Source organism: Equus asinus, chromosome 3 (genome assembly GCF_041296235.1).
Source record: "Equus asinus isolate D_3611 breed Donkey chromosome 3, EquAss-T2T_v2, whole genome shotgun sequence".
Classification (NCBI taxonomy): Eukaryota; Metazoa; Chordata; class Mammalia; order Perissodactyla; family Equidae; genus Equus; species Equus asinus.
The window spans coordinates 14,489,207-14,553,064 of NC_091792.1; the positions used below are offsets into that span (position 1 = coordinate 14,489,207).

The 63,858-nt window shown below is 41.4% G+C and overlaps 1 protein-coding gene across 2 annotated transcripts; it reads right to left on the reverse strand.

Moving 5' to 3' along the window:
- Positions 1–28,809: 28,809 nt before the first annotated feature.
- Positions 28,810–57,897, reverse strand: ANXA5 (annexin A5). Of its 2 annotated transcripts, XM_070504699.1 has the most exons (14): positions 57,528–57,702; positions 57,335–57,378; positions 51,056–51,149; positions 46,398–46,482; positions 45,009–45,103; positions 43,504–43,617; positions 41,588–41,678; positions 38,948–39,027; positions 38,460–38,516; positions 33,565–33,658; positions 32,581–32,676; positions 30,884–30,942; positions 30,529–30,651; positions 28,810–29,330 (listed from the first exon to the last, which is right to left on the reverse strand). In XM_070504699.1, exons 4-14 carry the CDS (start codon positions 46,408–46,410, stop codon positions 29,268–29,270), a joined length of 885 nt encoding a protein of 294 aa, XP_070360800.1. In that variant the 5' UTR covers positions 46,411–46,482; positions 51,056–51,149; positions 57,335–57,378; positions 57,528–57,702; the 3' UTR covers positions 28,810–29,267. The 2 variants fall into 2 exon arrangements, with proteins under 2 accessions (XP_070360800.1, XP_044623226.1); XM_044767291.2 differs by lacking the exon at positions 51,056–51,149 and having other exon boundaries at positions 57,528–57,897.
- Positions 57,898–63,858: the final 5,961 nt, after the last annotated feature.

Below are 63,858 nucleotides of genomic sequence, written 5' to 3' on the forward strand. Positions count from 1 at the left end.
AGTGCAATCTACCCCTTTGGCTACTCAGTCTTCATTCACACTCTCTCTACGTAGATTTGAACTTTCATACAGCAACAGAAAGAACTCCACATTTGCACCTAAATGATGGAACCATCCTTTAGACAAATGAAGGCATTCTCATCCTCTCCCCAAGATATGGAGATGCAAAGCCCCAACTGTCACAATATCCCTCTCTGAGCTATGTTAATTATATCTCAAATTCAGTCACAGACACATGTAAATGTTCAGTTACCCAAAGACTACGTTGTCAAGTTTATCTCCAACAAAACTTGCAAAAGATTCTAAAGAAAAAGAAAATAAGGAAAGTGCGTATGTATATGTATACACACACAGAAGAAAGAAGACATATATAGCTGCTGCAGTCCTCATTTCTGTGATGGCCACATGACCATAGTTGATATTTATAACCCCCATTCTTTTACGTCTCATTCATGTTTCCTTTGTCCTCAGTAAGGGCCTGAGCTAGTCAGGATTCTCTACCTTACAAGGTGAACCGAAGCTTCATTTCTGAAGATTCTATATCTCTCATTGTCCTAGCTTTTTTCAGTTTCTGTAGTTTTCCATTAACTTTTATTCTTGGACAGCAAGTACTAAGAAAACCCCAAAGAATTTCCTGGGTTCCAAATATATTTCTCTACTATAGTACGAATGTTTGTGTGCCCCCAAAATCCATATGTTGAAAACTTAATTCCCAAGGTGATGGTATTAGGATGTGAGGTCTTTGGGAGGTGATAGGTTGTGAAGGCAAAGGACTCTCAAATGGAATTAGTGCCTTTATAGGACAACCTAGAGAGATCTCTTGCCCTTCTAGCATGTGAGAATACAAGAAGTCTGCAACCCTAAAGAGGGATCTCACCCAACCATGCTGGCACCCTGATCTCAAACTTCCAGCCTCAGAACTGTGAGAAATAAATTTGCACTGTTACAAGCTAGCCAGTATACAGTATTTTGTTATAGCAGCCCAAACAGGCTAAGACATCCTCATTGCCCCTACTGTGTAGCAGGAACCCAATTTCCCATTGGAAATCAGGATCAATGTTCCCGAGCAATAGAATAAACTCCTTCTTGACTTGTCAGTTCAATGATATGAGGACCCAAGTGGCCAAGTGGCAGTCTCAACTTTTAGTTCAATAGAACCACTATTTTATCCCCCTTGGGAACCAAGACCACGAAACCATCTATAAACCAGGCCTGAGGCTTGTTCCTTCTCAGCCATGAGTTCATAAGGAAATCTCCACGAAGGCAGAGGTACAGAAGAAAGAAAACAATAATACAGCAGCAGTTATGTTGAAGGAGTCTGAGGTATCTGCTCATGCAACTTCCTCAGACATTTTGGACCAGCTCAAGCTCAATTCCTTATTTACCACGTCCCTTTGATAATTGGTGGTTGTTGCTCATGCCTAAATTTATGGCTTGGCGGCTCAGAGAACGCCTAGTTTATAATGGGAATCTTAGGTCTCCTAGTCACATGACATCCATTGACTAGAGATTCAGTCTCTACTGAGGCCTGGTTGCAAACCTGAAGCTATCTCTCAAAAGAATAGTTGTTTGTAAAAGAAAGAATGGATTTTCTCAAAAACACTAGAGATTTGCACTAATAGTGACAGATTTTCTCAAAAACTCTAGAGACTTGCCCTAATACCTCTCCTAGTAGCGCTTGCCAAAGACTCCATAGTGCATCCCTATATTCCACAGCCTTTTCAAGCATCATGGGATCCGCTACTTCACACAGCAGAAGCGGAAAAGAAGCTTTCATTGCAGCTTGGACTTGCTGTGGGGCCTTCTCTTGCTGTTCCCATTCAAAACTAGCAACCTACAGGTTACTCAGTAGGAGGTATCATAAACACTCAAATGTGATATATGTTCCCTCCAAAATCCAAAATGTCTACCTAGCATTGGGCCTCTTTTTGTTGGCTGGTGGTGCAAGGTGCAGCAATTCATCTTTCACCCTTGAGGTGGTATCTCAGAAATTTCATGGAGTTGGTGGATCTCTGAATTGTCAAGGGGTTTATAACCCATTATTTGTTTCTCATATGTCTTACTAAGGCATCTAAAGAACTTGCTATTTCCTGCTCAACAGAAACAATGAGAATAATATCACCAATATAGTGGAGAAATACGATGTTTAAAATGTCAAGATGATTTCTGTGCAAGATATTATGACAGAAAGCAAGAAAATTAACATAACCCTGAGGTAGGACTGTGAAAGTATACCATACAAAAGCAAACTACTTTTGTGGTTCTTGTAAATTAATATGGAGGGAAAAAAAGCATTTTTTAGGTCAATAGCTGCATACCAGGCACCAGGGTCAATACTGATTTGGTTCAGTAAAGGCGCCACATCTCAAGCAGCAACTGCAATTGAAGTCAACACCTGATTAAGTGAATGATATCCCACCTTCTCCAAGATGCATCCCACTGCTACAGAGTCCAGACAAGCAAATTAAATAGAGATGTGATTCATTTCCTTATACCTGCATCATCCAAGTTGTTGATAGTGGTAACAATCCTCGAAATTTCTCCAGAGATGGGGCATTGCTTTTGTTTACCTGGCAGGAAGGGGAAGTTCTAGGGGCATCCACTTGGCCCTTCCTACCTGACATCTTCATCAGTCCAAGAATCTATGTGATGGTTCTTCCAGTTGACAAGTATGTCTACTCAAATTATACATTCAATAACTTAGAAAATAATCGCAGGAGTCTGCAGATCTATTGAGCCAACAGTGATTCAAATTTAGGACAAAATCCTATATATCACTTGACCACCATAAGCCCTACTTTGACTAGTGGACCACAGTAGCATTTGTTTCCCCTCGATTTAACATCAATTCAGAGCCAGTGTGTAGCAATCCTTCAAAAGTCTGAGGATTTCCTTTCTCCCAGAGTTCGTTTGCTCTAGTAAAATACTACAGTTCCCTTTGGAGAAAGCTTGAAGGAAGATTTATAGTAGGTGTCTGAAAATTTTTCTGACATGATTTTTATAGCTCAAAAATATGTGGGTTTTTTGTAAAAGCATTTATGATAGAGCAAAAAGATGGTGAGTGTTCATTTCCTTCCATTCATTCAAAAAATATTAATGAGTGCCCACTGTGGGCCAGGCCTTGTTAAAATTGATGGACATAAAGAAGTGTTCTTAAGGATATTTACGTTTTAGTAAACAGAAGAAGAAAATAATCAGATATTTCAGATAATTTCAGATTGTTATAAGTTCAAGAAAAAGAACACACAAGGTGATATGACAGAGATAGCAGAAGGAGATTTTAGGGGTGGCATGTCAGATAAAGTGGTTGGCAAAGGCTAATCTAAAAATGCGGGATTGAGGTTACATCCTGCAGAGAGCAATGGAACCAGCCATGACAAGAACTGGAGGAATAAGTTCCCAGGCAGAAAGAACAAGTCTGGAAGAGACTCTGAGGCGGGATGTGGCTGCAGGGCTGAAGAACTGTGAGCCAACGGAAGAGTGGAGTGAGACAGGGCTGGAGGGACGAGCTGAGGCCAACATGTGAGTCCTTGTAAGTAAGGAATTTCTGCTGTACCACAGCACATGCATTCCTAAAAAACACAGCGCCGGGCAAAATCATACAAGAAAAACCTCAGGGCTTATGGGAACACACAGGGCTAAAGGTAAAATACTCAAAAATTTTGTGAGCGACACTTTAAAAAATGATAGAAGCCTAATAAAAACAGCCCATCTTTGCACTTTTAATGATTAAGTACATAAATACTACAATAACTTGGCGCTTTACCTTAAAAAAGCCCAGAAGTTGGCTCGTGGTAGCGGGTGTCGGAAGGGTTGCCTCTCTGAGTCCCCTGGAGTGGCGGGAAGACAGTGTCAGAATCCAATGGAAAGCTGTAACACTGATGTGGACAGGCGCGGCTCATCACATGGTGACGGAGGTAGCCGCCGGGTGTGTGAGGTACGCGCACATGTGCCCCATTCCTCGGGCGCAGGTTCCGCATTCACTCGGTGTTTTCACACATAAGCACATGCGAAACTCACATTACGCTCAAATTGCTCCTTAACATATCAATCACTTTTTCAAAAGAAGCCTTACAGCAGAACTGACTATTCTATTCTAATTGCAGGGGAAGCCATGGAAGGTTTCTCAACAGCAAAGGGGCATGATGCAATTGTGTTTAAAAAGATCTCTCGGCTGGTCTGTGGAAAATGATTACAGATGGCTATGAATGCAATTTATTGTGTTGGAAAAGACTGAGAGAGGAGCAGGTTTGGAGCGAAGTGGTCCACTGGAAATGACAAGTAGGCAGATGGGTCCATGCTTTTGACCTCAGTAGAAAGGCCAGAGCTAGAGATATAAGCAGCATCTGGAGAATATTTAATGCAATTGGACCGCATGAGGTTAAGCTAGGAGGGTCGAAGGCCAAGGGCCTTTCCCATCACCACAATGAATTTGAGATCCTATGCAGATCTACTTTTCTTGTTCTGATAGGGTGCCTGAGGTTCCCACATACGGTCACACTACCATGACCAAAACTAAGAAAGAAAGAGAGAGGGAGAGACGGAGAAGGAAGTAGAGGGATGAGGAGAGAGAGAAGGAGAGAGAGAGAGAGAGAGAGAATACTTTAAGATCCAGGTCTCTCATCTACAACAGTTTTATGAAACCAAGCTGCCAGCAAAGGCATAACTGCATTATTTGGCAGGGTCAATGCATCTACTATACCTCTTTTCTATCTACAGTTCTTTAGCCCATTATCAATCTGGGGTATCTTGTGGGATTTTTGGTAGAAATAGAAGTAAATACTGTTGTAGACTAAATAGATAGATATATATATTTTTAGTGAACACAGGTGAATTTTTTGAGTCTTGAAACCTTTCTCAGACATTTATCTACTCCTAAAGTAATAACTTTAAGTATTAAAAGTTTCCAAAAGAATAAAGAACCAGTCACCTCAAGAAGTTGGTAAAATGAACCACTCTCTCCCAAAGATGAGCTTAATAAAATATAAGTACACCAATTTCATAAATGGTTTCAAAAAATGTACTTTTTCACTGATGCAGTTGCATTCAAACAGCCATCGTTTTTGACAACTATTACAGCCACCAGCCAGATAACCCTCTGAACCGGTTCACACATTTGTACATCTGCTCTAGCTCCAGTCCTCTCTTACTGGTTCCATTTCATCCCAACTTGCTCTTCTTCCTTTCCTGACTACAGTACTTTCTAAATTGTTTTAATCCGTTTATTTGTTTTTAACAACTTTTTATCTTAGAATAGTTCTAGAATTATAGAAAATTGATAAGACAGTATAGACAGTTCCCATGTATTCTGCACCCAGTTTTCTCTTTTATTAATACCTTGTATTGGTTTGGTACATATGACACAATTAATGAACCAATATTGATACATAGTTATTAACCAGTGTCAATTCTTTATTCATATTTCCTTAGTATTTACCTATTAACCTTTTTCTCTTCAAGGATTCCACCCAGGATGCCTCATTACATTTAGTTGTCTTGTCTCCCTAGGTTCCTCTTGACTGTGACAGTTTCCTCAGACTTTCCGTGTTTTCAATGACTTTGACAAATTTGAGGACTACTGATCAGGTAATTTATAGGCTTCCCCTCCATTGGAATCTGCCTGATGTTTTTCTCACGACTGGAGTTATAGGTTTTGAAGAGAAAGCCCACGGAAGTAAAATGCCATTTTCATCACATCATATCAAGAGTACACACTATCAACATGACTTAGTACTGTTGATGTTGACCTTGATCACCTGGCTGAGGCAGTGTTTGTCACATTTCTCCACTGTAAAATTACTTTTTTTCCTCCTCTCCATATTGTACTCTTTGGAAGGAAGTCATTCTGTGCAGCTCACAATTAAAGAATGTGGAGTTAGTCTCCACGTCCATGAAGAGAGCACAAAGTGTACTTTTTGGGCAAGCCCATCACTCTCTTCTAATAGTCTTCCCCTGCTATGCCTAGAAAAGGGTAAAATCATGTCTTTCTCTGAGAGTCAGTCAGTTGAGAACAGCATTGGGTGGAAAAGGCAGCCACATGTCGTGTCTAAGAAGGTACATCTGGCATGCAATGCCAGGTGACAAGATGAGAGCCCTTATGCTGTTACTCAGCATCACTAATGGCAAGTGCCTCACATATTCAGACTGAGTCCCCTGCATCTAATCTGTGACTTCATTTCTCCACAGCCAGAACCATTTGACTTCTACCTACTGGCTCAGCCCTTGCCATTTTCAGATACAGTCTAGACCTTGGCATTCTGGGGCAAGCTGGACTCATGCGTTCAATATCAAGCCAGTCCCTTCCAGGCCTGATTCTAATCACTGGTCACTCTCCTTGTTTGCCTACTTTAGAAACCTCACTAATGACCTACTCTCTCTAAAACACATGATCCTCCTTGCTACCACAAGTAGGGTCTCCTTTCCAGGTACTGGGGTCCTCTCCTCAATTCAAGATTGTTAACACAAGTCTCTGTTTTCTACTACTCATCTTACTTGACTTTTGATAACCACCTGTTTCTAGATTTCTTATCTGTGGCTTGCACACATCTGCTGAGGTACACTGCCTTCCCTTAACATGATACAGTCTCCCTATCTTACACCAGTCACAAAGATTAACTCGAAATAGATTAAAGACTTAAATGTTAGACTTGAAACCATAAAACTCCTAGAGGAAAACATAGGAAAAAAGCTCCTTGACATGGGTCTTGGCAATAATTTTTTGGATATGACACCTAAAGCACAAGCGACAAAATGAAAAATAAACAAGTGGGGCTATATCAAACTAAAAGACTTCTGCACAGCAAAAGAAACAATCACCAAAATGAAAAGACAACTTATGGAATGGGAAAAAATATTTGCAAACCATATAGCGAATAAGATGTTAACATCCAACATATATAAAGAACTCATACAATTCAATATCAAAAAAAGGCAAAAATTTAGTTTTAAAAACAGGCAAAGGATCTGAATAGACATTTTTCCAAAGAAGATATAGCCAAAAGGTACATGAAAAGGTGTTCAACATTATTAGTCATTAGGGAAATGCAAATCAAAACCACAATGAGATATTAGCTCATGCTTGTTAGAATGATCAACATCAAAAAGACAAGAGATAAATGCTGGTGAGGATGTGGAGAAAAGGGAACCCTTGTGCACTGTTGGTGGGAATGTAGACTGGTGCAGCCACTGTGGAAAACAGTACAGAGGTTCCTCAAAAATTAAAAATAGAACTATAATACAATCCAGTAATTCCACTTCTGAGTAAATATCCAGAGAAAATGAAAACAAGATATTGAGGAGGTATCTGCACCTTCATGTTCACAGCAGCATTATTTACAATAGCCAAGACATGGAACAACCTGAAAAAGCTTAAGTGTTCATCAATGCATGAATGGATAAGGAAGATATATACAACAGAATATTATTCGGCCATAAAAAAGGAAATCCTGCCATTTGCAACAACATGAATGGACCTTGAGGGCATTATGCTAATTGAAATAAGTCAGAAAGAGAAAGACAAATACTGTATGATCTCACTTATATGTGGAATCTAAAAAAAACCAATCTCATAGGAAAAAAGATCCAATTTGTGGTTACTAGAGGTTGGGGGTAGGGGGGAGGCAGAGGGAATCAGATGATGGTGTCCAAAATGTGCAAACTTCTAGTTAGAAGATAAATAACTACTAGGGATGTAATGTATAACATGAAGCTATAGCTAACACCACTGAATGGTATATTTGAAAGTCGTTAAGAGAGTAAATCCTAAGAGTTTTCAAAACATCAGAAATGTTTTTTTCTTTTTCTCTTTTTTGTATCTATACGAGATGATGGATGTTAACTAAACTTGTTGTGGTAGTCATTTCACAATATATGTAAGTCAAATCATTCTGTACACCTTAAACTTATAAAGTGCTGTATGTCAATCATATCTCAATAAAACTTGGGGGAAAAATGAAACAGTCTCTTTACTGTACTACCTCCTTGTGTCTTACCAAACCCTTTGTAGACACGCTTATCTTCCTGGGGTGAACTCAGACCCAGCTCCTGTGTTAGGCTCCATGTGCTGCACAGCTGCACACTGCAGCCCAGCCCTGGAGGTCTGGATCCAGGTTCTGGTTCCTCAAGTTTGCTCATTTCTGCATGATTTACTGGATCTTCTCTGGTAAAATGCTAAGACCTGACACAGTTCACTGGTGCTTCTATATGTTTAACTTACTGCCTCAACCTTACAGGTTCATCAGATATCTATCCCCAAATCTGGCTGTTTCTTCCCACCTTGAATAAGACATGTATCATATACTTAGTTCAGTCATACTTCCCTCATTCAAATTCTCTGCTTCCTTTTCTTTCCTTCTTATATGAACCATATGCTGAAATCTGGTAGCTGGTCAAAACATCGTGAGCCCTAAATAAACTTTGACCAAACTGATAACTAAAGAGTCATCAGGTTCAAACTCAAGGTCAGAGATTCAGTTGACTGATCTTGTGCAGAGACTGATTAAATAGCTGTCTGGGAAAAGTCCTCCCCCATTGCCTCACATCCCAAGTTATGTACCTTGGCCTTGGGCTTAGATGATTATTCTGTCACTTTTCCTACACAGCTTGATAAATGACTTTTGATCTTGAATACATAGCAAGTGACATAAAAACCATCAGAGAAACATTCTTTCTGTATTCCAGCAGGTGTATGCCGTCACTTTAAAAGACTATTGTATTATCAAAGGAATAAACATACGAGGCAAATGTATGTAGAGAATATCTTCAGCATTCTTAACTGAATATTGGAAACAATTTAAACATCCTATATAGTTAAATTACGATATAGCCCTATGACGGAATACTAGGCAGTTGTTGAAACAGATATAATCAAAGTATATGCAGTGACATGGAAGGAAGTGGAAAAGTGAAAAAAAATAGTAATGAAACATTTTGTAAACTATGAGTCTAATTTTGGTGAAAAACATATGAGCATTCATATAAAAAAATTAAGAAGGACATGCCCTTTGGACATAACACAAAAATATTAATTGCCGTTATCACTGGGATTACTAATGACTTTTATCTCTTCTGTCACATCCATATTTTCTAGTTTTTCTGCTATGAACATGTATTAATTATGTAACAATATTTTTACCTCTTCCTTGAGTTTGTGAACCATCAAAGGATAGTGTTTTCATGCCATCTGTGAACAGTGATAGTTTGTATTTTTAATTCTAGTCTCATCTTAGTTAGAATTTAGTTGCATTGACTTCAAAATTAAGGGCTCACATATTTAGGAAAACAGAGATAGGTTAAATATATAACATTTTGTAAAACTATTCACATTGGAAAATATGGTAAATGGTTAATTCAAAAGGAGAGTGTTTGCCCACAAATATCAGGGAATCATATAAAAAAGAGTGAGGAGTCCTTGCTGGAATTAAATTGCAAATTCAGGAATTTAGTTGGATTTTCTGTGCTCAAGGGGATTGTGCCCTCTGGGGGTAAAGCTTGGTGCTTCTCTCTCTGAGTCCCTCTTCCTTCATTTATGAAACAAATACTTTGTAAGCACCTCCTTTGTGCCAGGCTCTGTGTCGGGCCCTAGGGATAGAGCAGTAAGTTCAGATAGTTGTAATCACTCCCCTAAAAAATCCTGCAGTCTAATTTTTCACTCTTCTCCTTTCTCCACACGAAAGACAATTCTTGTGTCATATTCTTCACTCCACATTCAGCAAGAATCTCTTCTCACATATGCTCTCCACTTAAAATAATAACAGGTGTTATTATGTTCCAGCAATTTTAGAATAATTAAGTTAATTTATAGGCGGAACACTGTGCCAGAAGAATTATTCTACAAAAGATCTTTTGTTTTTCCCCCACAAAAGCAGAATTGCACAGAACAAAATAATAGCTGTTTCATTGCTAAGAAACTCAAATAATGACTTTTCTCCCTCTTTAAAGATCATATTTAATGAATAATCATCTGGACTTTTTAATTGGAAGAAATGCAGATATTGTTTGCCACTGAGTGTGTTTTCATGTTGCTTTACATCCAAGACTTGGGGCTGTTTCTGTGTTGACTATACCTTAAAATTAACTTAATTTTTTAATTAATTAATTAATTATGGCAAGTCAATACATGAAAACATTCATGGAGTTGATAGAGGGCCTCAACTGAACTTGGCTTCATTGTCCTCTCTTTTCAGTCTTTCCCCTATCAACCAGAACTTGGTCCCAAGGCCTGGAAGATTTTAACTCAATTTTTTCTCTCTCTCTCAAGCTCGCATTGCAGGTAGTCTAGATCTAAGCAAATGAAACAGAAATACCAGAATAGTACACAACAGAGTGTTCCAATACTTATGTAAATTTAATACACAGAAAGATAAGTGTCATTTTCAAAGTTCAACGCAACTTCATAAATCCCTTTTATTTTTAGAATAATTAGATTAACTGCCCAAATAGTTTTTGTGCCAAAAATTCAGGTCTATAAATTATGTCTAATATATCCGATGCAAAGTATTCTGCTGCCGTTAAAGATGATATTTGTACAGAACTTGCAAGAATATGGAAACTTCAGGAGACTGCTTAACCTGGTTGTGAGGGGAACGGTAATAATCAGGGTTTGATCAGAGAAGCAGATCCACTAGGAAATATATGTAAAAGGCATTTATTTGGGGGATTTATCCCTACACAATTGCGGGGTCTGGCTAAACAATCTATGTGAGTTTGTTATTTCTGTGTCTGGTGCCTGAAGTTCACAAGACAGACAGTCAGGAAGGGAAGATGGACACAAAGTGGAGGAAGTAAGGACAAACTAGAATCTGCTGTCAGAGCCTAGGATTTTAGCCTACTTACAAATTAAGAAGTTAGCCTTCTACTGTTCCGTGGATTCTGGCAGAAGACGCACGTCTCCTGGGTCAGAGATAAAGAACTGTGTTACTCGCAATACAGCAAGCAGCATGAACATCACGTTTGTCTTGGCTCCCCTCGCCTCCCATGGGGCAATGCCGAGGGACCCAGCTAGATACTGCATATACGGTGAATTTGCATCACAGCTAAGAAACACTGAGTTTGGAGAATTCACCAAAGTAAGTAAGCATAGTAAACATTAAGCAAGTCCATTCTTTGTCCCAGAAGGAGACATTGTCTCATCCTCAGAGGTGCCTGCTGTAAACACAATCCTGAGAAATGCCCAAGTAAGTGGAGACGTATATTCTCGGCATACCCAGCAAGAACAGGGACATGGAGAGTCCATGATGGATTGCCTCTCCCAAAACCAGCAACACTGATATGGAACCCACAGAGATGGACTGGAACCTGCTTTGGTTTTCACCACCTCCAAGTCTCCAATTTTGATGATGGGTGTGCCCTGCAGGAGACACTGGTGCCCTCCATCATAAAGCCAAACACACATCTGGCCCAGGAGGTGGAGAGGCTAAAGGAGGATGAGGCAGGAGTTGCAGTTGATGCAAGCCCAGCTGCTGTCCTATGCCAACCAGAAAAGCCAGTGGATAAGTGACAACATACATGATTACAACAGAGCTTCACTAAACTTCAGAGCATAAAAAGCCAGATAACTGCTATTCCACTTCTGCCTTCCAAACCTTGTGCAAAATATCTCTCATGACCAGTGCTAACTCAGAACAATGCAGGAAATTAAATTCAAGAAAACACAATTTCAGCTTAGCTAAATTAACCTAATACAATCCACCGTAGACCATGGACATATAGCCTCCATGTTATCTTCCTTCCAAGTCTGTTAAGCCTCACTGTCCTTCTTCAGACAATCACTCTTGTTTCAAGAAATGGCTGAGAACCAAAGGGACAATAGAAACCACTTGCCACATTATATCAGTGGTCCCCCAGACCACCCTCAGTTTTGATGATTCTCTAATAGGACTCATAGGTCTCAGCATATAGTCATACTCACAGCTTAGATTTATTACGGTGAAAGACTACAAAGCAAAATCAGCAGAGGAAAAGTCATATGGAGAAAAGTCTAGAAGAAACCAGGCACAAACTTCCAAGAGTCCTCTTCTAGATGAGTCCCAGAGGATGCACTTAATTATCCCAGCAACAAGTTGTAACAACACACGTGAAGTGTTGTGTATGATGGTCGCTCGTTAGAGACTCATTGCCTATTCTTGTTGGGGGCCGGTCATGCAGGCACCCTCTGCCTAGCACATACCAAAATTCCAGACGCCCAGAAGGAAGACAGGTGTTCAGCACAAACCACATTGTTTGTACCATTCAGGCACAGTGACTACTCCACCAGTTGCAGCCATGATGGGAACCTTTTCAAAACCCAAGTTCCCAGACACCAGTCAAAGGCCAATCTCGCAAGCCGGCCTCTCTACAGAGAACGGTCTCAGCGCTGCTATGTGAACTCTCTTCTGCATACGTCTGGATATGACAACAAAGTTGCGTTGTACAACTCTTGCATTGTTCTCTTTTTCTGAGTTTTGAAATTTTATACTCCTATTTTTTTTAAAAACTTGAAAAAAGAAAATACCTTTTCTCATTCCCATTTTCCATAAAAAGGATTTTTCTCTGAGCTCCTGTCTTAACCTCCTCTTTTCCCTTTACTCTCACTGATCCTGAAGAGGTAGAGAGAGTGAACTGACTGCTAAGTTTGGGAAGAAGAACTGGGTGTGCTTGGCTCAGACCACCCCTGGGACTGTCCTGGCTTCAGGGCACGAATGCTCCTCTCACGGCCTCCTCCGTGCGTTGCTGCTGATTTACCTGCCTAATTCTAATTCAGTATTAGCAGACCCACGTGGCAGACCTAGAGGCCCTATCCCAGCAATACAGGTAATTTTGGACCTCTTCTGCCTCGTTTTTTGTTGTAGCTTATTAACTTGATCAGAACCAAGGGGGAAGGAGGGTTTCCGTACATTGGAGTCCCCCCAGAGACCCCAACAAAGAGAAGGAAGGCCTATTTCAAAAATGGTACACATTAGTTGTTAGAGTGGTATTTTTTTTCCTTTCTTTATATCCTCAATCTTCTAAAATATGATCCTATTATTTTTATAATAATTAAAATATTATTTTTATAATAGCTAAATGAAAATGTTTGTGCTCAGAAGAAGTTCCAGATGCCTTTTAAGTCAGAGAGGAGCTATAGCTAACCCTCAGTAAACCAGGCAAAAATCACAAGAATAACACTGCAAACTTCTTAAGTCACAATTCCATGAGATTAGGATACATGCGCTCTAGATGGATAACCGAATTTTAAAATGCTGTGTAAATTGAGGTTGAAGCAAATTTTCAAACCTTTATGCCAGCCTCAGCTGCCTTTGAATCCCTGTTTACTCTCTTCAGCAAGAGATCTGAAAGCAAGAGGCTTTTGTAGAAATGCGTTGTTATCAATAGATTCACCTTTGTGATTCAATTTTGCAAGCGAAAGTCCTCATTAACGTCTTATCCTACACTTGTTTATTCAGCTTAGTGTTTATTACAGCGCTGTACGTCAAGCGTTGATAAACTCCTCTTTCAAGCAGCCAATTTTTCCGAGCTTTGGAGCAAACTGCTATTTCTTCAAGTAGAACCACGTTTTATGAAAAGTATGTGTGATTAAACATTAGAGCCAGACTCGTTGTGGTGAGGTGGCTCGGAGAGGCGCAAGAGAACCCATTACAGGTGAAGAAGTCTTAAGTGCAATGTTATGTGGAACTGCCAAACGTCTTGCCCTCAATATTTTCTCTCTCTCTCCTGGTTAAATTTGCATTACCTAAATGCCATTCTCTTGGTCTAATCATTCTCTTAATAGAGCTGGCAATAGGGATGACGTAACTGTTTTCTTATTGGGACTTCCATGCATATATTCAGCATCACACCCACTTCATACTTTCTCCATTTGCTTTTGCAGTCACACAGAATGAAAGACAACATGTATATTGATCAGAACTCCATGGTTACTGTGAAGGAAACTAGCTTAAGCAGGATTGATATCGCTTTAGGCAAGGACGGATCAAATTGCTCAGAGAACTTCCTCAGGACTTTATCTTTCTCCATCTCCCTGCTCTTTTCTTGGCTTCATTTATTGGCTTTATTCTCAGCAGACTTTCCCCCATGCAATGTAACGACAGCCACCAGCAGATCCAGGTTTATACGGGCCTCCCAGAACATAAACTCAGAGAAAAGATAAGTCACCTGTTTTCCCCCAGGATCAATATTAAAACCTGAAAAGGGTTTTAACTAACACTGCTTGGGTCTCCTGTCCGTCTCTGAGCCAAGATTACCGCCTGGAGGAAGGGCTAAGTGTGGTCACAAGATGAAAGTCTCTCAATGTCACAAGGTGTCAGAGAAGAACTTACCAAAGTACATGAATACAGACAGATCAAAATACAAGTAAGATGATTGCTAAAACATGGGATAGGTATCCCTTCCCGCTTTCCTCTTCACCAGACGATAAGGAATGTTAATATACTAGACAGCTCTTGGCTGGCTTCCTGCAGAGGTGGGCACCCCATAGTCCTGACTGCTCTTTCTAGTTCTGCTACGCAGCTATAGCTTATGGATATGGGGGCGGTCAGCTGACACAAGCTGGGCCACTCACATACTGTCACTCTCAATATTTGAAAACTTGAACTGAAAGACAGGGAGTTGTTGGAATGGAATCATAGTAATGGCAAAACTTAAGGGAAGAAAAATCCATGTATTCTGGCTGCTGACGTCCCTAGATCTGCCCTGCTTCCACCATGCCCAGGATTTAGTTGTTCAGTTATTTTCTCTTGATTCTTTGAGATGAATCAGTGTTGGTTGTCTGTCCAACAGCCATTTCCTCCCCCACCTCTTCCTTGATAACAGAAGCCCTAATTGGTCATATGCCTAGGAGCCAGTGGACCCCTTCCCACCCCCAAGGCAGTGAATCATGGTCTAAGCCGGTTATGGGGCATCTCATTCTCCTTACCACTGATTGGTTTATGCATGGCACATGCATGTCATAGGATCTGGGGAAAGTAGGGACGTTTTTCTCACTTCCTCCTCCTCTTCTCTGGCTGTCATCAGGTCTGCATATGATTCCTGAACATCTAGCACCATATTAAAACTATAAGGAAAGGGACCGGCTGGTGGTGCAGCAGTTAAGTTCGCATGTTCTGCTTCTCGGCGGCCCGGGGTTCACCAGTTCGGATCCCGGGTGCGGATATGGCACGACTTGGCACGTCATGCTGTGGTAGGCATCCGACATATAAAGTAGAAGAAGATGGGCACGATGTTAGCTCAGGGCCAGGCTTCCTCAGCAAAAAATGGAGGACTGGCAGTAGTTAGCTCAGGGCTAATCTTCCTCAAAAGAAAAAAAAAAAAGAAATGAATGAGAATGCCTGTTTCACCTCACCCTTTCCAGCATTAAATATTCTCTTTCTTTCTCATCTCTCTCTCTCCCACCTTTAATCTCCTTCAAGGGTTTTGATGCAAATTCTAGACCAAAGCCTAGTCAAGTACAAAAAAAGGTTTATTACGTATCATCATTTTCCAACTCCAAAAGAAAGGTCTAATTCATTCCTCCTACAGGTAGAGCCATACTCATTGTTCAGAAAATATTTATCACATGCCTTCTATATGCCAGTCATCATACTAGAGGCTGGGAATATAAAGAAACCTCGTGCTTGAGCATTACTCTGTCCAGGTATATTTTTACAAGTATTAACTGGAGTAATTCTCAATAAAGTACACATTTTACACATGAGGAAACTGTATCAGAGAAATCAAATGACCAGCTCAGCATCATACAGCTAATATTTGGTGAAGAGATTCTAACTCAGATAGTCTGGCTCAAGAGCCACACTCATAATTAGTACACTAATGAGATATATTATGTATCCCCTACATACAGCATTCATATTAGCAAAATGATTGCCAGAACCGCCCCCGCTTCGCATCTCCACTGCTGTCCCCTGGGATTTTCCTTTCCAGCATCCCTTCCCCTAAGGCACATTTAATTGAGATGCATCCCATCCTCCAGGCTCCTCCAAACCAAGAGCCCTTGTCTTCACTTCCCCCAGGCAAGATAAAGACCTTTAACACTCTAGGCATGTTTTCTGGGCATCTCCATCCAATATGCATTGAAAAATACAACTTTATGTTTTTGAAATGATAGAAACTTAGCTATACTATGACAAAATCATATTGTTCTAAATTGTCAGGTGTAAAAATTTTACAAAAATTTATTGCAGCTGAATCAATATCTCCTCTGCTTCTCTCTTTCCCTCTTCCTTTCCCTGTCTCTCTATCTCTTCTCTTCTCTTCTCACTCCATTCCTCGCTCTCTCTCTGTGACCCTTAACCAAGCTTAGTCTTCATGGGGTAATCCAGTTCAGCCCAGCCCAGCACCAATGATGGACGTGCCCACCAGTCAGGACTCCCCATTAGGCTGTAAATTCTTCTTAAGCAGAGATTGCCCCTCTCCACAAAGAGAGATGATTCTCAGTATCAACTATTCTCTAAGACTTCTTGAAGTTATTGTGATCTCCAAAACTCTATTTGACTCTAACCAACATCTCCAGTTTAGCGGTCATCATTTTTTTAAACAAAGAGAAACGAGAATACCATGACCTATGGCTTCCATGGAGCTTTTGGCTTATGTCTGCCACACACTTGTTCTGCTTGTTAATAAATGTACACGTTATCTTAATTAGAAAGATAAAGAATTATATTTGAAAAACAGCACATAAATCTATTTCTTCACACCATCAACAAAATTTCTCTTATAATGTCTTTCCCCGATACACATACTTGGGCTTTTTGTTAATCAAAATTAGAAATAATTAAATCTATTACCAAAAATGTATCAGTGCCAACTACACAAGGACTATTCTAGGTAAAGCAGAGTAGAAAAAGAAATGCTCTTGAAAGACTTACATTCTATTGGAGGAAAGATCTAAATAGGATGATTAAAAGCACAAAGTCATAAATTTCCATCTACTACATGGGATATATAAGACCTATTAGTAAAACATAGAAGGATGAGAGATCCCTTTTGGCTGAAGTGGCTAGGAAAGTTTTAAATACGGAGTTGGGTCTTGAAAACTGAATGGATTTTCCTGGGGAAGAGACAGGGGGAAGGCATTCAGGTAAGAGACAAGCAAGAGCAAAGCAGGAAAGCAGAGGCTGTGGTTAGGAGGCTCTGAACAGCAAATGCATTGGAGAGGATGGTCTGTGTAGAGACATCAGTGGGAGCTAGGACTGGAAAGACAGTTGGGGGCAAAATACAAAGAACTTTAAATGACAGAACAAGGAATGCAGGCTTTATAGAGTTGACCATGAGGAGCTACTGAAGGCCTCTGGGCAAGTGGAGACACAACAAAAATGGCACCTGAAAAGTAAACTGGCAAAGATTACAGCAATATTTCTTAATCTTTTTTTTTTCCATCACTACCCCCCCACCCCCACCCCACACACACAAGGAGCTTTCATCGGCATTTTTTTCCCTAATCACCACTCCCTGTGAAATTTTAATACCACAGATATACTGTTTATCTGCTTATGTACTGTATGTATTTATCTGTGCTTTATATACAAAAAGAATAAATTTCATTCAGCCCCCAAGAACCAATTTTCACCCTCTTAGCAGCAAAATTGACCCCCTGAGAACATATATATTATAGGATATGTAGAACTGGAGGGTGATATATCAACAGATGGGAGTACAAAGTATTTCTCTATTCCTTGTAGCAGCCCAAGCAAGCGAGGAAGGGGAGAAGCTGGGGCCTCACGGAAGAAATCATGTTAGGTCAGAGCAGAGTGGAGGCAGACTCAGCCTACAGCAAGGAGGGCAACCAGGGGGACGTGGAAGTGTTCAAAGAGGTGGCCTCCTCAGGGGGACGTGGCAGCTGTTTGCACCTGTATTTCCAGGAGAAGACGGTGAGGAGGCAGATGGCACACAGAACAGGGAATCTGAGATGGTGACCAGGGCATGCCAGTTGTGGTCATCTTGGAGATGCGCTACGCTGTGGCTGACTCACACGACTGCCAACAGGCAAGGGGCTGACCCAAGAAAAGCTTGCTAGAAATGAGAGGGATGCAGAAGTGAAGTCCTGGGAGCCTGGGCCATAAGGGGCGGGAGAAGTCGTGTGTTCAGGACAAACTTGGGACCCAGAGATGAGCACTAGGACTTCTGCCCGCAGCCCAGTAGGACAATTGTGACCACCTTCGGTGAGCAAGGTGCAGAGGTGGTTTAAATATTACCTTCTTTATGTCAACCTGATTGGCCTGGTAATAGAAGTAGAGCTGAGACTTCTGGAAAGGAGATGCACTGGTTGTGTCAGGGGAAATAGGGCTTTCGAGGACATGGGAAGTTAGGTAGGACTGGCAGAAGAGGCTGCAAACAGCATGGGCATTTAAGTCACGGCAGGACATCCAGTTCAAGACAGCAGTCTGAACAATTATGAGCTCAGGACCCTACTAAAATGTGAATGAAGGCGTTAAAAATCTTACAATAAACAGAATGAGAGGGAAGCCATCAGCACAAGAGAAATATCAAATTTCTGGGAAATGGAAAGCTGAGGAGAAGTGGTGTCTGATGAAGCTCTAACCAAAAATGCACAGAAAAGAGGCTGCAAATGAAGAGAGACAGTCAGCCCTGTGGCACCCCACAGAAGCTTGTGACTCACAGATATCAGGAAGCACGATACGCAGGACCTAAAACAGAATAATTAATTGAAAATCTGCATGTGAAACAAGGCACATATGCACACAATACCCTGGAGCTCAGAATTCATCTCACCAACTCCCCACCCTACCTCCAGCCACAAAATAAGGAAGGAAGGGAGGGAGGGAGGGAAAAAGGAACAAACAAAAGAGAGTCCTTTTTTAAAAAAGATTGAGTGACTGTCTAAGGAGAACTGGGTGACTACGGTGACCCTGGAGCTAAGCCACCCGCATGCTGGCATTTAGAGGTCCCCAGTGTGCAGCAGGCCTAGAGAGAAGTCAGTCTAGTCAGAGGATGGAGACTCCAGGAAGGAAATCCCCAGAGGAAGACCGTAGGCAAGGTGCCATAGACTTCACTCAGTGCTTGGATACCAACACGGAAGAAACAAGGATGGTGGGTATCACGAGGCGGGGACTACAAGGACACGAGAAGGGAAATGAAGTCATAGGTTAGACATTAATCGAGAATCTAAACTTTTCTATTTCCAAATTCTAGAACCGATATGCTTTGACAAAAGACTTGATTGGGATCACAGAACAGAATGTGAATAGAATCAACGCTGACCACTTAAAAAGCAAAATTACAGTTGACAAGAGGTGGAGGATGGAAAGGGGAGGGAGAGATGAAGGGTAGAGTCTCTGGTGCCCTAACCTTTCAAAACGAGGGCTCTAGAGAGTCTTTCTGTAGTTGTTGGAACAGGAGATAAAAACGTAAATATATTGTTTAAAGTTACCTAGGTAACCAAGAGAGGAACTAAGAAGAGCAACATAAGCATCTGAGAGGAGGGAGAAGAGAAGATGACAGGTGAATGGGGCAAATGAGCTTAATCTCCATCTATCACAGCAGAGAACCAACAGGAAGACTTGAAGGAATGAATGTGGGAATAGTACACTATTTATACACAGTAGTATAGTGTGTGTGTGTATATATATATATATAGTAGCAGTCTATATATGTGTATACATATATATATATATATATGTATCTCAGAAATATGGATGGATCTGCCTGGAAAAATTTAAATGGAAAATGATTAAAAAAATTTGAAGCTTTTGACACCTCGTGCCCCCACCAGGGGGAATGGAATGGGGGTGGGGAGTGAGAGGATAAGGACTTCTCCTTTTCCTCATCCTTCCATGCTACTGGACTTTTTAAACTGGTTTATTTATTGCTTTGATAAAAATAAAGAACTTTTTTCTTTAATAAAAGAAGTCATATATATAGTCCAAATAAGGTAATTTGTTCCAGAAATGGGGTAGCAGCAGGAATGGCAGGGAACGGGCAGATGCGATAGGCATAATGAAGGAAGAATTGTCTGGATTTGATCATTAATTTAACATGAAGGACAAAGAAAGGGAGGATATACAAAATTCTCAGAAGTTTTGAGACTGCATAAAGTAGAAGGATTTTAGAGCCAATACAAAAAATAGAGAATTGGGGAAGGTAAACCTGTCTGTGGGAGATATGATGAGTATAGTCTTAGACATTTGGGTGAGAAGATAACCGTAAAAAAAAAAAAGTGAATTCAAATCTTTAAAACATTCCTTCATTTCAAATATCAAAACCCAGCAGGCAAATTCTGCAGAAGGGGATTTTTTCCCTTTGTACACTTCAGCTGTATATCTAATTGTTGTCAGGTAAAAAAACATGGAGATAAAAATATATCACCCATGGAAAATATCCAAAGACTTTACAAGGGAAGGAGACGTGCTCTGAGCTCCCTGATCCCTTGAAGGGTTGGGAGCAGGAGAGAAGGTGGGAATTAATGAGGCTACCAAATAGCCCGAGGGAAAGGACAAACCAGCAATTTTGGAAACAAAATTGAATGTCCTAAAAACTTTTGGGAAAGCAGGATGATTCTAAACCACCAAGTGACAGATGAGTAACCAAGTAGGGGATTAAAATTTAGATTCACTTTTTTGTCTGAGTGTTGGTGTGAGGAAGATTGTGTAGGATTATCCTCTGATGCTGAAAAATTTAAAAGTTCCGTGTAAAGAGAAGTGCAGTCTGAATGCGATAGAAGTAAGTTTATGCCAACAGCACCACCCACTGGGCACAAGGTAGATGCTGCAGACTTGGCAGGAGATTCTTCAGAGCCCACACAGGTACACACACCACACACACACACACACACACACACACACACATTCAAGGAAGGAAAAACATCCCCAGAGGTGTTTGATCACTAAAATTAGGTAAGAGTACAAGATCAAGTAATGAGTGCTTTTCCCCATTTATGTCAGCTAAATTAACTAAGGGTATATTATTTGAAAGTTCCCTTTATACCTAGGATGTGGAGCATCATCCCTATACCGACAAAGAGAAAATGCTGTGTGTGCTACAAGAGCATTTCTCGAAACCCTCTGTGGTAGGCAGAACAATGCTCCCCAGCCCCACCCAAAAAAAAAGATTGTGTCTTAATCCCCAGAATCTGTGAATACGTGAACTCACATGGCAAAAGGGAATTTGTGGATGTAACCTTGAGATGGGGAGGGTATCCTGGATTATCCAGGTGAGCCCAGTGTAATCAACGGGGTCCTTAAAAGAGAAAGAGAGTCACAGAAGGAGATGCAAGGACGAAAATCCGTGTTACCGAACCAGGTCCGTTTTTGCCCGCCGCCCAGAAAGCCAAACACCGAGACGACGAGATTGCAGCAGAGAGAGGGTTTACTCACAAAGCAGCCATGCAAGGAAGCAAGAGCATGAGCTTCAAATTCGCTTCCCCGAAAGTAGGGACTCAGGGATATTTATGGGATTGGGGGCAAGGTGGTCTGAAATGTGGAGAGAGGTGATTGGAGGTGAGGAGAGGTGAGGCAACTGATGATCTGCGCAAGCGTAGTCAGACTTCATGCCTCTTCATAGGACCCATGTTCACAAAATGGTGGTGTGAGCATGGTCTGAGGGTGGAGTTTTTAGCCTCTTGACGTCAAAAGGTCGCCTATTGGACATCTCCGTGGGCCCATTTGATGAGTTGGTGGTCTCAACCAACCTGAAGTGGACAAGGAGTTCTAATTCCTGAAAAACAGCTCACACACCCATTACCATGGGACCCAGGCTCCAGGGAGATGTTATCTATAGGAGCCTAGTGGAGTTGGATAGCAAACCGCCTAAGCAGCACAGTTAACAATGGGCGGGTTAAACAGCTAAAAGCTATAATCAGTAATTGCAAAAAGGAAAAAAAAACTTTAGTTCCTAGATACTTAATCATCAATGGCTAACTGTCTGCCGGTTTCAGCAGAAATTAGAGTGACTTGATCCCTGGTTTTGAAGATGAAGGAAGGGCCCAAGAGCTAAGGAATGCAGGTATCTTCTAGAAGCTGGAATAGACAAGGAAAAGGATTCTTCCTGGGGCCTCCAGAGGGAACACAGCCCTACCAACACATTTATTCTAGCCCAGTGATACTGATTTTCGACTTCTGACCTCTAGAACCATAAGATACTAATTTGTGTTATTTTAAGACACTAAGTTTATGATAGATAGATTTGACACCTATATAGTAAAAATTATAGGTAAATACGTGCATTTGTGGTTTAAAACCTTCCCCCAAAAAGCTCCACACCCAGATGACTTCACTGTCAAATCTACCAAACATATAAGCAAATTTCTCAGACCAACTCTACATAAACTCTTGCACAAAATGGAATAGGAAGAAATACTTCCCAACTCATTTTACCAGTCCAGCATTCCTCTGATAACAAAACTAGACAAAAATATTTCAAGAAAAGAAAGCTACAGGCCAATATCCCTCATGAAGATAGAAACAAAAATCCTCAAAAATATATTAGCAAAACAAATCCAACAATATATAAAAATGATAGTACATCACGACAAAGTGGAGTTTATCCTGAAAATACAAGATTGTTCAACATTTGGAGGTCAACTGATGTAATTCAGGTTATCAATAGAAAAAGAAGAAAACCAAAAGTCCAGTTCAAGATGATGATGTAGGAGGATCTTGAACTCACCTCCTCCACAGACACACCAAATCTATAGCTACGCACAGAACAATTTCCTCTGAAGAAAACCAAAAGCTAGCTGAGTGACTCCTACACGTTGGGCAAAGGAGAAAAAACCCACATAGAGGCTGAGACACAATCTCGCCATAAACCCCACCCACAGCATGGAGACCCACAATCAACAGGGAACTCAAAACCCAGAGCTTCTCCGTGGGGAGGAAAGGGTTTGAGCCCCACATCAGGCACCCCAACTTTTAAGACCTGCACCTGAGAGACATGCCCCCAAAATATCTAGCTTTGAAAACCAGCAGGGCTCATGTCTGCGACACACGCAAGGCTATAGCAAACTGAGCAATAGTTCTTAAAGGGCTAGCAGAGACTCACCCACCCCAGAGCCCAGCACAGACAGCTGACTGAGAAGTGCCCAGATTTTCTGTGAAAGAGCCTCATATGTTTATCTTAAAGTGTCAGCCTGGGGAACAGGCATCTAATTTAACACACATCTCGGGGCCTACTGAAATACTCTCCAAAGATGGAGGCCAACAGGTGCCATCACTGCGCTCTCCCTCTGCCTCACTCCAGGCCACTGGTATCTCACAAAAAGGAGCTTGTACGCCTGTATGGTGCCCCAATTTTTGCAGCTGCCACCCAGGGAATGCCTCTAAATTGTTTGGTTCTGATAGGCAGTGGGGCTTGCATTCATGGTCCCATGGGACTGTAACAAATGGAGAGACGGTTCTTGGCAGGCCACCACCCCCAGGGCACCACACAGACAGCAGACTGAACACACCCCCAGCCATTCTGTGAAAGACGCCATTCGTCTTGGAGCTTCGGCATTGGGGGCAGGCACACATCTAGGGGACTACTGAGGTGCTTTCCAGGGACAGACGCCATTGGGCACCATCTTTGCATTCTCCTTCTGCCTCGCTACAGGTCACCAGCATCTCCTGGCCGGAAGCTTGTGCACTCCTCTGGCACCCTGATTTTTGCAGATGCTGCCCAGCAGACACCTCTTGATCACCTGGCTCTGGTGGCCAGCAGGGCTTGCACTCATGGGTCCCACAAGACTGTTACAAATGGAAAGATGGTTCTTAACTGGCTACCCCCCGGGGCACAGCACAGAGACAGCAGACTGAAATGCACTCCCAGTCTTTCTGTGAAAGAGGCCTATTAACACACATCTAGGGGTTGACTGCAATCCTCTCTAGAGACTGGGGAGACCAGTGGGTGCTATCTTCACACTCTCCCTGATACCGGCTCAACACAAGGTTGACATAAGGGAAGCCATATTGTAGAAAAGAAACTATATGGTAACTTTAAATGACCTCTGGCTAACTAGCCCAGACATGCTCTGTAGATTTTGTGGCCCCTCCCAGATGCTTTAAGATAATAACTTTTGTTCGAGTTCCTTAGGAAAGTGATGACCCCTGGGCAGAGAGCCTATGCTGACAGCCATCATCAATGACAACTGAAAGATCAGGGTATAGGGCAGCTGCTCCATTCTCTGCCGCGTATCCAGTAAAACAAAGGATTATCAGGAACTGGGACCAGATGTCTGCCCCACCGAGAGACCAGCCACCTCCTCCACCTGGAGACTGGCCCCATATATAAACTGGCCTGTAGTCTTTGTTCTGTGAGACGGTTCTTTCGGATATGAGTAGGCCATCTTCCTTCCCTCTTGCTAGCAAGCTGTAATAAAGTCCTTTCTCTCCTACCATCTGGCCTCCTCACAATTGGCATGTCTTGCGGCAGGCAGACAAGCCCACTTGGGCAGTAACATCCCTCTGCCCTACTCCAGGGTCATCACTGATTCTGAGGAAGGAGTTTGTGTACACATCTGTGTCCCGGTTTTTGTGTCAGTCACAGAGGACACATCCCTTGATACCCTTTCTCTCCTGGCCAGCAAGGCTGGGGGTGTTCACAGGATCAAGAGGACAGTAGCAAACAAAAAGACAGTTCTTAACTGGCCATTACCTCAGGACTCAGCAGAGAGAGAGTAAACAGAAATGCCCATCTCCCAACCTTCCCCTGAAGGAGGTACAGACATGTGCCACATAACAATGTTTCAGTCAATGACAGACCACATGTACAACGATGGTCCATAAGATTAGAACCACATAGCCTAGGTGTGTAGTAGGCAATACCATCCAGATTTGTGTAAGTACATTCTATGATGTTCGCACAGTGACAAAATTGCCTAACAATGCATTTCTTAGAACACATGCCAGATGTTAAGTGATAGATGACTATATTGTTGCATACTTTAAAAGCTGCTGTCTAGGGGCCAGCCCAGTGTCATAGTGGTCAAGTTCACACACTCCGCTTCAGTGGCCTGGGGTTCACAATTTTGGATCCTGGGTGTGGACCTACAAACCACTCATCAAGCCATGCTGTGGCGGTGTCCCACATACAAAATAGAGGAAGATTGGCACAGATGTTAGCTCAGGGACAATCTTCCTCACAGAAAAATATAAGAAAGTTTTAAAAAAAAGGAGAAAGAATATCAATCTTTCTCAAAGTCTTCCAAAAAATGAAGAAGTATAGGGGCCTACACGTGGCCAAGTGGTTAAGTTCACGCACTCCACTTTGGCAGCCCAGGGTTTTGCCGGTTTGGATCCTGGTCATGGATACGGCACCGCTCATCAAGCCATGCTGAGGTGGCATCCCATGTGCCACAACTAGAAGGACCTACAACTAGAATATACCACTATGTACCGGGTGGCTTTGGGGAGAAAAAAGGAAAATGAAATCTTTAAAAAAAAAAAAAAAATGAAGGAGAACAGAATACTTCCAAACTCATTTTATGAGGCTGTCATTCCCCCCATACCAAAACCAGACAAAGACACCACAAGAAAATTACAGGCCAATGTCCCTGATGAACATAGATACAAAAATCCTCAACAAAATACTAGCAAATGGAATTCAACAATACATTAAAAGGATCACACACCGTGATCAAGTAGGATTTATTCCAGGGATGCAAGGATGGTTCAACATCCACAAATCAATCAATGTGATACACCACATTAACAAAATGAAGGATAAAAATCATATGATCATCTTAACAGATGCAGAAAAAGCATCTGACAAAACTCAACATCCATTTATGATAAAAACCCTCAACAAAGTGGGCACAGAGGGAATGTACCTCAACATAATAAAGGCCATATATGACAAGTCCACAGCTAACACCACACTCAACAGGGAAAAGCTGAAAACTTTTGCTCTAAGATCAAAAACAAGAATGCTCACTCTTGCCAATTTTATTCATCATAGTATTGGAAGTCCTAACCACAGCAATTAAGCAAGAAAAAGAAAGAAAAGCCAACTAAATCGGAAAGGAAGAGTCAAACTGTCACTATTTGCAGATAACATTATATTATTTAGAGAAAACCCTAAGACTCCACCAAAAAAACTGTTAGAATTAATAAAGGAATTCAGTAAAGTTCCAGGATACAAAATCGATATACAAAAATCTGTTGCATTTCTATACACTAGTAACAAATTATCAGAAAGAGAAATTAAGAAAATAACCCATTTACAATTGCCTCAAAAAAAGAAAATACCTATGAACAAATTTAACCAAGGAGGCAAAAAACCTGCACACTAAAAACTATAAGACATTGATGAAAGAAATTGAAGACGATAAAAATAAATGAGCAGATATTCTGTGCTCATCAATTGGAAGAATTAATATTGTTAAAATGTCCATGCTACCCAAAGCTGTCTACAAATTCAATGCCAGTTCTATTAAAATTTCAATGGCATTTTTCATAGAAATAGGACAAACAATTCTAAAATTTGTATGGAACAACAAAAGACCTCAAATAGGCAAAGCAATCTTGAGAAAGAAGAACAAAGCTGGAGGATCACACTTACTGATTTCAACTATATTACAATGCTATAGTAATCAAAACAGTATGGCATTAGCATAAAAGTAGACACATAGATTGATGCAACAGAAGAGAGAGCCCAGATAAACCCACCTATACATGGTCAATTAATTTACATCAAATGAGCCAAGAATATACAGTGGGGAAAGGATAGTCTCTCCAATAAATAGTGCCTGGAAAACTAGGCAGCCACATGCAAAAGAATGAAACTGGACCACTAATCTACACCATATATAAAAATTAACTCAAAACAAATTAAAGATTTGAATATAAGACCTGAAACCATAAAACTCCAAGAAGAAAACATCGGTAGTAAGCTCCTTGACACTGGTCTTAGTGATGATCTTTTGGATTTGACACTAAAAGCAAAAATAAACAAATGGGACTACATCAATCCAAAAAGCTCTGCACAGCAAAGGAAACCACCAACAAAATTAAAAGGCAACCTACTGAATGGGAAAAAATATTTCAAATCGTGTATCTGATAAGGGGTTAATATTCAAAATCTATAAAGAACTCATACAACTCAATAACAACAAAAAACAAACAAAACGGGCAGAGGATCTGAATAGACATCTTTCCAATGACCTACAGATGGCCCAATAGGTAAATGAAAAGGTCCTCATCGTCACTAATCATCAGGGAAACGCAAATCAAAACCATATGGTGGTATTATCTCACACCTATGAGAATAGCTACTATCAAAGAGACAGGAAATAAGTGTTGATGATGATGTGGCGAAAGGGCAAGACTTGTGAATTGTTGGTAGGAATGTAAATTGGTGCCGCCATTATGGAAAACAGTATGGACATCCCTAAAACTTAAAAATAGAACTACCATATGATCCAGCAATTCCACTTCTGAGTACTATACAAAGAAAACAAAAACACTAATTCAAAAAGACATCTGCACCCCATGTTCACTGCAACATTACTAACAAGAGCCAAGACAGGGAAGCAATGTAGGTGTCCAGTGATGGATGAATGAATAAAGAAGATATGGTGTATATATATATGTATATAAATATATATATAGTGGTATGTATACGTATTTATGTTGTGTGTATATATATATATGTGCAATTGGACATTTTTCAGCCATAAAAAAGAAGGAAATCTTGCCATTTGCAACAACATGGATGGACCTTGAGGGCATTATGCTAAGTGAAGTCAGTCAGACAGAGAAAGACAAATATCATATGATCTCTCTTACATGTGGAATCTAACAAACAAAGAAACAAAAACTTACAGAAAAAGAGATCAAATTTGTGGTTACCAGAGGCAGGGTGTGGAGAATGTGGAATTGCATGAAGGTGGTCAAAAGGTATGAACTTCCAGTTACAAGATAAATAAGTACTGGGGATGTAATGTACAACATGATGACCATGGTTAACACTGCTGTATGGTACACTTGAGAATTAAGAGAATAAATCCTGAGTTCTCATCACAAGGAAAAAACTTTTTTTTGTATCTATATAAGATGATGGATGCTAACTAAACTTATTGTGGTGGTCATTTCACAATATGAGTAAGTCAAGTCATCACGCTGTACATCTTAAACTTACAGTGTGTATGTCAATTATTATCTCAATAAAACTAGGGGGGAAAAAAGTATAGGCAATTGAGTCTCATCTTGGCTCAGCATTAGAACTGCCTATGGAGCTTTTGAAAACAAAATCCAATGTCATATGTGCACACACAAAATTTGTAAGGCTCCCAAGGTTATTCTGACGAGCAGCCAAGAATATCACTATTTAAAAGTTTTCAAAGGGAGAGTAGTTCATTTATTAAAATGTCTCATTAACAGTAATCACCTGCTTTTAAAAATATCCATCTATGAGGGTGTAAATGAAAAAGGAAATTGACACCAACTCAAAGAGCAGTTTGGAAGCAGAAAATTAAAGGTAAATGTTAAAAGAGAGAAAGAAACTGCTTTTTTTCTAACAGATATTACCTGCTTTTTTATCTCAAAGAAATGAGCTGATGAAAATAGAAAAAAACAAGTTAATAATAGGAAGGAGAAAAGTAGCATTCTGAATTTTTGGGTTCGGTTTTACAATTAGCTTTTCCACTAAGCAACTACCATCATAAGCACTGCCTTAATGGATGCCCACTGAAACACTCTACAAATAAATCAGAGAACCCTCCAGCCCTTCCCTCATTCCACACTACAGTGAGAATCCAGCCTGTGGTGTTGCCTTTCAAGCTTATCACCAAAAACCCATTTGTAGACTCAGTTGTCAGCTGACACCACTGTCAATTGACTTGCATGAAAAAAGGTATCATTGTTAAATAGATAAACTAAATAAATTTTCTAAACACACACCCACACATTATTTAGGGGGAAGGAAATGTTTATTTTTCATTAATCTTTCGAATGCCACCACCATAATTTTTTAGGTTTAATATAGTAGCAAACTTGATTAATAACACTTCCAGGAGTTCACAATTTCAAGGCTAAGGTTCCTAATAAGGTAATACAGTTATCAATTTAATATAAATGAAGTTTTTAAAAAGGCTAAAAGCAGTCTGACCTCTTAAAAGAAAATATAAATGACCAGACTTTAGTCTTAGTAACCTAAGTACATTTCCGTACTACAAGAGTCGAAGAGAAAGACCTTAATTGAAGATCAGAAAGAAGCACCCACAACGCATCTGTTTTGGTCATTAGCATGCTAGTATGAATAAGGCAATGTGTCAAGCATTGGCATACAAAAAGTGTAGCGAGATGCGCTGAAGGCAGGCAGTGGCAGCGGGCAGGCACAGCGCAGGGGTCTCTCCGGGCGGTACATCAGTCATCTTCTCCTCCACAGAGAAGCAGGAGGGCTTTCTTATAGTCCCCAGATGTGTCACTCTGAAACCCAAATGTATTCCGTTAACCTCCGTGACTCACAGAAGCCACAGAAAATAAGAAACTAAGAAATATCTGGCAACCAATTTTATTCACATGACTTTTCTCCCAAGTGGGTAATCTCTCTGCGTGTGACTTTCACATCAGGAATGTTACACAGGGAGTTTCTTCCCAATGGAACTTACATTTAACTTTCTAATTTTACCCCTTAAAGGCACCGTTCTAGCTAAGACAGTGAAGTATGTTCTTCCCTCTAGTAACACAGAGAACAGGGAAGCTTTTACGACCATATTCAAATCAAGCTTTCTAATCAAACTCTAAGTTTCTATCACATAGTATATGTCTGCCTGAGGGGGCAATGCTGGGACTGCCTGGCTGTCATGGCTTTCCTTGAAGACTGAAGGACAATATGCTTTGCCTCTGCTTGTCTCATACACAGATGTGTGTAATGAATTCATGTTTCAACCTGTGAGCGCACGGAGAACTCTCTAGTGCTCTTCAGCCATGCCACACACACTAAGGTAAAAGCTTGCTCAAATGAAAGAAAGAGAGACCAAGAGGGAGGGGGAAAGAAGGGGGAGGGAGGGAGGGATAGGGAGAGGAAGGGAGAGAGAGAGAAAGAGAGAGGAAGAGAGGAAGGGAGGAAGGGAAGAAGGGAGGAAGGAAGTTAAAAGGCCTCAAGCCAAATTTAACTATAGGCCACAGCATCCCTTGCTTTTAAAGAACAAAAATGGTGGTAATACCTAAGTTCTTTCCTTATTCCCGATATGACCCGGTTGGTTCTTTCCTGAACTATGAACCAATATCAGAGACAAGGTGCTAACAGACAATAAAGAAAGGAAAGACCAACATGAAAGAAAGGAGGAACTAATAAAGACAGCTGGAACTCATGAAAGAGAGAAAGGACAAACACACTACTATTGTGGGCAAGGGGTTGGCTTTGTTGAGTCATCTGTCGCCACTCCTGAATAACGCTGCTAAGCTCCCCAGAGCCTCGGCCTCACCCACAGCCAGTCTGTCACTCAGGAGCCATCGGCTGCACTTCAGGAAACATTGTGCCGAGCTCATAACTCACAGCTCCAATCAAATCACAAAACTTTAAACGTAACACGAGAACTGGGTTCCCCCCACGCATGTCTTGCACGCTATACATTGGTCTGCTGTGGATTCCTAGACACAACTTAAAGAAAGGTTCTACTACCTTAATCATGGAATAAAGAGAGGTGGCAAAATTCTTCCTAAACTCCTTCCTAATGTTAAACAGGTCAATCTCACTCCTGGAAACCACGACTCTGATGAGGGTATGATCATCTGTCCCAGCTCCCTTTAAAAAAGAAAGAGAGAGAAGCGCATTGTTTAAAAACATCCAATACAGCATCAAACTCCCCTGAGTTGGGGTGAATCACTAAGTAAAACAATTTAGTACAATTAAGCTACATGTTTTCAGGAGAAAAAACAATCTCCAAGTCTATCATCTAAAACACAATCACACTTGGAGAAAGACAATAACCAGAAAGATAAATTAATTTGATTGAAGATTCAAGGTATGCACTCACCTTCATAGCATAGTAGAGGGTTTCTGCAAGGTAGGCAGGTATACTTCGAATAGATTTCACTGGGAAAATAAATAATAGTCAGATGCTATTCTGATATGAAAAGGATAAGTAACTAAAAATCCAAAGCTGCCCCATGCTTATAGCTCTACTTACTTACAAGTATCAAAGGGAGGCTAAAGAGATGCTCATTTGCAAGCTGAGCTGACCTGCTTGCTCACCAGGTATTTTCTTAGATACTGGCTTGAGTTCTCCTTAGAGTTCTGAGTGCTGCATAGAGAGGCGTGCAGGACAAGGGGAGCACGTGTTTTCAAGACCCCTTTGCTCTAGGAGTACCCTTTTGCTATAGCACTTTTGGCAGCCCGGGTTGTTATGCCACAACCTTCATCCTCCATAAATTATACAAACATCCGGGAAGTTTGCATTCCAAACGTTCAAGAAATAATACAAGATTACTACTCTATCTAATCTTCAACAAACCTTGGACCATCTTCCTGCAATCTTAATCTAGGCATTCTCTCCGTATTCTTTACTATCCATGATTCACATACAGCAGCACGAGATGTACCCATTTCAGGAGGAATACTCAGATAAACTGATAACAGAAAAGAATATCTCCCCTGAACAGGTACACATCTATTGCATGTTAGGGCTGCTCAGACTTCAGTCTGCTTAGCTTCAGACATCTATCATGTGAAAATTCCATAATATACAAAAATAATAATCCTTGAATTGTGCAGATTCTTTTTATTCTCTTTTTTTCCAAAGCTTAAGAAAAACAGCTACCATTAATTAAAGATGCCATAATTTTTATGTGTATTCTAATTCTGAAGGGGCTAAAAGTTTTCTATTAAAATTTACTAACTACACGGGCCAGCCCCAGTGGCCTGGTGGTGAAGTTTGGAGTACTCTGCTTCAGCAGCCTGGGTTCGGTTCCCATGCATAGACCTACACCACTCATCAGTGGCCATGCTGTGGCAGTGGCTCACATACAAAAACTAGAGGAAGACTGGCAACAGATGTTAGCTCAGAGTGAATCTTCCTCAGCAAAAAAAAAAACAATAATAATTCACTGACTGCAGACTCAAACGAAAGGCTACTGTTAGTGTTGGTTCACGCACAGCTTCAGTTTATTCTCCTGAAGACAGAGAGTACAAAAACTTGAGCTCCACACCAAACACTCAGAACAAACAGCAGACAAAGTTCACTTCAAACCCATGTGAACACTAGGACCACGGGGAACTCACAAACTAGAGCCTCGCTGGATTTGGAGACTAAAGATATTTTTTCTAAATCAGATGCCAATTTCTCAGTCTGCCTCAAAGCTGTGAGGATGGTATTAAAAAAGGATTCTAAAATTTCACAGGTATCAGAAATAACACTTGAAAGCCTCTCCAGTAATACCCACGACATTTCAGGTTCATAATGAAATAGTAATTATTTTTAATGCAACCTAAAACAATTTTTAAACAATTCTCTTAGTATCTCCATAGGATTAGATGAACTAACCAGATAATCATGTATTTTCAACATCAAAACAGACTTTGAAAATTGCAAATTAAGGAGTTTACTTCACCCAAATATCATGTCAAGCTCTTTTCATGGAGAAACAGGTGGTTATTTTCAAACACAGCTTCCACTGCATAAAATACTTCAGCTCTTAACATCATAAATATTATACACATTGTAAGATTACCTACCGACAGCAAGGAGAAGCTGCTCCAAATTACCAGAAGTCTCTCGGTCAATGGTTTCCTCAATTTGAAATCCTGATATAGTCATGTATTTGTCAAACACTAGAAAAATGAAAATGATTTTTTCATCATGTAAGGTCTGCTCATTTCAGGAACAAAACATTTACTCTGACCAGGTATTATCCTACTGAACTCAAATCTCTCCTTTTTTCTTGCTGACAGAACCACAGTTTTGTTCAGAGTCTCAATGCCCCAAGCCATATACAATGGATTATAAATGTTATCTGTTCACTGATTTCCCAACCCCCCCTTACTAGCTATAACCAATGAGACCTAAAGGTAAATCTGCTGGAATCTCTTTCCTTATAAAAAGTGACATAGATATGACTAGTTTACCCCTTTCTTTTCTTCTTACTGTGAAACAGTTGATACATTTGGAGCTACAGCAGCCATCTTGTAACAAAGAGGTACCAAGCATGAGAACGAAAACCCAAAACACTAAGGACAGCACAGCAGAAAAACAGAAAGAGCCCAGGTCCTGCCAAATCAGCCAAGGAATCCTACCTACAGAAGGCTCAATTTTTAAAGCTGTATGGTTTTCTGTCACTTGCCATCGAACTCAATCCCAACTAAAATAGTGCCACAAGGATTGATAAATATCCAGAGATGAGGTCCTGCATATCACTATTTAGGGGGAAATACTCGTAGTGAGCCACCACTTAGTGATTTGTGACTCTAAGAATAACAATCTAGAGGCCCACCTCCCTCATTACCCTCTGATAATGAAGGGCAGATGAAAGATCTCTAGTTTCCTAAAAGCTGCAATAGCAGCAGAGAGTTACGAGATACCTCAAGGTCACCAAAAGGAAGAAATACAAAAATTGATTCATTCAGTAAGTGCCTGTTAAGTAGCAGATATTCTGGCGTGCTGGCTCACGCACTTTCAAAATTAACCCAAGTATCTGTATCATATGCGTTTTTTTCACTCACCCCTTCTCAAATGAGACACACTTCGTGTTCCAAAGATGGTGATAAACTTTTCTTCATCTGTCCCCCATTTAAGCTCTCCAGCTTGAAACAAAGTCTGCGAAAATTTCAACCGCAGTTAATAAACCGTTGCTCCCTCTCATTCCTAAGGTTCTTAATTGTGCTTGTGTTTTACTCTGTGAATGCTAATTCACCTGACTCATCGTCTCACACTTTTCATTCCTACTGTTTCCTACTCTGAAACTCAGCTCAGTGAGTCTGGAGCTACTCCGGAGCCTGCCTCTGAGCTGGGCCACAGAAGACGAATGGGTCAAAGCAAGAAAGCAGAGCAATGGTGCAGGCTAAATGTTCCTAAAATGTCGACCGGGACTTCCAATCCTCCAGGAGCAATGGTGTGGCTGGCGGACAATTCTGATGACCTCTCTGTTGACAGAGCCATTTACAGACTGGGGAAGAAAGGAACTAAGAGGTAAGTTGTCCGCATTGTGTTTTGCTTGCTCTGTAGCTGTTCAATAACACATGATAAAAATTAAACTCCATAATGTCCCTTTACAACTGAACTTTAACCCAAGCCAGCTACAAAGTTTTCACATTTCTGAGAGATCACAATGAACTTTTAAAAGGTTGTGGGTACAGCACAGTGCCCGGCATATGGCAGGCACTTAACATACACTTATTGAATAGTTTGAGAGTCCATATTTACTTTTTGACATGGAAAAGGACATATGCTTTCCAGAGTTCATATAACTGCTGAAAAAATAAAATTACGTATAAACATGATCATGAAATATGAGTCCACTTACTGAGATGTGGATAATTTATTAAAACTCAAAGAATCAACCTTTAAAATGTCTATACTATCCTTTTAGTTATTCACTTCAAGGTAAGTACATCCATTAAAGCAGGACGAATGCAACTTGCTGAGGCTGCTACTTGGAGCTGGCCTTACACCCACAGTAGCAGACTGGGGAAGGACAGGAGGCAATCACAGCACATTCGGGTGTAGAAATTTTAATCCCACTAGTATGTTTAAGGAAGTAGATTATGGTGGTATGATCTACTTTTTACTATATATATATACTATATACAGAGAATTTAAAAAATAAGACATCTTTATACTCAATTTTGAAATTAATTTATTTTAATGATAAACAATATCAATCCCGGTCATGTGAGCATGGTCTTCAAAACTGAAAAGAGAGTTACTGTGGAAGTCAAGCAAGTATCTAAATGTTAGAACTGTGTTATAGACCTGCCTTAAAACAACGTTTTTTAATCTAATTACAAAAATGACACAGGTTCATTGAGAAATTTTGTAAAACAGAGAAAAAACATAAAGGAGAAGATAAAAATGACCATGAACAACAGCATTCTGGACACTGGGTGCTACATCTAGTGTGTTTTCTACATACAGATAAGACACACACTAACACCCAAAGGGGGAGGGCCACCCTGTACAATATTGCAGACATCGCTGCAGCACTCCTTTCTTATCAACTGTTCTGCATTGTTAGGAATTCTCTCTAGTAGGAACAGCAGTTAAGCCTGTTGTATGGGAATAATTGGTGAAGTGGCTATTTTTAACTATAATCTCTTACTTTTCTTGGAAGAATTACGTTTGGGATTTATTTTAAAACAATGATTAAGTACATCATATGCAACAATAACAATCGCATTTGCACGTAGAACAGTATTTAAAAGTTTTGTCTTGTTTTAACATAAGGGTCCTTTCTGCTAAACGAGGATGCCCACAATCCACAGAGCTGTTCCGGATGAGGGACCCTCACACCTCCTCACCCTCCCCGCTTCCCTCAGAGGGGGCTTTACAGTTTAGCCCAAGCACAGTCTGATAACCTCTGGCTCAGTGCACAGTACAGAGGTTTTGGAGTTAAAAAAGATCTGGTCCTTGTCCTTATCTGCGAGTCTTAGATGAGTTACTCAATCTCTCCTTGAGCCTCAGTGTCCTCACCTACAGAGTTGTGTCCAGTGCATCACTAATGGAGATGATAAACTCACGTGATGGATGCATTGAACAGTGTCAGGTAACCCACAGCGGTGCTCAACAGACACTGATTCCCTTCTCTTTCCCCTCCTTTCCCCTCCTTCCCGCAAGAGCTCAACGTTTCTCCAGGGAAAACGTAAAACAAGGACTTGACGGGGAGGAGGGAAAATCAGCTCAATATATTAAAATTGTTAAAAAGCAAAGTGCGTTATCTATAAACTGTTCAATTCCCAGGTGAAAGACTCATTGTGGCTCATCAAATCCCCGAAATAAGAGGAAACCTCTGGGTGCCAGGTATCAGTAGAAAAAATTCCAAAGCTTATGAGAGGGCCCTTCGGTTATCTCGGCTTACTCTCAATTAAGAAATCTTAAATTCCCATTAGTGATAACAGTCCAGCTGCCCTTGCTGCACAGAATAAATGGGTGTGTTCCTTTTTACAATACTGAAAGGATCATTGTTTTCAACAGGCTGAATTAATTAATACTAACACATTTCAAAAAGCAAACACTAATAGCCAGTGTAGCATGTTCTGTGTCGCTCTGGTCACTGAATAGGTAAGGGAAGCCCAGACTGTATTCAGGGGATATTTCAAAGGAACTTCCGCAGGAGGTCTTCAGAGGTACCAAGTTCTGCATCAGGGTCTCGATCGATGGTCCTATCCCTGCATGACAAGGAAGTGACACCCACATAGCCTCGGGACTCAAAGTGCTCTCCCAGGAGCAGCATGGGCATCACTGAGAGCTCGTCTGAGATGCAGAAGCCCAGGCCCCACCCGGACCTTCTGAGTCAGAATCCACACGAGCCTGAGAACACTGCTCCACACTGGGGGCTCCGAGGAGAGAAACCCGTGAAAAGGAGGGAGAATGTCCTGTCCTGCTCAGTGGCCTCACGCTGCAGCAGTGCTCTGGTTCCATCACTGCTGTGCTGGGAATCTGCCCGCTAACGAAGGCCTCCCCGAGGTCCTCTGAGACTGCTGGAGCTGGCTTCCTTCACTGTGACCCTTGAAAAGCATCCAGAGCTCCTACTCTTGAGAGCAGGTGTGTGAGAAGCAACACCGTCTCCCACAAAGCTCACAAATAATTAATCCCGGAAAGGAGTAAGGTGGTCTCGGGAGTGAACCACGCCCCTGAGAGCTGGGGGTACGGGTCTATAGGGCTGCTCCAGCCCTTGCCCCTCAAGAAAGTGGAGTTAAGCCAGAACCGTGCTTCTAATCATAACCCCTTCACACTGTAGAGGAACGAGAGGGGCTGACAGGTGAGGATACTGAGATCACTGTCATCTAGTGAAAAAGAAAGGGCTGTGGGGTCAGACAGGCCCAGGCGGGACACCAGCTCCACCTCTACTCAGTGGGGGCCATGGGCTTGTTTCTCGAATTCCTCCCTGAGCCTCAGTTCCCTTATCTATAAAAGGGAAATTATCCCCTCCACCGTAGAGTTACGCACTAACTCACTCATCGGTTATTTACTGGTTGCCTACTGTATGCTAGGAGCTGAGGATACAAACCGAACCGACAGCTCAGAGGGCCCTGGGTAGGCAGTCAGGTCAACAGGCAGCCTCAATGGAAGGCAGCACCGATTGTGACAGGAAGCTTGAGATGCCACAGTCTTCCCTGTAAGGGGCACCTGATATGCCCTGGTTGTGGGGTGGGGGAACGGGGGGGCCGTCAGGCAGGGCGACCTGAAAAGTAGCTACCTGGGGACTGATGCTAGAAGAGGAATTAATCAGGTGAACAGGGAAGGAGGGGCAGGAGAAGAAAGAGAGAGCAAGGAAGAGCAAGGAAGGAGGCATAAGAAAGCAAGGGGCAGATAACGAATAAAAGAGCTCATAAACCACATTTAGGGGCTTGGACTTCATCCTGAGGACAGTGGGACCCAGGGAAGGGTTTTAAGGTTTTAAACAGTGACACCACACAACAGCTTTGCATTTTAGAAGGGGTAGTCAGTCGAGCATCAAATGCTGCACAGCCAGCCCTCAGTAGATGTTCGTTTCCTTTCCTTTTCTCTCTCCAGCTAGACAGAGCTAACAGCATTTCAAATCCATTATGAAATCAACCCTAAAGAACAATGCCCTCCTCCTTCTATCAGCAAAGCCAGATCACACACCCAGTGGCTGTTCCATAGAGAGCAGTCGACTGGAGGGGTGAATCTGCTCTTCCTTCTCAATGGTGCAAGACTAACAATCAGAACTGTCTATTTTACTAACTGAAACGTGACCACACAGACAGGGCTGTGCTATGTGATTCCAGGAACCCAAGTAATTCCTTTATTACCAATTTCCAGTTTTCAAGTCTCATGTTTCAAATTCTCTGATGCTTATTTCCTGCATTTGATTACGTTATAAACCACACTGTGACTCTACTGGGATTTAAAAGCCACTAAGTGCAAAATTTCTCTTGGGAGTCACTAGAAAGCAGTTATAAAAGAATTTAGAACTCTATCAAAGGAAAGGTGGAGGAATTTCTAAATACCAAAATAACTTGTCGTCTATTATGTAATAAAACACCATTTATCACTACAATACTTTATTTTTTCTTCTATATCCTCTCCTGCCAAGAGACTACTGCCTCATGAGCAGTGGAAGTAATAACACTTGCGGGTTTTTTGGTAGAATTCTCTATTTTGTGAATTTTCCATAATCACAAAACAATAATGTATCTAGGTAGAACTCATTATTTATACATAACTTATTTCATTTCATTTCAGCTTTGGGATAAAATATTTTGTTGACCAGATCAAAATGAGAGGAAACTACTTACTTGAGTCTTATGATTTGTAAAGGACCCATAAATAAGATTATTTTTAGATGCTATTACAACATACATTATGATTTTTCATTAGCATGGATTTTTTCATTTATATATCATAATAAAGTCATCATATACTAGGTCTCACTCACCTGGGCATCTTGTTCAACCTGCGCTTCATCAATTCCAGCATCAGGGTCTCTGTTAGCCTATAAGAGGTGACATGTCATGTTACTGAATTACACAAGCATTTTCATTCAAAAGGAAAAATGGTTCCACCTGATGGTTATGCACATAAAGCTGTTCCTCTTAGGAATAATGTGCTTTTATTAAGATCATTATCAATCCTCCTATACTTCACATTATCACACGGCACCATCCAAAATCAATCTGACCCTCTTGATTTTAAATTCTACGAATAAAAGAGCATAGTGATATTCCAAAAAGTACGAGTTAGCTATTAAGAGTTTAGGTCAGATATTCTGAAACACAAACACATACCACACACCAGACACTAGACACTAGAATCAAACAAGAACCAGAAACGATTAAAAGAATTTTAAGTGACCTTACTTAACTAGATTCAGACCAGTCCAGCTTCAGACTTTTAATCAAACTATAAATAGCCTCCACCCGATACCTGAAGGAGAACCACCAGCATCCTCTGGTAGAAGCCTGAAGTATCCGCCACCACGTCGTCTTCCAAGTTTGAGCCATATTCTGCAAGAGAATAATTTCATACTTACGTACAGCTTCTTTCAACTGGAAAAAGACACCTTACCTCATTAATCAAACGGGAGAGACATGAAGGAAGAAATATCACATTAGCATAAATGTTCTCTCCTCCGTCTCTGAGTTCTGAGTGCTCTGAAGACTAAAGGCAAATGCTTTAAGTGAGTGGCTGGACAAAAACAAACTAAAGTCTCCCAAAAGCACTCGATTCAACCCTAAATCCTGACTCAGCCTTTCAGAAACGCTCTCAACCAATGTACTTGTTAATCTGTAGACAGAGGATGGTATTGGAAAGCCTTTAAAGTGCAATCAATCCTAATTCCAAACTTTGTTTGGCTTTCTTTCAAATGTTGTACGTGATTAGTTTCCAGAGGTTTTCCGTCCTCTAAGATTCTGAGTTTTCTTTCTTCAGGCACGGCTATTCCTTCCCCTAGCAAGATATTTTTTCTCTGCAGCAAATAAAGTTAACTCTGAGAGACAGCAATGATATTTTAAAAATTGCCCCTCCCCACCTCTACTTCCAGTTATTCAACATAATTCCATAGGAAAGAGGGGAAGTGGGATCTACAAGCCCTTTCACTAACTCTCAAACAGCTGCTACCGAAGGAAAGCAGGTATTCCTCTAAGACATTTAAATATTTAATCATTATTGAAAGCAAATAAACTTTAAAAGCTCAAAACTTATATTTTAAAAGGTCTAAAAGAGTTACATGTTTATTTTAACCAGTTACCGAAATATAAAACCTTGAAGGAATCCTTTATTCCTTCCTCCACTCCAACTCCTACACATAATCAACCATCAAATCCTCTCGAATATTTCTCCCCTCTCTGATTTATCCCCTCACACCTCCCACCACCCACGCTGGGCCCTAACTTCCTAGCTTACCTCCCCACACACAGCTACCTCATCAGTCTCTTGATTCAAATCTCCTTCCTTCCTCCATTGTGCCTTCAATACTCCACTGCCTGTTCAGGCACTTACCATACCTTTGAATCAAGTCCAAACTTCTAATCCAGTCACGCAAAACCATCTCTAACATAGCCTAACTGTTTATTCAATTTCTCTCCGGAAATGGACATGCCCATATTCTCCACTACAGTCAGGTTCTCTCTGTTCTCTCAATATACTTTTCTCACTCCAGTCTCCAGGCCATTGCACATAGCAACCAAAATGCCAAAAATGCCTTCTTCACTTACCCAAAACCCACCTAATCTTGAAACCCTGTCTGATTGCACCATGAAGCCTCTCCTAACTTCCAAAGCCACAATGACCTCTCTCCTCCAAATGAATTCTCACATTAAACATTTTTGGTATTTGACTTTAGTTTGGATTTTACTATCCTTTAACTACTGCACTTATTTCTAAGTCATGTCACACACCTAAAAGGATTGCAAACTCCTTGAAGGACAGGAAGAATGTTATGCCATCTTTTGTTTCTTTCATGACAGCCAGTACACTGCCAGACACACAGCTAGAGCACAATCACACAACTGAGAAGGATGGGCCATCTGTGGTTATTATACCCTGGCAGGGGGCACTCCATCTGTCATCCAGCAGCACAAACGCTCGCTCACCAATGTCAACATCCCTACAGAGAGATCTCTGAATATCACATCAAATAAAACTCAAAGGTGACCACCTGCAGTCGAGATACATGTGTCACCTCTGCCTTAGCGGTTGGGACCAGTCCAACTACAAAAAGAGAAGCAGAACGGGAGATCCAGCACTTTGGAAAGCTAATTATGTAGTTGCTGTCAATTCCACGCTGTTCTGACTTACATCATTTCTAAGATTAATAAACAAATGCCAAGAAAGGAACCCATTTTCCTGGCTAAAGGCTTGGAGGTCTGTTGATTGAGCTGACAACGTGGATGGTCTGGCCCTCCTCGGTCAGGTGGGGAAAGAGTCTGTTACAGAAAATCTAACAACAAAGGAACTACACTCTGACTTGACTTTTTATGTCATTTTCTTGGTTCCATTCACAGGATATGCTTCAGATTGAAATATAGATTTTTTCACAAAAAAAAGTCATACCAAAAAGAAAAATCAAACTGCAGAGTACTCAAGCACTGCCATTAGCTAAAACAACACACATTTACTGCAACAATTTTATCAACTCTGATTTGGACAAGGTTTCTTCTCCCAGATTCCAAAAGGCCCTTTTAGATAATTCTCAACTTCTACTAACATAGAACTGTAACTTCTATTAAAATACAACCAAATTTTTCTAAGGAAGAAAACACACTTCCATCTTAAAGTAAAAGAAAGACAACCTCTATAGCCCTACCCTGCTAGCAAATCCTATGTCAAGCACCCTCCATCTTCATCGGAAGCCTCTTATAAATACTAAAACAGTTACAGGTCTATTAAAAGGCAGTCTTTTCCTCCCTGAAGGAGAAACCTAGCCTGAATCATTGCCTATTCATTCATTCATTCATTCAGCAGTCCAGTATGGGCTGCCCCTGCAACTATGAAGATCTGCACTCACTCAGAGAAATGAAAAAGCGGCCCTGGAGACGAAGGGGAAATAGAATCCAAAACATTTACCTTCTTCATAAACTTGTTTTATGGCTCTCAGTTCTGCAGGTGTCCTTGAAGCAATAATTTCTGTCAGTACTTTTTCATTAGTCCCAGCTCCCTGTTTAGAGATTTTTAATAGAGAAAACGTCAATAAAATTTAAAAAGAGTCATTTTCCGAAAATAGATGTTACCCAAATAGCATAATTATACAAATATTATCCAACAATATAGTCACTCGTTTGTATACCAGTTCTATTAGTTACAGAAATAAAAAATTTCAAGTTAATTTTCTCTCCAAAGACAATTTTATCCTTTTTTGTCTAATGAAAAACAATGTTTATTGTATGTCTATGTGTGTAATATGACATAAAACACTGTATAAATTTGTAATTTTATCATTTTAATTCTAAAGAGTTTAAAAGTAAAACAATTTAATGAAATAATAAAAAAGGCTGAAATGGTAAAAATGAAAACTTTACACAAGTTCATATGGAAAAGCACTGATACTTAAACAATCTGTACCTCAAAACATAAACCCTGCCCCCAAGTTAAGTTCTCTATGGATCCACAGGGAAATTCCGCACCAAGGGTAACAATAAATATAGCATCATTTGATTACTGGGAATTGGATCAGTATAAAGGAATTGAGGCTTGCTTTCTGGATTTCTCAAAAATTATTTTAGTTGGTTTTCCTTTTTCCGATTAGTGAAGTCCTATCTACATCGTCGAGTTAGAACAGACAAGCAATGATATAGCTGAACTTCATTTTAAAAGACAGCATATTTAAGCCTTATTCTTTTTATATTTCTGTTTCTTTCCCAAAAACCAAATACTGAAAAACCTAGGTTTATGCTCTGGCAAAATTTCAGCTACTGCTGACATTTCAGAAGCACTCCGCAAAAACACCCTTTTTTCAATAAACTAAGATTTTGTTTATTCCAAAAGAAACACTGTAGGAAAATGAAGAGAATAGCATAGAAACGCTCCTAACTTAGTAAACTCTCTTCTCCTTCACTGCGTAAGTAAGAACACCTGAGCCACAGCATCTCCTTGTTGTTAAATCTCAGTCCACCCATTGAAAATCTAACCTCCACCAATTTCCCGTCCCATAAGTCTAAACAAATGTTTCAGTGTAGTCACATTTATACAATATTCCAAACACCAGTAGAGGAAATATACATTTAGTTATTTGCTAACGAAATTATAACAAGTTTTCCAGTTACTTCATTTTAGTGTTTAGAAGTATAGAAAAGAAGGAAAGGGTATTCAAAAATCTTATCGAAAATTCTCTCTGAAGCTTTATTTTTTTTTTTTTTAAAGATTTTTTTATTTTTTCCTTTTTCTCCCCAAAGCCCCCCGGTACATAGTTGTGTAGCCCCCCGGTACATAGTTGTGTATTCTTCGCTGTGGGTTCCTCTAGTTGTGGCATGTGGGACGCTGCCTCAGCGTGGTCTGACGAGCAGTGCCATGTCCGCGCCCAGGATTCGAACCGACGAAACACTGGGCCGCCTGCAGCGGAGCGCGCGAACTTAACCACTCGGCCACGGGGCCAGCCCCTGAAGCTTTATTTTTTAACCTAAAATGATCAACATTATTGTTCCTTAATCAGGCAACTTTCTATTTTAAAAGATAAAATACCTAACCTGTGACTTTTTTAAAATACATCTCAAAATTAGGAAAGAGACATGAAAACAAAATATTAAAAGCTGTAAAAACTAGTAAAATTTTAAATAGCCACTATTATTGAGTTAACAAAACAAAAAGATTAAATGACACACTTGCAATTTTCTCTCTCCTTTTCTTACTTCCTCCTACACAGTTTTGTCATCCAAGAAACCCTCACTGAAATAATTCAAATAATTTTTAATATAAAAAATAAGGTGAATTATCAACACAAAATAATAATATTCATGACAGGAGTGTTGCTGTACGCATCCTTTTACCTTAAGAGCATGCTTCAGTTCATAGGCATCATAAAGCCGAGAGGGTTTCATCAGAGCCACAATTAATTTTTCAAATTTTCCAGTCAGTTCTGATTTCAGGTCATCCAGAAGGTCCTAAACTCACAGAAAACACAAATTTGTTAACCAGGCAGAAATTTTTTTTTTTTTTAAAGATTTTATTTTTTCCTTTTTCTCCCCAAAGCCCCCAGTACATAGTTGTATATTCTTCGTTGGGGGTTCTTCTAGTTGTGGTATGTGGGACGCTGCCTCAGCGTGGTTTGATGAGCAGTGCCATGTCCGCGCCCAGGATTCGAACCAACGAAACACTGGGCCGCCTGCAGCGGAGCGCGCGAACTTAACCACTCGGCCACGGGGCCAGCCCCCAACCAGGCAGAAATTTTAAGGAGATTCTTCTTAAGTATGAATGGCAGCCCTTTGTCCTGATGAATTCTGTATGTTGCCATCTCCACGTAGAAACAAGGCACCCGAGCTACACAGACCCCATAGCTTTGAATAATGCACTTCTGACATCTGACCTAAGGCTTAAACTAAAGCAGAGCCACTTACGTGTCAAGGAATTTGTTTTTAAGAGATGTTTTTCTTAACTTCAACAGTTTAAAAAAACGAATACTTTAAAAGTGGGCTAAAAATATTTTATTTTTAAAATATTGTTGTGAGAAACATATATCTTGAAAAAATTTCCCCCCCGAAAAAAATCACAAATGCATTCTTACAAAGGACAAAATCTGGCCCATCATACCTAGACAGAACAATTTTTTCTTTTCTCTCAATATCTAGTAACATTCTAATACATAATGGATAATGTTCATGACTGTGCTCCCGGCTCCTGAGGGACGGCTGTGTACATAATTATGGAAAGAAAAGCAGTAATTCCTCTCCATTTCAGTTTCAGCACACCAGGCAAACAGAAATTATCCTTAAAATACTTTTTTCTTTTTCCTTTGCATTTGTTTCTCAATAAAATGATAAACAGAAATTTTCAGAACAAAACGACACTGGAGTTTTTCATGGATTCATTAATTCATTTAGTAACAAACAATTTTTACTTTGAATTGTTAATCAAATAAAAGCATTTAAATCAATCAATGAAAAACTCATTGATTAAAACACCATTCCAAAAGGAACCAAGACTGTGACTGCGTCATAACAAAACATATTGTGATACAGGTTTGCACCTATACGAGGGGACAACAAAACAATCCTGAGTGGGAAGCACAGAGGAAAAGAAGAGGGGCAGTCACCACCAAGCGGCCTTTTGGCACCTCTACAGCACAGCAAAAAAACCAATAATGTGAGGACAAGTTGGGCAGTATTGTATACCAACAGCTGATAATTAAGAAACTGGGGGGGAGAAAAAAAAGAAGAGGAAGAAAGTCAGAATCATAAAATAAATGATGTTTACGAAAGAACATTAGTAGATTTCAAACTAGTCTAAAACCTACAGCTGCTCTCACATTCCACCTGGGGATGAAGTGCGGTCTTACCCTGCCAAACAGAGTTTTAAAAGCCACAGCGATTTCCTGGCGCTGAGCATTACTTCGGGATGTCAGCAGCGTCAGGATGCTCTCCTCATCCGTGCCTGCAATTTACGTTCAAACGATTACATCTCAGCATCCACATGCCCACTATCCCAATAACCTTTGTAACCAGCTCCCCAGTCACTTTAATTCCATACTTCACAAAACGTATTTTATATATTTCATTAAGTAATTTATTGAACTATAAAATTTACAATACGTAAAATGTCATCTTATTTCCAATATATACTACCCCTTATTCCTGACACATTGTGAAGTCGGCACAAAAATACTCCTGACTTTTTAAAAACTGAGCGCACCTAGCTTTTCTTGCAACAGATAGTTACTCAAATAACAGCTATTCACAAGGCGCAAAGTGCTGGGTGTTGCAAGGGATTGAGAGAGGAGAAAGATACAGACCGTGGTTTCAGGTTACACACAATTTAGAGGAAAAAATATAAGGACACACAAATAATGTGAGCTAGGGGAGAACGTGAGGAGTGCTCAGGAGAGGCCCAGGGGTTAAACGGGGTTCACAGGAGGTTGTCTTAGCTGACAAGAGGTGGAAGGGAGTTTTGGGAAAAGCTCCACATAGAAGGTGACACCAAAACAGTCTTGAAGGATTTTGATAGGCACTGATGTAAGGAAGAAGGACAGGCTTTAGAATGCAGGAAAAGCTCAGTATTAGAAAAATACAGGGCTTTCATGAAGAGCAGATGGTCCAGCATGGCTGGATCAGAGACCAAGGCAATCTGTAATGTGAGCCCAGGCCCACAAGGTGGGCGGGGAAACCAGAGAAGGCCTTGCAAGGCCAGAGGGCCTGCACCTACTCCTGCTCCAAGAGGAAATCTCACAGGACATTTGGAATTGAGAGTGACTCGACACAGCCAAGTCTGAGGAAGGTGGATCCCTACCCATGGACACTAGTGCAGAAGGAGGCTGAGGACAGGGGCATCGGCTATCTGTGGAAATCCTCGAGATGAGACTTTTTCAATGGCTAGAAAGAGAAGACAGTGGAATGAAAGAGACTTGCAGAACTGAACATCTGACTGGGCACAGGGAACAAAGAGCTGCAGAGCTGAGCACTTGGCAACGTCCGCTCATCTACACAGTCAGCCAGCATACAGGAAAAGCTGAGAAGCACAGAGGCCGAATGTAACTTCCTGTTCAGTCTATGTGCCTGAGCACTGGATGGTCAGTCATATTATTCTGTTATCTTAATCAACATCTATCTTTTCTCTTTCTGTGCATTTCAGATCAAAATGTTCTAAAATTACTCTTACTGTAAATCAATGATTTGTTTGTTCCGAAAAACAAATGCCACATTTTTTTAGAACAAAAAAGGCTTGTATTCACCCAGGCCTTTCATGGCCTTCCGAAGAACTTCCGCATCAGCCCGCTCATCAAATCCAGGGAAGTCAGTCACGGTGCCTTTGAGAACCTGAGACAGGAAACACAGTGACATTATTCACAGCATGACTAATGCGATGAAGCAAATAACATAAACAGCAAGCCACTCACTGTGTATCATGTTCCGTCTTTAAATAAATTTACCATTTTATAAGATCTATAACCCCATTTGAAGTGTGAAGCATGGATGAGAAGGACCAATTCAGCTCCTGAGCCACCCTGGCCCACCTGTAGTATCATTAGTGGGAAGGTTGGCTCCCGAGGTCCTGTTCCCTTGGGCATCGCCCCCAGGGGTCCAGCTCCACCAACACCTCTTGATTCATGGAGCGCATTTCCTTGCAGGCTTCTTTCCCATTAGGAATCACTTTGATCTAGGAGCATGCTGAGCCTGCATGAAAACTTGATGGCCCACCCTAGGCATTGAACCCTGAGCAAAACTCTTCTTACACAACTGCCATCTAGTCCTGTCTCTTTATATTTACTTAGGGATTTTAAGATAACCTGGCAAAGCATGAAAAGATATTTGGTAGTTCACGTGCCAGAAGAATACAAATCTTTGAATTTAGAACTTTATAAGGGTATATTGGAAGATATTTTTATAAAGTTTCCTGTTACCCATTATTTTATCATATACAGTGCTTTTTTTTAAATTTTTTTAAATTTTTTTTTTGAGGAAGATTTGCCCTGAGCTAAGGGCTGCCAATCCTCCTCTTTTTGCCAAGGAAGGCGGGCCTTGAGCTAACATCTGTGCCCATCTTCCTCTACTTTATATGTGGGACGCCTACCACAGCATGGCTTGTCAAGCAGTGCCACGTCCACACCCAGGATCCAAACCAGCGAACCCCAGGCCACCAAAGTGGAACATGTGTGCTTAACCGATGCGCCACCGGGCCAGCCCCTCAGATACAGTGCTTTTAATCATCAAAATACATTAATGCTTCTCAAAAAAACTGTAATATCATTATCTCTTCAGAATCAGAAGGCTTTACCGGTACTGAGTCATGAATTTTTATATTATAATAAAGAGAGGCTCCAAGCATTTACTTTTACCAATAAATGTTTTTGAAGTCCTTCAAAACTCCTGCTAAGGTTCCATCTAAAACCAAGGAACAACAGCTCTAAGGGGGAGGGGTTCACAATACCTGTCTGCTTCACAATCATGTGTGTTTTATTATGAATGTGTGGAAGCACAACCACCTACAAGGAAAAGAACTTCCCTTTCATCTCAGCCTCCAATTACTGCATTTGCCAATAATATCATAATACCAACCCAATAAAAAAAGGTGACGACAGAGAGAGAGAGCCATGGGGAAGAATTTCCATGGTCACAGAGCCAAAGGCCAGCTCTCTTCAGTGGCACTAAATTATGCCTCCTGAGAAAGTAGCACTCATGGATCCAGGAGACAGTGACAAAGACTGTCTCCTTGACCAAACTTTAGACAGGTTCTTCTGAGCCAACTTTTCAACTAGGTCTCGTCCTCAGCCTGCCTAGCTCAGTTGTAGCAAGAATCCTAAGTCAGTTTAGGGAGGAATCCCCTAACCCTTGATAACTGACTGAGTTCCTCTTCTCCCATCTCTAATGTATGAGTCCACGGGCTACCTTCAGCAAGAAACATATTAGGCCAGCTTAGCAAGAATCTCCCTACCCTTGATGTCTCCTCTTAGTAACTTTCCACCCACTGACCTCCTCCCCCTGTTTGTTGGCTGCAAATCCCCAGCAGTGTTTGCTATATTCAGACTTGAACCCAACCTCTCTTCCCCATTGTAATGGTCATGACCCCTACTGCAACAGTCTTGAAGAAAATCTTCCCTACCATTTGAACAAGCATCAGAATACTTTTTTCTTTAACAGTTGTCTCTCCTCTTATTCAGGAAAGACGGAAGACTCTTCTTTCCTCCGAACAAAGAGTCAGCCATGAGAGAACCTACAGGAAAACCTCAGTGTTGTGATTACGAGGCCAAAAGAACACAATCCAAGAGGAGGGGTGCTTCTCAGTTTGGTCTCCCAGATTGACTTGTAGCAGCTTTCATTCCCTCTGTCCCTGAGCTAAACAAAGGAGTGTGGCCAACTCAGAAAAGGAGAGGGAGGGTAGGGTTTCGCTCCCACTGATTTCATGGGAAAGGTCATGAAACTAAGCCAGAGCTCTTCATTCTACCAAGTAGAAAATCCACCCACAGCCAGGCTAGTCTCCATTTCCACCCTATTTACAAAAAATACAGATGCATAAAGACCAACAAATTCCTTTCTATTAGTCCTATAGCTTGAGCCATATGAAACTGATGGTTGAATACTGGCAATTTCATATGGTTCAACATAATTAAAAGGATCAATAGGTTGGGAAATAAATAAGACTTGAGAAGACAAACCTTCAAAATCAGCATGGCTTGGGAAAGCTATTTCTCTCAGGTCTAACTGCAGTTTCTATGTTTAGTGGGACTTCAAATGGCTTATAAAGATACTATCAATATCACTGTAAAAATGAATAAATACCCCAGGTTCTTGCAATGTGAGAACTTGGTACTGACAGATTACTTAGTTCACCTGGCTGTTTATTCATTCACTCAACAACCATTTTTTGAATGCCTTCCACGTGCCAAGTATTGTACTAATCACTAGGAAAACATCATGACCGAAAAGTCAAGAGGGATGGCAGGAATGTAAAGAATCAGTGGCGTAGGGCATACATACACAGAGGTCTGATCAGGGTGGTGTGAGCACATACAGGAGGGACTCGGTGAGAAGGGTGTAAAGAAAAGAAATCAGAAATACCTCCCAAAAATGTCTTAAATGATGCCTGTGATTTTGCCAGGCAGGTTCATGAAAGTAAAGAAGTGCAGGAAGTTATTTCAGCATGCACACACACATGGAATAAAACAATCTAGCACTTTGGACAAAGGGTTAAGTATTTCAACAGACTGGAACAAGCAGTAGGTTGGAGAGAAAAACAAATAAGGGGAAGGTCAAGGAGAGGGGTGAGGCGGGGCTCGAAAGCCACGCGAGGAAGAAGAGACTTCACGCCGCAGGCAACGGCAAGCCCTCAGAGGACATTCACACAGGGAAGAACAAAGTCAACTCTGCACAGTGGCATTACCGGGGCAGCAGTGGAGGCAATGGCATGCACTGCGCAAGAGTGAAGACAGGAAGACTGTTGAAAAACTAAGAAGAAGAAGATGAAGACCTCATCTATGTCAGGCGCAGTGGAAATGGAAAGGAGAAGACACACGGAACGCGGTCAGGGCAGAAGGGAACCATGCAGGATGATTCCTTTTATGGATGAGGGACAGGCTGGCTGGTCTTGCCTTTCTTCACTGCAGCCATACTGGGAGAGAAGCAGGCTTGTCAGTAACCGGGGCACAGAGGTGGTAACTGGTGCCGTGTGAGGAGGCTATCAAGCAAGCCACTATTAATGGGGTGGAAAGAAGAGCCAGAGGAGCAGGGCAGGTCATCTACAATCAGAATGGCAGCTAACATCTGCTGAGGGCGGCAATGAGCCAGGCACCGTGCTCAGAGCTCCATAGGGATCATCACAGAGAAACCCCATTTTACAGATGAAGAAACACACTGGCTTGGAGAGGTCTGGCCAATTTCCCAAGCGACCAGAAAGCAAGCAGCAAAGCTGGGACTTGAACACAGGCCATTGGGACAGAGGGCTCTTAACCACAATGCTCATAGCCTCCCAAAAGTAAAAAGAAAATCCAAAGAGGATGATGGCGTGGAAGCCAAAGGATAAAGACCTTCCAAGAGGAAAGGAAGAAAAGGTGGTGTGCAGTACCACAGGGAAGTCAAGTAAGAGGGAAGACCAAAAACGGTCCACTGGATTTGGCAACTCGGAGGTCTTCAGTGGCAGAAAAAGCCTAATTGTAGGGCACTAAAGGATGAATGGAGCGCATGGCCGTGTACTCGCATTTTACAAATGACAGTTTTTTTAAAACATGATTTTAAAAACACACTTTATCCAGTTTACAGGCTGTGAAGATGTTGCCAGTAGATGGAGAAGTTAAAAACAAAGGAGAGGTTAAGAACAGAAAAGACAAGAGATTCGCCTTCAAAAGAAGAGCCATCTGACCCCTGAGACTGAACGAAATGATGTGAAAGATGGAAGGAAGAGAAGGATCCTAAGAATCTCAGCTACTAACTAAGAAGAAATAACCACTGGTTGTATTTTTGAGAGCTTTCCAGAAACTGGGACGCACTTTTGCTACACTGCATGTGATCAGAGTCATGGTCAGAGCTAGCAAAGCCACATAACGGTCTTAGGGGACCAGACGTGACTCACAGACATGAATCATCAGGGCAGAACCCTTGTTTGGACATCCTGTCCAAACCTCATCCTTCACCACACAAAGCCGTGTACTCTGGGCAATTGTGACTGGAGATGACTCATACAGGAGGGCTTCCCCTGCTTCCTGTGGCTCCCAGTGGCCTCAAGTTAAACTCTCACACCTCATCCAGGTTAATTCCACCTACAAGGAGGTACTGCTCCCTTCCCCCAGCCTCAGTCCATCCTTGTTCCCTTATCCCCTGCCACCAATGCCTTACCAGGGGAATTATCATCTATTCTCAGACAATAGGGGGCCCAACATATAATTCACTCTTCTCTCACCTTCAAAGTTATCCATTCTTCTGGCTCTATAATTTTGTAGGCTTTTTCTGTTTGTTTGTTTGCTCTAAATGAAAACGTTCTTTTCCTTCAAGGACTAGGTATGCCAAAATAAAATGAAACCAAAAATAAGTGAAGGGTTGCTTGTCTACACACAGAATTAAAAACATAGGAAAATAATACAGAGATAACTTCAAATTTAAAGATGAGAAAGCATTTGACCGTCTGCAACACTTTAAACTGAAGCTTTCCTGAAGACACAGAGGAGAACTAATTTTTTTAATTTGTCTGCCAGTTCAATGAAATCTATATTAATCAAACATCTACCCAATGTCCCACACAATACTAATCAGGAGCTAGAGATCATGAAGCAAACTACTATAGCTGAGCAACTGCTAAGCAGCTGTACGGTGATTTTTAAGTATGGTTTTTCTAAGGCTCAAGTTTTGCAAAAAGCCCTCTGGGGTCACCAGGAAAGGTGGACGGGGGGAGGCCAACTCTGTCCATTTGACAGAGTTCTGCCCACCCCCTCCAGTCAGAGCAGTTCAGGTCTTACCTGATGGACACAGTACAGGCCCATTAACATTTCCTATGATAATGGGCCCCGCTGACGAGCAAAGAAGAAAAAACCTGAAAATCACGTACTAAGAAAGAAGTGAGAGAAAAGAGAGAAAATCATGTCAGTGTGACATGATTGTGATTTGCGCTGCAAAGTAAAATAAAAATCAGAAAGGGGTCGGCCCCATGGCTGAGTGGTTGAGTTCGCGTGTTCCGCTTCAGCAGCCTAGGGTTCACCGGTTCAGATTCTGGGTGCAGACCTACACACCACTCATCCAGCCATGCTGTGGTGGCATCCCACACAGAAGAACTAGAATGACCTACAACTAGGATATACAACTATGTACTAGGTCTTTAGGGAGGAAAAAAAAAAAAAGAGGAAGATTGGCAACAGACGTTAGCTCAGGGCCAATCCAAAAGAAAAAGAAAAATCAGAAAAAAGCTAGAAGCTCCGACAGGACTGACAAATACATAGAATCAGATCTCAAGCCCTAGTCCTCACCCTTGCTCCAATCCCATCAAAAAAGTGGAAGTTAGAGTTCAAAGCCTTAAAATTGAATTGGCTAGAACTATTGCTTAGTTTTGCATAACTTCCTGTCCCTTTCATGTTCCTTCTTATTTTTGCTTCTTTCCATTTTGTCTGATTATCCTACCTTTCAGCTCTTTCTTAAAATCAAGTGTAAGGGAAAAAAGCATCACTATAAAATAGCTTAAGTCACTGCAGAGTGGCAGAAAAGAAGTTTTTGATAACTTAACAAAATAAAGATTTTGTCAATATGATTTAGCTTTTTCTTGTTTCTTTAATTCTCCTATGGTGACCTCCCTGTCACTATAAGAATGTCTCCCCTTGGCAAATACCAATAAAACGCAAAGTTAAACTGCCCATGAATAACAGCGATACCTTGAGTCAGTTACAGGGCGATCGCCTGACCCTCCACTGACTACACATAGGGGCCGAGGGCTATTCTACCTAACCGTTCAACCAGGCATTCTGGGAACTGCACTTGAAACCTATCTCGCTGATCAATTCATTCACACCAATGCTTCAGAAAACAACCAAGTTTATAGATTTCTCATATTAGAGAAGCGTGCGCATGAATTCACAACCTTATTTCGTTTTGTATCCAGACAAGGTGCAGAAATCTGATGAACACGGCTGGTCCTACACAAAGGTAGGAAAAAAGTTAACTTCAACTAAATCTTATTTAGTTGTAGGAAGAGATGGATAATACATAAACAAATGGATGACCTCTAGAGATGAAAGAGGATTTAAAGATCATATATACCCTGCTGTTTACTAGATAGCACCACCTAAACATTTTGGAAGGAACTCAAATTCAACAAATCCACCACTAACTCTGTCTTTCCCCCTGCCTCAAACCTGCATTCCCTTCTCAAAGAAAAACACCATCAACCATGAAGTCAAGCAAGCCAGTCACCTTGACCCTGACATGACCCTTCACCTCCAACTACCCACTCATCAATCGAATTTGCCCATTCTCTTCTACAGTCCCTTCCTGTCTAAAGTCCCAGCCACTGTCTAGTTTAAGACCCTGAGATTTCACTGATATTACAGCAACAGATTCTGATGTGGTCTTTCAATACACAGCTTTCCTCTTCTCCTCTCCCTCAACCCCTGCACCGCCACCCCACCTCCCTACCCACAAATGCAACATCACATTGGCACCAGAGTGATCTCTGTTAAATACAAATATGACCATGGCACACCCCAACTTACAACTTCTTAACAGCACTCCATTACCTACGAAATGGTTCATATTCTTTAGCTCTGGCTCCTTGTGTGCCTTTCTAGAATTGCTTTCCAAGACAGGGCTCCATCTCCCCACTTGACTGCAGCTTCACTCCAGCAACACCAGACTGCCTGCAGCTCCTGGTCCTGCCAGACTCCTCTACAGCTCTGAGCATTTAACTCTGCTGCTGTCGCCTCTACACAGAACGCCTTCCCTCCTTTGTCCCATATGATCAATGTCAGCTAAGCAACCTCAATTTCCTCTTCTGTGAAACAGAAATAGTAATACTTAGTTCCAAAACTATATTGTGAGCACTAAACAATGCATACAAAGGACTTGGCAATGCATCTGTGATATCGATAAATCTTAGGCACAACTCAAAAGCTTCAGACATTCATGAATGGAAAGTAAAGAGAAGTTAGGAACTGGTGTCCAAAGAAATGACACCAACTGGAATACGCATTCCTTCCAATTAATGAATTGCTTATAGGTTTACACATTATATAAATTACTAAACTGAAAGGCTGGTTCCAAAAAACACTTAAAGCAAAGGACTTAGGAGCACTAATTAAAAAAAAAATCAACTGATGTGTCTGTGAAGTTTTAGAATAGTATACAGATTATACAAATAAAATTTATTTCAGAAATGGATCTATGATGTAAAAATATTGTTATTTTTCTACTACTTTGAAGAAAACCACAGACTGTCACCTCTAACTAGCTTGCCACCTGTGCAGCTCTTCCAAGGGGCACTAGATGCCAGACAAGGAAATTAATGTTGCTGAATGCCAATGAACTGCACAGTGGCTTGCAAAGCAGCCACGCAGTTTTGGATCTGGGTCTTTCTCAGCATCCAAAATGAAGACAAGTGTCAAAGGAATCAGAAACTGCGAGAGACTAACCCGAAGCAGCACAGGCCATGGGTAACAGCTAACCCTGATCTAAGATCCCAAGAAAGAATCATCTCTACGGAGAGATTTGACCTTAAAGTGAACGGCATGAAAAGATGCAATCAATACCCAGCCAACTCCTCAGGAATGGACCTCATCTCAGATTTACTCATTTACATTGATTCTGCTTGTTCCGCACAGGGCCTTTGTAAGTTACAAAGCACAATGATTTCCAGCCAACCAAAAAAACTTCTAACCTAACCTTGTACAGTTTAAATACATATCAGGGAAATAACTCTGATGTTCACGAAGTTTCTAGTGAAAAGTTATGAAGACTGATTTTGCCTTCATGACATTCCTATTGCCCTGAATATATTAATTCGTTATAAACTACATTATAAATAAAGTTCAGAATGCCCAGAATCTAATTTTTTAAAGTTTCATTATCTTAAAGAAAACTAAAGATACAAAAGCCTTAAATTGAAATAAAATAAATGGATCATTCATCCATGAAATACAGCCAACTCTTGATTTTTCCAAACCAAAGAATACACAAGTACAGAATGTACTTTTAAGTAATTAAATAAAATAAATTAAAATATCTATGAGCCAATTTGGCTCTAGCTAAACAGTGAGATAAAAAAACCTACATGAGCCAGTTAAGCAATAAGAAAGAAATAGGCTGGGACCCAATTTAAGAAATCTAACCCAAAATATTGTAAGTCAGATTGAGGATCTGCATATACAATAACTGACTCCTGGACTCTTGCAGCTGTTATAGGTAGAGTGGTCCCAACATTAACTAAAAATAAACAACGCTGGTATGGAAGATAGAATTCATAAACATGAAGAATTACTGCTGTGGGAGGCTACAATTTCACTTTTTAATATCTAAGTCATTAATATTTAACAGTACATTTTAAATTGCCAAAACGTGCACCTCTAAGACTCAGGCATCTGATTCCATTACGGTGCAGATGGCTATGGAGTGGATGTCTCTGGTCCCCAAACAACAGGCCAGCAACAGGCACTACCATAGAAACCGTTTGAAAACAAACACTGACGCTGCTTCAGCTTTCCTACAATTACACTGGAGTCCAGGGGAAATTTTAGACAATAAAAGGGCAATTCCATAATGTGGGCATTGTGTACACCATCAAAAGGTAAGCATAAAGACAATAAAACTATCTTAACATTAAATATTTTAACAAAGTATTTTACTTCTATGGTTTCCAAAGATAACTAATCACAAACCTAGTGCAAAGTTCAGCACTGTGCCTTTCCTAACACTCCTGGTAACTTTTATGATGACTAAAGACTGCAGTTTTGATAAAAAAAAAAATCCTGGTGTAATACTGTGATAGAGATTATGTACATAATTTTAAAATGCAAGTCACCATTTTCCCAGGTTTTGTACATATAAGGGCCGTTGAACTACATATTTTCATTCTTTGAAATCGTCACAAGTGAAAAGACATGTTCATTTATGCTCTCTTGGATTGAGAGTTTCCATAATTAAAAGGAATTGACTGAAAAACTTCAGACATCGGGTAAACTTACAAAAAGATTTGAGAAACAGTCGAACGAGCAAGGATAAAGGGAATTATTCTTTGATGCTTGCTAAATCATCATTTATATCACCACACTAGTATATCAAGATAGGAAAAATAATTCTCAGGGAAGGAAAGTTAATTCCACATAAAAGTATCTTTTATACGGGGAAGAACCTAAACCAAAATTTCCACTGAAATGAGAATGGTTTATTGTAATATTTCTTAAGTGCAAAAGAGGAAGAATGAAAGCACTGTATAAATTTAATAAAGTTACCAACTCATCTTAATCTTCCCATTTTCTCTTGGAAAAGGCCATGAAACCTTATTCAATTTTGATAAGTCAATCTGATTAAAAAAAAAGTGAACTCTAAATGAGAGAGGGCATTGTTTAAACAGTTAAAACACTTGTTTAAAAAAATTTATCTGTACTCTGACAAACCAGGTAAATGGATGAGATTTGGAAAAATTAGTTTTGGGGTGGAGTTGTTAAGCACTGATATTTCATTCACAAAAGACTATCACACGGTCAATTTTTTTTTTTTTAAAGACTGGCTCTGAGCTAACATCTGTTGCCAATCTTCCTCTTTTTTTTCTTCTTCTCCCCAAAGCCCCCCCGGTACATAGTTGTATATTCTAGTTGTGAGTGCCTCTGGTCGTGCTATGTGGGACGCCGCCTCAGCAGGACCTGATGAGCGGTGCCGTGTCCGCGCCCAGGACCCGAACTGGCGAAACCCTGGGCCGCCAAGCAGAGCGCGTGAACTTAACCACTCGGCCTCGGGCCGGCCTACACGGTCAATTTTTAAAGACTGCTATATAAATTAAACGATTTTCTCTTTCCCATATGGTGAATAAATGTTAAGAACAGCAAAGAGAGCCAATAATTAGGTAATCAACTTCTTAAACAATCTCAAGGCAAATTCAATTCAGAACTCGTTCCACGAGTTCATTACTTAAGAGAAGCAGCTCTTCTGTTTAATCTTTCGCATGAAAAGAAAAAAAAAATCAGTGCCGACGAAGAATAGTTCCTTTTAGTAAAATCAGGGCTGAGCAACCTGAAAAAGTTCCACTCGAGCTCCACCGCAAACAGCCAGTGCCCATCCAATGTATTAAAATACAGGAAACTTGGAGTAAAAACTAAAGGAAGCCAAAAAAAAAAAACACAGCGTTCGCCTCACGTGACCAAGACGAGCTGTTCCTGCTCTGGTTCTAATTTTAGCGGCCTCTGGATTTGGGGAAGGGCCCCTCTTACACATTCACTCAAGAGAGGGAGCGCGCCACCCCCGGCCACGTCACCGGCTGCAGCGGCCGAAGGGCGGCTCCACCGGGTCCGCGCGGGTCCCGGGGAAGAAGCAGGGACAGAGGAAAGGGGTTGGGGCGAGCAAAGGGGAAAGTGGAAAAGTGTAAGATCTCCCGAAGGCAGATTCAGTTGACTCCTAAACTTTTTTGGCTTTTAGACAAGTTCTAGGACTCCCTTGGTGCAGCTGACAAAGTTGGGAAATCCGAGCGCGCCGCGGGGTCGCCCGGCCTTACCTGTGCCATCGCGAATGCTCGGGTCGGGAGAAGGTGATGCACGACTGCAAGGGAACAGAGACAGCGCGGGGTTAGCGAGCCAGACCCGCGCGCCCCGCAGACCGGGGACAGCTCCCCGCCCGCGTCCGCGCGCCAGGCGCCCCCGACCCCCTCTCCGGAGGGAGCCCCCTCTCCAGGCTAGCGGGGCACTCACCCAGGCAGGAGGATCCAAGCGCCCGGAACCTCCCGGAGAGCGGCGGAGCGCGGGACGGCGGCGCGCTGGGCAGGGCAGGGATGCGGACGCGGGACGCTCCGGGCAGCGGCGCTCAGTCTGCTCCGAGCAGCGGAAACCCCGCCGGCCCCGCCCCGGCTCCCCGCCCGGGCTCAGTGCGCCTGCGCGGGGCGCGGCTTGTCCTCGTCCTTCCCGCAGCCCGGGTGGGGCCCGGCCGCTGCTGCGTTGGATCTGGAGGGGGCGCTGCTGCCGGAACCCCAGGGGACCGCGTGCTCCACGCGCAGCTGGGGGGCCGTGGGGTGCTGTCCCAGAGTCCCGGTTGGGGGTCACAGGGACCTCCCTTTTCTCTGTGGCCGCAGGAACGGTGGCCTCGCCCGGTGCGCGGACTCAGCGGGGCGTGGGCGTCTTTTTGGAAGACGAGACAAAGTCGCTGGGGCCGAGAACAGCGCGTCTTTGCCATGGTCTAGGAAAAGCTTGAGGCTTGGAGGACCATTTCCCAAGTTTGTTTTTAAGTGTGTGTGTGTGTTTTAAGTGTGAATGGTTGCTTCCTAGATGGCCCTTTCTTAACTGCATAGTCCTTTGGTAGCTTGCGTGGGGTATTTCAAACCCTCTGCCTGGGATCGATTTCTAGTTTCAAAACCGGTCTAGAACTTTACTATAACAGGTTTGAGCCATGTCCTATATTAGTTCGATATAAAATATATGAGCACCTGAGGCGGGGGCGGGGAGGGGGTTGCAGGGTATGGTACTAGGCTGGTGCAGAAGAAACCACGACAGCGCCCTTCTCAGACTTACTGGTGTGGGGGAGGGGAGGCACTAGGGCGGAGTGCCCGGGACAGGACAGAAGCTTGCAGTAGTAAGTTCCAAGAGTAAGACACAGTAAGATAAACTAGCAGAGGAGCAAAGTGCTGGGAGATGCAGGATAAGAGAGAAGAATCTAGTGTGCTTTGGAGAATAAAGAAGAGGTTTTGTCGTAAATTAAATGGAGAACTAATGTGGCTCTTTGTACAGAACTTTTCATTTGCTTTCCCATGTGAGCCACAAGCTTAATCAGGCCCTGACAAAGTCACAGCAGAGCGGTTGTTTACTGGGAAGGGGGCAAAACTGCAAAGTATGTGGAGCTCACACACCCGCCCCTCTCAGCTTGCCTTCCTTCTTCCTTGGGAGCCCCTTTTCAACCAGCCCAACACCTCATAGGGCCTCAGGTTCCCCACTGCAGCACCTCTTCCAGAGCATTCCTGACAGGCCTGTGTATCTGAAGGCAGCCCTTTCCTCTGCGTCTCTCTTCACTCATACTTTTCATGTTCTCTCCGCCCTACACCAAGAGTAGCTCCTTTTATCTGGCCTGGAGGATTCTTCTTCCAACACACATTCACTTGAACTCGTTTCTTCATTGCCTCTCTCACTTTCTACTCTCAGAGTACTGGAATTACACCAGACTTCAGAGATCCTATATTTAACAATCTTAATTTTATGATGCTCATCATGGGTTAATGACTTGCTCTGTGTCCTGCAGCTAGATAGTGATAGAACCAACGAATTATTAGACCCAGTGTCTTGGGTCTAATACCCTAGTTGGTATTGCTTTCACTTCCAGTTACAGTAGTCCCCCCCATCTGCGGGGGATACATCCCAAGACCCCCAGTGGATCCCTGAAACCATGGATAGTTCCAAACCCTATATATACTGCGATTTTCCTATACATACATACTTGAAGTGTGACAGCAAAACTAGCACAAATTTCTTTTTCCTTCTTCACAATTTCATAGATAGAAGATTCGTTCTTACCATACATTTCAGCAACCTCAGCATACAATTTTTTTCCTTTCCTATTAAGTCAAGAACTTTCACCTTTTCACTTAAAGGAAGCACTTTACGGCATCTCTTTGGCATATCCAAATTGCCAGCATCACTAGTCTTGCTTTTGGGGGCCATTATTAAGTAAATTAAGGGTTACTTGAACACAGGCAGTGTGATAAGTGACAGTCAATCTGATAACCTAGGGGGCTACTAAGTGACTAACAGGCAGGTAGCAGATACAGCTCGCATGGATCCGCTGGACAAAGGAATGATTCATGTCCCAGGTGGGATGGAGAGACATTTCATCACACTACTCAGAATGGTGCACAATTTAAAACTTATGAATTGTTTATTTCTGGAATTTTCCATTTAATATTTTTGGACCACAGTTGACCACAGGTAACTGAAACCACAGAAAGCAAAACCAAGGATAAGGGGGGAGTACAGTACATGATTTATTCAGTTCCTAGTCTGGGCCGGGCACAGTTCTAAGTGCTGAAGATAGGATAACACAGTAAACAAAACAAAGTCCCTGCTCTCATAGGTCATACCTTCTGGTGGAGGAGAAAGACAATAAACAAATATGTCCAGTATGACGTGTGCTATAAGGAAAATAAAGCAGGGCTAGCAGATGGGGGTGAGGCTACTATTTTGCAAAGGAGGTTGGAAGGTATTCTGAGAAGATGGTGAACAGAAACCTGAATTGGTACAATGTAATTGTATCTGACAACTATTTCCTGAGCACCTGTGGAGAAGGCAAACACAAGCGTTTACACTTTAATGTTATAAAGCATGAGTGCAAATACTAAAACAGAAGACAGACTGTAAGCCATGAAAGAAATGCAGGAAATACAATCAAAATGCAACTGGTTTCAGAGGAGACAGCTAAATTTTGTCAAGGGATTTAAAAAATTGATTGTTGTGACATTTGAATTAGTCTTTGAGGGAGGACATTTTATCAGACAATAAAGAAGAGAATGGGTGACCTGGTTAAGTGAACAAGGAAACCAAAAGAAGGCATGTGCCTTTGTGTGTGTGTGAACTGAATTTTCTAAAATGGCTGGAGTGGTAAGTGCATGAAGAGAAACTGCCACCTAAAGATTCTGCTTTGAGTGGTATGTTTAACTGATGGATTTTGAAGGACGGATGTTTCTTAACTAGTGAGTGTTATAAATAATGGGCACTCAAGAAATCGCCTTTGCCAGCTCTTAAAAACAAGTGTCTGTCATCCATCCCCAAATGTCCCTGATCAGTGTCCAAAGGTCATCTTCAGAATCTACACCAGATTCCCCAGTTAACCCTTCCATCCTCTGAATTAAAATTCTCTGTCTGTGCATTTAAAATTAAAGTCCTTCCTAGCGTGTCATCCTTATGTTGTGTTAATTTTAAATATTGCGTTATAATTTTGGTTGGTTTGCTGTACTGTTCTTAGACACAAATGATGGATTTCAGCTCTTTTCTGATGAGACAATTAGGTCACATCCCTACCTAAAATTTTCTTTTCATTGGGGAAATAAACCAAATGTCAGATAACTGATTTACGAACACACTTTTGAAACTCAATTGATTTGTAAACATGGGATTTTCCCTATTTCACTCCTTCCCTCAATTATTTGGATCATTGAGGAACCAGCCAATTTATTCTAAACAAGTCTCTGAGCTTCTTCAGGTTGCAGTTTCTACATCTCTCAACTCCCATATTTTGATCATGTGTTCATTGACCTACTGTTTCCCTTAATTATACTGATCCATAAAGAGAGAAAAAATGAGTAGTAGGCTTTATGTCAGTAAGTACAAGACAATTTTTCCCTAATTTTAGAAGAATTGGAGCCTTGTTTTTTAGAAGAATATAGAATTTTCAACTAGTCTACTTTTTAAATTAATTTTGTTTAATAATTTGTTGTAAATTATGATTACTCAAAGAAGAAGGAAAGTAAATTACAAGAGGCAGAGGAAAGACGGGAGAACCCTGAGGAGTGAGGTAGGGGTCATGGATGCCAGGGGAGGGAGGAGCATCCTGCCTGTCACATCAGAGCTGGAAAGAGCACCCCCTCTGAAGTCAGAGGGAACTGGGTTCAGATCCCCACGCTGCCTGTGTGCCAGGTGTGTGATCTCTCTGATCCTCAGGTTCCTCACCTAGAGTGGTGGTTAGGATTAAATGAACTAATTTGTAAAAATGCCTAAAAAGTGTAACAAGATTGGTTTCATTCCTCCATGCTTCTTCCTCCTTGGAAAACTCTCACTACTCTTCTCAGCTCCTATTCTGATGATTCAGCACCTACTTCACATCAAAAACAAAATGAACCTCCTCCGGACCCGCTACTGCTCTACTGCAGCGGGACCTGTTCTATCACAGCCCCTCTCTCAGATTCCAGCTTTCCAGCCCATCCTGATGCTTCCTGGTGCCATTGCCTTTCTGCCTCCTGTTCTTCCTCAGCCAGAGTCTTCCATGAGTAGCACCTGTCAACGTACAGCTAGACTAGACCCCCACCCTTTACACTCTTCTCCATACGCAGGCCGCCATGGTCCCCATCTGATGGTGCCAGAGACTCCAGGAGCACCACTTGGAATTTAACTCAAGCCACCTACCTGGCCTCACCTTGTCCATCCTGCAGGTGCTGGGGTGAGAAGTGGGGTGAGGCTGCATTTCTCAGCAGATTCTGCCATATCTGTTTCTACCATCGCCTCAGCAGCCCAGCTGTCTACTGGGATGTAGCCAGCATTTTAGTGGCTCCACATCCTTGTCTTTATCTTTAAAGTGGTTGTAGTGTCCTTATGGGAAACAAGTCCAGATTTCCTTCCAGAACCTTGTCCTGAGCCCACAGTGGTAATATCCTCTTATTGAGATCTATGTACTCACCAGAATTTAAAGCAGAGACTCCTCAGGAAACTTTTAGCTTTAGCTATCCTTCTACTATTTTTTTTTTCAAAACATTATTTGTATTTGTCTAGTAAAATACAAATCAACTTCCCTAATAGGAGACTGGAATGTAGGTCTTAGATAAATAATTAGGCAAAAAAGATTCTCATAACCTTTCAGGCAGAATGTTTTAAGCTTGATTAGATCTTCAGAACTATTAATAAAAAGAGGCAATAAAAATACTCAGCTTACTTATAAGAGGACCTGCATCCAATCTCTCTTGTTTATTGCTGAATCCCCAGCACCTAGCACAGTACCCAGTACTTAGTAGTTGCTCAAGGAATGTTTTGAATGGATGAGTGATGGATGAATGAATCCATTGTGGTGTGGGGTTCTTATTTTTAACAAAGTTGCTATTATCTGCAAACCATTGATATTCAGAATGATGGGGAAGAAAAGAAAAAGCTAAAAGGAAACCTTGTAAGAGAGAATGCTGCCAGAGGAACAGATGTATTCTCAGATAGGGGTTCTGAATTCTGGAGAGGACTCGTCCCTGGGTGGGTAAAGTTTTGTTTTATGATCTTACTGGCGTGCTAACTTGATTTGATTTTTCCTAATTTGGGGTGGTGGTTAGGATTAGATGAGTTCATTTGTTTAATGCCTAAAAATAACAGGAAGACTGGTTTCAATTTATCATCGCTCTTTCTCCTTCCAAAAACGCTCACCACTAAACCCCACCCTCATCTTCCATGCTGATGATTCAGTCCCCACCCATCCTGTTCAAAAACCAAAATTAAGTCCCTATGAATCCAGCTGCTCCACAGCTGCCGGCCTTGCTTATCAACAGGCAACCTCTCAGCACTCGAACCCTCTCCCCCAGCCCACTCCCACTCCTGGGCCCAGGTTATGGTCCCCTCAGTATTGGTTTCTTTATCTGGGATTTTTCTTTATTCATTCAACAAATTTATTGTGTGTCAGAGGCTATGAGAGGCACTAAGGACAAATGATTTAAAATAAAAAGATACACACAATCTGTTGAATTAGAGCACTCAGTCTAACAGATGAAATGAGGTAATGCAGCAGAGTCTGTTAACTTTAGGGTCAGAGGTAAGAGAGGAGGAAGTAGGCTCATACAAGGAGACCCTGTGCAGGGTGGGTATGTGTGTGTCCATCCCAGAAGTCAGCCTACCAGGGATCAAGGCATGTGATGGATGGAACAGCAGTGTTCATTTTTTCCCTTTATGCAATCTTATTATTTGGATGAGATGAGAATGAAGGTTCAGGAAAGAAGAAAACTGAGAAGAGGGATTTTGCCTGAGAAAGAAGATGAAGAGGACTCGCCTTCTAAAGGAAGGTGAAGGAAAGTGTGTAATAGTCACTCTCACACAGTGGGACGCTGTCAATCTCTGAACGGTTCCTCCTCTAAAATCTTAAAGTCAAATCCCACTCTCTGATGGCTTCCTCCTGTCCTCCATGTTCTCTTACCCTTCCAACCACCTCTGATTTACTCTCTGACTTCATCCAAACTTCTAGCCTCTCTCTTTTCACCCAGCCTACCATCCTTTCTCCTGCTTCCAGTTTCTTCTCTATCCAACCTATGGCCTATATAGTGTGTCATTTCATCCACCACCTTGTCATTATTCTCACTCTTCT

What these genes read in the sequence shown, in the direction of transcription:
- ANXA5 (XM_044767291.2), bottom strand. An exon ending in TGCTGGTGGTTCTCCTTCAG is followed by an intron (nt 38,517 to 38,947) that starts GTATCGGGTGGA and finishes CACCTCTTATAG; the next exon opens with GCTAACAGAGACCCTGATGC. An exon ending in TGTGTCTCATTTGAGAAGGG is followed by an intron (nt 32,677 to 33,564) that starts GTGAGTGAAAAA and finishes TCATTTTTCTAG; the next exon opens with TGTTTGACAAATACATGACT.